This window comes from Rattus norvegicus, chromosome 3 (genome assembly GCF_021556685.1).
Source record: "Rattus norvegicus strain SHRSP/BbbUtx chromosome 3, alternate assembly SHRSP_T2T, whole genome shotgun sequence".
NCBI classification, from domain to species: Eukaryota; Metazoa; Chordata; class Mammalia; order Rodentia; family Muridae; genus Rattus; species Rattus norvegicus.
The window spans coordinates 62,062,691-62,134,779 of NC_141536.1; the positions used below are offsets into that span (position 1 = coordinate 62,062,691).

The 72,089-nt window shown below is 41.5% G+C and overlaps 2 pseudogenes; one reads left to right on the top strand and one right to left on the bottom strand.

Moving 5' to 3' along the window:
- Nucleotides 1-5,252: 5,252 nt before the first annotated feature.
- LOC147995540 (glyceraldehyde-3-phosphate dehydrogenase pseudogene) lies at nt 5,253-5,729 on the top strand (annotated as a pseudogene).
- A 26,883-nt stretch (nt 5,730-32,612) lies between these two features.
- LOC120102114 (U2 spliceosomal RNA) lies at nt 32,613-32,762 on the bottom strand (annotated as a pseudogene).
- Nucleotides 32,763-72,089: the final 39,327 nt, after the last annotated feature.

A 72,089-nucleotide genomic window follows, 5' to 3' on the forward strand; every position in this document is an offset into this window, starting at 1 on the left:
ACTGTGTAGCCCTGGATGTCCTGGAACTCACTCTGTCCATCTGCTGGCCTCGAACGCAAATCTGACTGCCTCTGCCTCCCAAGTACTGGGATTAAAGGCGTGAGGCACCACCACTGCCTGGCTTTTTTTTTTTTTTCCCCAATGAGTTTCTTTGGTTTTTTTTAACATTGTTATTATTGCTGCTGCTGCCCTTTTTTCAGAAGCTCTTCTTCTTCGGAGAGAATTCCCCTAGTGCGTCAGTAGAGGAGACATGACTGGAGAGACCTTCCCCAAGGCAGCTCCAGGCACCTTGGCATGGCCATGTGCCAGTGCTGGATCCCGATATTCCATGACAATGAGCGTGTGCTCTTGTTTTAGCCTGGGTCCCCCACAAAGCCTTGGCAGACCTAATGAAAGTGGACAAATGAAGTCCCTCATGCTGAGGTACGACACCACCAAACTGAAGCCAAGTTGTTAACTGGTCAACCTTTAGAAGAAAGAAATAGTCATATTTCCCAAACGGGCTAGTTTCATGGAACCTGAAACAACCTGATGTCAACCAATTCTTTACTTCCTGTTCTTCTGTTTTCCTCTCTGAGCCTTACGGGAATGTAACTTTGAAATGGTTGATGCACCCCCCTCCCCCTGGTTTCCGCCCTCTTCTGTTCAGCTCATCCCTATACTCATTCTATTTTATGGGATAATGTGTCACCCAATTCTAAAATTGTAAGTCAAGCTAGCTGATGTCTTCATATATTTTTTAAAGTCACTAGGGCCAACCTGTGCTCAGGAGAGGGAAGAAGGAACTCAGGGGCCTCTCAGGAACCTCCTTTACCACAAATAGGGCGCATGTGGGGGTGGGGAGGTGGGGGTGGGGCACAACCTATGGAGCTTTCATTTCTTTTGTAAGGTAAATGACAGCTTCTACAATGTTAAACAGCGCAGTAAGCAGAATTAGAGCCAAGATAATTAACACATGCAAAATACAAAATGCCTGGGCCACCCACAGGATAGTTTTACCATCTTTTTCCTCCTAGACTTTTTCTTCTCCATTCCCTCATTCAGCTCATTTCTTGTGATCATAGTTGAGGGAAGAAACAGAACAGAAAGAGGACGCCAAGGGCACCCGGGCTTCATTCAGGACCTTGTTCTCACCTGATTCCTGTTTCCTGGATCCATATGGGAACAGAAGGCGGGGCAGAGATCAAACAGTTGGGGAGCTCTTATCAGTCCCCAGAAAGAAGAACTGTGTGAACTATGAAATTCTCCCTGCTCAAGTCAGGTACAGCATACAAAAGAGACCTGTGGGTGTTATTTTATTTTATTTATTTTGAATAAGCACTTCGGTGGAAATTAGGGCCATGTAAGTAAGTGACGAGACTATATAAGAAAGAGAAGGCGTCTACAATCTCACTTGATCCTTCAGTGTGTGCCTTGTAAGCCTCGGATTAAGTCACCCGAGTTTACCCAGAAAAAGCAATAATGGGGATTTCGTACCTGCTTTAGGCTTAGATTAAGTCAAAATTTAATATCATTTGGCACTGTGTTTTAAGTCCTGCAGTCGCAGTCAGCACACTAGTTAATAGTATATTAAAAGATGACAGTTTTTGTCAGACTGCTCTAGGAAAACGCTCTTGTAAAAATTAGTGACCTGCCTATCAGAACATTGCAGGATTAAAAAAAAAAAGTATGGCTTTGATCTATAAATAGAAATTGTTATCAGGCACAGGACAGGGATATATTATAAGGAGTATGAAACTTAGGAAATTGTTCTTTTCGTTGCACATTTCCTGTGTACTTGGGAGCTTTTGTGATGGGAACAGCCCAAGACTGACATACTGAATCTTTGATCAGGTTTCCTTCTGGTTTCTGAAAATCCTTGTGGAGTAGAAACCTGCAGGATAAGGTAGTAGCTAAGACTACTGGCCCAGGGCAAAGCTGTCAGAATTCACCCCTTGTCTCTGCATTATTTAACTCGAAGTAGTCGCAGCTGCTTGGTATCATGGTGAATTTGTCACTTTTCACATTCAAACCGCAACTATGCATCTTACCTGTAAGGCAAGGCTCTTGTGAGAGGTATATGAGATGATTTGTGAGTCTTATGAGAACTAATTCATATCTATGCCTGGGATGATAAACAGGAGCACATTGTATGTGGCTTTTGCTCTGTGGCCCAGAGCCACCCTCCAGCCCAGCTCCTTCTGCAGTCTTGCAGACCCTCCAAAGATCAACACGAAACCAAACCTCCACTTCCTGACACCTTACTGTGGAACTTCCTATAAAAGATGGTGGAGGAACATGTGAGACTGCTAGAACCAGAAACACAGCATCAACTGCTACAAACTGTTCACGCCCTTCCAACAGGTTCCCCCTCAGACAATCCCTTGCTCTGTCTTACTGTCCTCACGTTCCTTTCCTTCTTTGGCTCTGCTTTCTCAGGGCCCCAACATCTAAAACCCAGGTATAGACTTAGATTTTTCAAAACCTACTTTTAATAAGGGTTCACAAAAGCTTTGATCCCCCTTCTAGCCCACTGTCCAGGGGCAAAGTATGGTAAATAGGACAAGGGATTGTGGACTTGTTTAGAAGTAGTTCACTGGGGCAATTCCAATCTGCATTGGTCAGGATACCAGAAGTCCAGTTCAGTGTGTCAGAATACCAAACGTGCTGTGGCACAATCCAGCAGAAACATCCAGGCCTCTGAAAAAATGGCACCAGTCAGCGGGAGAGGCCAGAATCAGCCAGTTATCCAGAGAAGTTCTCTGCCATGCCTCTCTCTCAGTGAAGTCAAGATCACTGAATTTGTGAGACCAATGAAGCATTGCAAAGCTGGCTATGCAGGCCACATCACTGTCCCTGGAGTCCTATTTATACCCTCTCCAAACATCAGGCGTCCTTCCATCTTGCCTCAGCAAAACACCACATGAGTCTGCATCACATGACACAACCAGAAACTCCCACTTCACCCAGGAAGTAGCCTAATCTCGCCATAGCTAACATTTCTTTCTCTGTGTCTCAGACATCTTTAGTCCCAATCTCCCCTTTATTTTGGATATCGTAATGGCTTATAAAAACACATCTTCACTAAAGGTATTGCCATTTACTAAATGTAAATGCTTTCCCACTTCTAAAACAGGCACAAATTTCAATCTGATTTTGATTACAACAAACTTCATTCAAAAAGAAGCTGGCTTAGCAGCTAAGCACACTAAGCACACTGGATGGTCTTCCAGGGGAACAGGCTCTGAACCCCAGCACCCTCAGGACAGTTCTCAGCCATCCAACCACAACTCCAGTTCCAGCATATAAAATACCCTCTTCTGGCCTCCATGGGGACTGGGCATACACACAGTGTATAGACATACATGTAAGCAAAGCACCCTACTACAGTCCCATAGTCACATTTCAATAACTTACATTCTGGGTCAAGTCCAAGGTTTCTTTCATAAGCCATGACTCTTTTGACAAAACCTTACTAGTTGTTGATCACATCTTCCTGTATGAGGCCGTGTTTCTGATTAAACTCAACATCTTTTGATATATTGAAGAGCCTAAGGAAACTATTCCTTAGGTCCACTAACCCATGAATCCTGGGTGAGTTAGAATTTATTATTTGATCCAAACTAAAGGACTGATGGGAAATATTTTTAGATGCTCCTTGTTTTTGGTGACAAATGTTACCTTCACTCTATAAATAGGACCATTCCGTGTGTATATAATTGACAGCTTCCTTCAGGATGTTTAAACAGTGCTGAGGAGTCCAGCTCTGCTAGGATCATCTAATATCATTGAAGTAAAGCATGAGGCATTCACTACTGAAGCTAAGCTATTTGCACAATGCGTTTTGTAGACAGAGTTGTCCTGATGAGATTGAGAGGCATTTGAACTAACTTCTTCAGGTAGGTGGGCTGCTAGCCCTTGCTCCTGAGTAGATTTGACAGCTACTGTGTGGGTCTGAAGAGACAGCCATTCTATAACTTCCCCAGAGGATCAGCCATGGAACTGGGACAATCTAGGCCTCTACAATAAGAAGGAAAAATAGTGCTAGTCTGCTGATTGTCAAAGAACAAAAGGTAGGAGGCAGTTGAAGCAGGAAAACAGTTTCTACAGATTAGTATTGCCAGATTTGACAAATAAAACTATAGGACATCCAGTTATGTTTCCATTTCAGAGAATTAGAACATTTTATATAAGTGTGTCTAATGCAATCTTTGGAACATGGTAGCACTAAATAGTATTCATTTTAATTTAATTTGCATCTTTCAATGAATCCGTCAACTTTAGTGGCACCTGGGAGATTTACCCCCAAACTAGATTTAGTCAGACTAACGTAAAAACCTTTAGAGAGGGCTCTCTGCTCTTCCCTGTTTCAGAGACAGCCACATCTTCTGGTGCAGAAGTAATTCACTGGGGCGATTCTAATCATCATCCTTGTCTTGTAGACAGGATGGTGAAGGTCAGGGTATATGAACTTCTTTGGTAAACGGTTTGGGGTAAATGGGCTGCCTTTTATTTAAAAAAATTTATTTATTTATTATATATAAGTACACTGTAGCTGTCTTCAGACACATCAGAAGAGAGCATCAGATCCCATTACAGATGGTTGTGAGCCACCATGTGGTTGCTGGGATTTGAAGTCAGGACCTCTAGAAGAGCAGTCAGTGTTTTTTTTTTTTTTTTTTTTTTTTTTTTTGGTTCTTTTTTTCCGGAGCTGGGGACCCAACCCAGGGCCTTGTGCTTCCTAGGTAAGCGCTCTACCACTGAGCTAAATCCCCAGCCCCACAGTCAGTGTTCTTAACCACTGAGCCATCTCTCCAGCCCCAGGGCTGCCTTCTGCTCTACATCTGGCAAAAGTAAGATTGTTGCCATCAACGATCCCTTCATTGACCTCAACTACATAGCCTACATGTTTTAGTGTGACTCTATCCATGGCAAATTCAATGGCACAGTCAAGGCTGAGAATGGGAAGCATCTCTTCACCCTCCAATAGGAAGCCCATCACCGTCTTCCAGCAGCGAGATCCCGCTAACATCAAATGGAGTGATGCTGGTGCTGAGTATGCCATGAAGTCTACTGGTCTCTTCACCACCATGGAGAAGGCCAGGGGTCACATGAACGGTGTGACCAAAAGGGTCATCAGCTGATGCCCCCATGTTTGTGATGGGTGTGAAATATGAGAAATATGGCAACTAGCTCAAGATTGTTAGCAATGCATCCTGCACCACCAACTGCTTAGCCCTCCTGTCCTAGTCATTTATTACAACTTTGGCATCATGGAAGGGCTTCTGACCATGGTCCATGCCATCACTGCCATTCAGAAGACTGTGGACGGCCCCTCTGGAAAGCTATGGTGTGATGGCCGTGGGGCAGCCGAGAACATCATCCCTGCATCCACTGGTGCTGCCAAGGCTGCAGGCAAAGTTACCCCAGAGCCGAACGGGAAGCTCACTGGCATGGCCTTCTGTGTTCCTACCCCCATTGTATCTGTTGTGGATCTGATATGCCGCCTGGAGAAACCTGCCAAGTGTGATGACATCAAGAAGGTAGTGAAGCAGGAGTCTGAGGGCCCACTAAAGGGCATCCTGGGCTACACTGAGGACCAGGTTGTCTCCTGCAACTTCCACAGCAACTCCCACTCTTCCACCTTTGGGGCTGGCATTGCTCTCGATGACAACTTTGTACATCTCATTTCCTGGTGTGATAGCAACAGGGTGTTGGACCTCATGGCCTACATGGCCTCTGAGGAGTAAGAAACCCTGGGTCACTCACCCCAGGAAGGACACTGAGAGCAAGAGGGAGGCCCTCAGTTGCTGAAGAGTCCCCATCCCAACTCAGTTCTCATCACTGAGCATGTCCCTCAGTTTCCATCCCAGACCCCCATAATAACAGGAGGGGCCTGGGGAGCCCTCCTTTCTCTCTTAAATACCATCAATAAAGTTCACTGCACCTCCCAAAAATATTTAGAGAAGATCCTTTCCATTTGATTAGAAGCCAAATAGTATGAGAATAATTTTGGCATCTCACTCTTTGTTTACCAACAGCATGGTGACAGGGATCATATCCTGGTTCCTTTTCTATAGCAGTGTGCTCTTTACCAATAATTTGGACATGGAGGGAGGGACAGACAGAGCATATCTTTTTGTGTTGTTGTATCATCAAGGTGACCTGGTTCTCTAATAACTATATTGTTCCTGGCCTCCAGGACTATATTCGCATTGTATATATGCATCCGGGCAATAGTTTGATTGAGAGATTAATATAGGTGCCAGATCCTAGAGGAGAAAACCACTCACAGTTAGACTAGAGAGAAAATTAGTCTTGGAGAAACATGCTAACTTGAGTATTAGGGAACAGGTTCATTCCCATCCATACTTCTCTTTCCCCTGTCACTTCCCCCTTCCCATCTCTCATGGGGTAGGCCGCTTTGCTCTGTCATGGTATTTCCATTACAATCAACCATAACCCCTGAAATGAAGTTAAAGTAAATCTTCCTCCCTTAAGAGTTTGACTCATTTATTTTGTTACAATGGAAACCTGACTCATATAAAGGGCACACACCACCATATTGGAAAGAAAGAATGAAGGAATATTTGGTTAGAAATAGCCAGGTAGAATGGTATACATCTAATTTTAGCACACAGGAGGTAGAGGCAGGCGGATCTCTGAGTTCAAGGCCAGCCTGGTCAACAGAATTCCAAAACAGCCAGAACTACAGAGAAACCCTGTTCCTCCACCCCCCAAAACCAAAACAAACAAAAGAAAGAAAGCAAGCCCAGAAAGATATCTTTATTAAGGCTGTTTTTTAAAAGACTAATCATTCATTAATTTTTAAATAAATGCACTTTCAGGCTTATAGAAAAGGTATAAGGAAGGCACAGCAAATCTTTGCACAGCCCTAGCCAAGGATTTTCAAATTTAGCATTTGTTTTATAATTCTCCCTCAGAACCCCCTTTTCTATCTCCCTTCTGGCCTCACTCCCATTGCAACCATTTTAGAGGAAGATCTAAAAATGAAATCTGTTTACGCTTACGCATTTTGAAATGTATTTTCTAAAACAAAGATTGTCTCTTAACCAAATAACAGTACACTTAACAAAACCATGAAATCAGCATTGGCAGAAAAACTGACACTCAACAGACCTTTTGATGATTCCACCACTTTTCCCAATAATGCTGTTTGTCACAAAAGGAAAATTTGGACCACAGATTCTATTTGGTGCTCTATTGTGTTGGACTCCTTCAACCCCAATCTCTCAGCTTAGCATTGCCTTTTGCCTCTCACAATGTGGCAACACCAAAGAATATCATCAAACTAGAATGCCTTCTAGTTCAGAATGCCCTTAGTCATGATTATGTCTAGATTATGTGCATTTTTGTAAAGAATATCACGTGGTGATATGTTTTTCCTTAGTAATGGGGTTCTCAACCTTCCTAATGCCAAGACCCTTTAGTAGAGTTTCTCATGTGGTGACCCTCAACCATCAAATTGGTTTTTGTTGCTAATTAATAACTATAATTTTGCTACTGTTATGACTCATAATGGAAATACATGATGCCCAAGGCATATGATATAGGACCTCCTTCAAAGTGGTCGAGACTCACAGGTTCAGAACCATTGTAAAATTATTAGGGTTTAAATATAAAGTATCTCCCACAGGCACATGTATTTGAACACTTGGTGTTCAGGTTCGACACTGTTTATAAAGGTTATGGAAACTCTAGGCGATAGAAGCTTCTGGAACATGACATCACTGGGGGCATGATTTAAGCTTTGAAATTTTGGCTCAGTTCCCTGTTCACCCATCCTCCCTCCCAACTCTGGTCTGAATCACCTGTGGACCTGTTAACTAAAATAAATCCTTTTTCATTGGGTTGTAAATATTAATAGAGAATGGCTTGGGATTTATAATTGATCAAATCATAGAATAGAAAATGGAATTGGAGAATCGACGCTTCTTCATTTCAAAACTTGCTACCAAGTGACTACAATCAGTACTCTGTGGCATCAGCAAACAGATGTGGGGATGGGGGCGAGGTAGGAACTCAATAGAATTGCTAGCCCAGGTAGCCAAGACCTTTTTCATGAGAGTATCAGGGGCATTTAAGGTGGACTCTTCAGTTGCCAGTGTTGGATTTACTGGGGAACCACATATCCAAACTGAACCCTAATCCTTTCCTCACACCATGTACAAAAAACAACTTAAAATGCATCCAGGAGCTAACTATAAAACTCTTAGAGGAAACCGAGGGCAAATTCCATGACCTTGAACTTGGCAAATGGTCTTGGCTATGACACCAGATGTACAAGCAAGGAAAAAAAATAATAAGACTTCATTAAAATTAGAAACTTATACTTCAAAGGCTTTGTTGAGAAGGTGACCGATAAGATGATCTATAATGTGGAAGAAAATTTTTGCAATTCACATACCTGCTGGGAGACTTGCATGGAAAATATGCAAAGAACATTTATAATGCTATAAAGAAAACTTCTTCTTTTTAAGGAGTCTAGGGAAGATGTACAAGAGGTTGATAAACACTTGAAAATGTGCAAAACAACATTAATCATCAAAGAAATGCAAATCAAACCCAGAATGAGGTATCAATTCACAAAATCAGAGTCTGAAGCCAGATAAGTACTGTCAAAGACAAGATCGAGCAATCTTCCCCTCTGACACTGCTCCTCACCATGGAAAACTCTGCAGCTACCTCAGAAGACTCTAGCATCGGCTGGAGAGATGGCTCAGCAGTTAAGAGCACTAACTGCTCCTCCAAAGGTCCTGAGCTCAATTCCCAGCAACCACATGGTGGCTCACAACCATCCGTAGCGGGATCTGATGCCCTCTTCTGGTGTGTCTGAAGACAGCAACTGTACTCACATACATTAAATAATAAATAAATCTTTAAAAAAAAGAGAGAGAGAAGACTCTAGCATTCCCTCAAATACTTGAACACAAAGCTACAACAACATAGTAATTCTCTTTGTATATAGCCCCTCAAAAGATTGAAAGCAAGAATTCATATTTAGATGCATATATAGCAGCAGTATGGACCACAGTAACCATAATACAGAAAACAACCAAGTGCCCATCAGTTGCTAATGGGCAGGCAGAGAATGCACACGCTCCATAGAAGTAATGAGCTGGTTATACACACGACCCAGCTAAATCTTGAACACGTGACGTTTTGAGACAGAACCAGTTACAAAGACAGTTACAACATTATTCTACTCAAATGAAATATTGAAATTAGAAAACCTGTTGAAATGGAAAATAGATTAGTGGTGGTCTAGGGCTGGAAAACAGATTCAGGAATGGGAGGGAGAACAGCCAACATCCTAGGGTTGTTTTCTCTCATGATAACCTTGACCTAAATCTGACCATTATGACCAAGTATGAGTGTGCTATAAACCATTGTATTGTACATGTGTACACTTAAAATGAGAGCATTGCGTGGTATGTGGCAATATCTCAAAAAAAAACTCCTCCAGCATTTAAAAATCATTTTTTAAAAAAAACTAAAGCAGAAAACACAATTAAATATCTAAAAAGCAATGTTATACTTGTTTCATTAATCATTAAGTTTAATATCAACAGCAATTTCATTACCCTGGAGAGAAATGAATAAGCCAGTCTCATTTTAAGATGATTCCCCAGGAAGCACAATAATCCTTTAGAAATCAGAGCTAACAATAAATTAAATAATTTCAAAACAAAACCATAAAAAGCATTTGTATTCTGTGCACCACCAAAATGCTGCATTTAATGTGGCATGTGGGCACATTTAATCAAGTTTGATATAATATATAGCAGACTTTCTAAAGTGAATTTTGGGGCCCAAGTCTTCAATTGTCTCTGTTATCCTGCCTTGCCCACAAGCATGTGCCCAGCCCCTTCAGCCCCATCGGTGAGGCTCACAGACACTGTAGCTGCAATCGCAGAGTCACTGCACTAAGCCCTTAGCACACACGCTGTGGTTGTTTAGTTTGGGGTTTTTGTGAGACTCCTAACAGTTGAGAGTCAGGGGAGGCTCTCTGACTCTTTTGCCTGCTCCTGGGGCTCTTTTTCTTCACCTGGGTTGTCTCATCCAGACTTGATATGAGGGTTTGGGTTTCATCTTACTGCTTCTTGTAATGGTGTATTCAGTTGATATCTCTGGGAGGCCTGCTCTTTTCTGAAGGGAAATAGAGAAACACTAGATCTGGGGGAGAGAGTAGGTTGTGGAAGTGAGGGCTGGGAGTAGAGGAAGGAGAGGCTGGAGTCAGAATGTACTGCATGAGAGTAGAATAGTGAAAAAAAAAATAAACATCAACGACTTTGGCGTACCTGTCTCAACTCACATCTTGGTTCTCAGGGAATCCAGGTTCCAGTTTTTACCTCCAAGTTCTAGCAGTAATTATTTGAAACCAGTCACACAATGGGATCTGTGCCTTCAAGAAAGAATAAGGACGATATTATGTGATAAAAACCACTGAGAAATTAGCTCATTTTATGCAAATGTTCTTATTTGAGAAAATGTCTTTGTGTCAAGAAAGAAGAATTAAGTGGCTAATCTGTGGATGGCTGAGAAATTGGACCTGGTATGGGAAATTATTCTTCCATTTGGTTATTTTAGTAGTTCTAATTTAGCCAGTTATAAAGATGCCACATAAGGCAAAACTTTGGATACAGCAAGTCCTGTGTTTGGATGACCCATCCCTCATAAGTTGTATGATTTTGAGCAACTCTAAGTCTGAACCTCAGTTCTAAAAGTTGCAAACCCACAACATAATAAATGATATATGAATTATAATATGATCAAATTATATAATAATATATCTGACAATAGCAGGTAATCAAAAAAATTTTCCTCTGCAACATTCTGGAATTTCAATGTAAAATAGGATTGTCAGCGATGGCATCATTAGCCATTCTACAAATGCTGGTCAGTCCCTAGTAACCAAGCAGATTTGTTCATTTCTCCAAAATACCGGTGATGGGTCACATATATACCCTTGCTACATTTTCTCAGTCTCTGACTCCTTCTAATACCAAATTAAAAAGTTACAACACAGTTCCTTCTGAAAGCTGGGGGCAATCACTGGAGCCATAGCTGTTCAAGACTTCTATTAATAGAACTGTAGCTCTGATTATTTCTGACTCTGGCATGTAGTTGCTCATACAGGTTGCCTTACATTATATCGACATTGTAAAGTCTTTAAGATCTGATAGAATCTAATAAGCCTTACGGTGGGCACCCAATGGCCACTGAATGAATTGATGAAATGAATACACGAACAGTGCAAAAAACAAAACAAACAAACAAAAAACTGAAGGGAGAAAGAAAGGGGAGATGGAGCATATATGTTGCTTTTCTGTTACTGTGATGGATTACCATGAGCAAGGCAATGTACAGATGGAGGAGCTTATCTGACTTAGGGTTTTGGAGGAATAAGGATTCCATCACGGTGGGAAGGCATAAGCTTGGGTAGGCATGGTGGTTGGAGCAGGAAACTGAAGCATAGACCACATGCTTTGCTGCAAACATGAAGCAGAGAGAGCAAACTGGAAGTAGGAAGAGATTATGTAATCTCAAAGCCCTCCCTCCAACACCCAGTGACAAACTCCTTTCAGCAAGGCCACACCTCCTAAACACACCTCCAGCTGGTTCCAAAGGACACCTCCAGCTGGGAATTGTTTAAGTATCTAAACCTATGGGGGGATTTTCTCATTTAAACCACCACACCAAGTTATCTTCCTCTTATAATCTCAAGAGAAGGCAATTTGAGTGAGATCACACTTCTATGTTCCAACCATGTATGTTTGAATGTGCTTGGATAGGGGAAAAAGACTGAATTCACAGTGGTATTTACCTCACTCTGTGCTCTTAACATCGCACCGTGATACATGGTAGGGTTTGCTTTGACATTTGAGCTGCTACTGTTGACCACTGTAGCCATTTGCTTGGTCAAGGGCTCTGTGGAAAAAAAAAATTGTGTTTACTACATTAGTGTTTAATAATAGTCACTGAGTAACATTGCTTAATGAGCCTTAATGTCTTCGTGCTAAACCACTTTTTATGTTTTAAAAGGGGGTGGCGTAAGAGTAAGGCTGTGACAAGGCAAGCTTTTGGTTAGAAATTGGTGTGAAATAAAAATCTAAGTGATGAGACTCTATTTAGGGTGGGGATCTTCATAGAGAGACAGTGTGTGGAATAAAGGTGATGCCAAAGAAAGCAAACTTTCATGTCTTTGTAAATTTGCTCACAGTAACTCTGTCCTGTTGACATATGGGTGGGTGTGACCGAATTCAAGATATTGGGACATATAAAAAGTCAGGTGTCATTTTAGCTCCTTAACTTTTAAATAACGTCATTTATTAATTTGGGACACTTTCTCAGATTGTATCACCCACACAGCAAGAAACGATGGATGTGTATCCCCTATATGATTCAGGTGACTGCTTCCTGCGCTCACAGTGTTACTCCCTGGAGTAGTCAGAATGAGACCAATAGGACGCAGGGGTTCTGTGCAGCGCTCACTAGGAGTTGATTGTATGGCTTCCTGCTCTAATAAAGGAGCTGTTCCACTTCGGTGCTGAGGCAGTTACTTTTCTGTTGGAGTCAGAAAAACTCCACAGCCGAAAGCAACCCAAGGAAGAAAGGGTTTTAGTTAACAGGTCCACGGGTGATTCAGATCAGAGGGTGGGGGGAGAGGGGCAATGGGGAGGATGGGTGAACAGGGAATTGAGCAACACTTCAAACTTCAAATCTTGCCCGAGTGCTGTCTTCTTCCAGAAGCTTCTATCACCTAGAGTTTCCATAGCCTTTCCAAACAGTGCCAAAGCTGGACACCAAGTGTTCAAATACATGTACCTATGGAGAATGTTTTATATCCAAACTCTAATAAGTTACAGTGTCAAATATTAACCTTGCCCTTTTCCTAACCAAATCTGCTTACCTACTTCTCAGAGTGACCCAGATCATGTTGCCCTAGTTGCATCCTTCGATTTTCTAATTAAAGTCCTGGAATTAACTCCCGACAATCATTACACACATAATACCAACTGTGGCAACAATCCTAGAAGGGACTAGTCTTTTGTATTCTCTGATTGCCCTTAAAATCAAAGTTTTGACAGTAGAGACCTTTAATCCCATGCACTTGGGAGGCAGATCTCTGGATTTGTGGCCAGCCTGGTCTTCACAGTCAGCTCCAGGACAGCCAGGGCTACATAATGAGACATGTCTCAAAAAAAAAAAAAATTAAAATAACAACCCCCTAAGTCACAGTAGAATAATAGAAAGTATAGGAAATAAAACCAAACAAAACTCCCAAAGTTCTGTTTCTGAGTCCCTGAACCAGTACAGGTAAACCTTGAGGACAAAGGGACTGAAGACCAGCCTTTAGGGTTTGAACTTACTGATGATATAAAGATGTGCACAGAAAAATGGATGTGGAAAGACAGACTTGCAAACGGGAGAAAGCAGGAGGGGCTGACTCTAGATATTGTCTGACTTCAAAATTTGAAGTCTTCACAGACATTTTAAGCCAAGTGTTTGCTTGAAATTTTCCACTGGAACTTTCCACTGAAGTCAGTGCTTAGAAGACTGAGAGTAAGAAAGATGTGCCAGCCATGCTGGTTACTGGGCATTTCTCCTTCCCCGAGTCCCACACCTCACAGGCTGCTTGCGTACCACAGTCGGCTTTACGATTAGATTAGATGTAAACCTGAGCTTCCTCTCATCACCCACCCCACGGTTTGCTTTGCTCTGTCACCTCTTACTGAGTCCTCTAGATTTGATTTTTTTTTTCCTAGTAAAAAGCAAGAAGGTGAAATTTAATCCCTTTGTTTCTTTTTGTAAATATCAAATGAAGAGAAGAACATCATTCTCCTTTACCCATAGCCCTTCTCTCCTTCAACTCCCCCTTTCTCTCTTAAATCTCTCACCCCAGAATGATGCTAACACTGCAGGACTTCATTTGGATATTGATTCCTTGAGAATCTCTCTCTCTTTCTCTCTCTCTCTCTCTCTCTCTCTCTCTCTCTCTCTCTCTCTCTCTCTCTCTCTCGGATTTGGAGTGGGGTCTACAGGATCAGTATCTTTATTGCCATAGAAACCGTGGGATTAAAAAGTTGCGGGGTTGGGGATTTAGCTCAGTGGTAGAGCGCTTGCCTAGCAAGCGCAAGGCCCTGGGTTCGGTCCCCAGCTCCGAAAAAAAGAAAAAAAAAGTTGCTTCAGAAATTAGAAATTGACTTGGGTGTGATGTGGTTATTTCCTCAGTGAATAATTTTCTCATGACTTACAAGAGAGAAAGTTGAGGCTTGCCTAAGAACAGAATGACACAGCTCTGCCTTTATGGACCACTTGAACTATGTTCCCCCCCCCCCCCGTGCCTCAACTACTGACTAATATTTTATTTTTGTGTATGTTTCATTTATTACTTTTTTAAAAAAAGCTGTGACCTCACCATCTCACTTGCAGTTTATCTGATTCAAGTTAAAGACATGAAATCTTGGGAAAAATCTTAAGAAAAAAGAGGAGGAACATGTAGATTAAGTACTATAAAATATTAATTCCCACAAAGGCTCAGGTGGATACCACAGGATTATCTTTCTTAAATATAGAGACCAACGGAAAGAAATGTGGCATCAGTTATTGGGTCAGTGAAGAGCTCTCTTCATACTCAGTTTCTTTTGATTGCATCTTTGTTTACTAACTACACGTCTAAGTGGATAATTTCCGGTACATGCAGTGCAAGGAATAGAGCCCAGAGATTGTGATGATGGAACACTGTCCCCGAGTATGAAGAGTTTGGGATCGCTGCGATGTGCTTTCCTCTCTGCACTCCTACAGTCCCACTCTCTTCCACCACATGATTGTTCTCCAGAGCATGGACTAATATGCATTACCATGTATTGTGCATATGTGTGCCAGTTTTCTTCGTTTTCTTGTAGACACCAGGTACTATTAATATGCCCAATTTCCTACTCCTAACTTATTGAAATAAATTATCATTTTAATTTGCAGTTATGCAATGAATTTTGAGGTTGAACGTATTTCCTTACAGTGCTAATAACTGCCAACGCTTATTAAATGAATTCTTCAGGTTAGCTATCTGCAGAATTCCTTTTTCGGATTGCAGCTTGTATTCTGGCACTGCCCTTGTGAGATGGGCACATTATCCCCCACTTTATACAGAAGAAACCGAGGTGGGGTGAGATCATTGATGTGCTCATAGTCATGGAGCTAAACCTTATCTCTATAGATTGGAGTTTAGAGTTTGAGATAAGGGCCCACGTTCTTCAGTCATCTGAGTCTAGCTCTTTCTTCTCGTCTTTCTTTCCCTTCAGCTTCCTTCTGTTTATGTAACAACGTTATGACACTTTATTACCAAGGAGACAGATTGTGCTTCCAGAGCCTTGGATTTGTAGAATGTCAAAGGTCAACGTGTAATAGGACAACTCGGGATGAACATAATTTTAAGAAATTCTCAGGCTTGTAAAATTTTTATGTAATTACCTATTAAGAATTATTTCATATGTTTTTCTCTGAGATGGATACATTTCTTGGCCTTCTTCTTCAGAGTCCCAAAATAGTCGTGGAGATGATGGTGTATCAAACTGTTTAAATGAATATGTAGTAGTTAACACTACTTAAGATATCCTTAAACACTTAGGAAAACAAAACGTAATTTTTACTTTTTCCAAGATGTAGTTGCTGAGAAAAAAGATATTGCATAATTTTAGCTGGCAGGAGATGTTTGTACCAGTCAAGCAAGTTAAAAATTACAGAAAGGTTTCCAAGCAAACGTATCCCTTTGAGATGCTGACTTCCCTTTTCCTGTTGACATAATAAAGGTCACTGGCTGCCATTAATGTGGTCCGCTTCAGTTTATAAAACAAACCCCATACACCTCAATATACCTCTGACCCTGTCTTTATTCATTACCTGAAAAATGTTTTATATTTGAAGAATTTTTACTGAATGTGTTTAAAAGAATTAAAAAAAAATTCTTGCTCCATTTTAGTAGCAGAAGCCACCTATAATTCACAACACAGACAGACACAGACACAGACACAGACACAGACACACACACACACACACACACACAGACACACACAGACACACCCTTTAGAGGGAAATGTACATTTTCTGTGTACATTTTATCTTTAGATCTCTCTTCCTCTCACCTTCCCTCCCTCCCTCCTTCTCTCCCTCTGTTTTATTCCTTTGGTGCAAGGTGTACTTGAACTTGGAGGTCCCTTTTAGTTGGCTAGGATGGCAGTAGCCAGCCAGCCCTAGCAATCTCCCGTGGCACTGGGGCTACAGCGACATTAGGGACCATGCCTGGCTTGTTATATGGGAGCTGGAATCTGAAGTCAGGCCCTCATGATTGCACTGTGAGCAGTTGTCACCACTGTACCTTCTCTCCTGCCCTCAAAGCTGCGTGGACTATGGCTAGTCAGTTTGCTTTCTGGGCTCTTACCCCAGTCTGACATCTCCATTTCTAATGCCACGTTCTCAGACCAGTGATGGGTTTGGAGAAGTGGGATCAGGGTTCCCAGAAACTCCCATTGTGGCTAGTACTGTGTCAGATGCTTGCTTTGGCTAACAAGCAATTTGGTTGCCTTTTTTTTTTTTTTTTTTTAATGACAACGACATTGCCGTGGATCATGTACTCTCCATTTATCCCTACCACCCCTAGTTTAGACTCCCGCCGGTTTTTTAAACTTACGTTAGCTGCCTGTCCTACTTTACTTTCCATTTCTGTGATAAATACCTCAATCAAAGGTGGTCTGGGGAGGAAAGGGTTTCTCTAAGGTTATAACTCTCAGGGAAGTCAGGACAGGAACTCAAAATAAGAACCAAGTGAGGAACTGAAGCAGAGATCATGGAAAAATGTTGCTCACTGGCTTTCTTAGCTGGCTTTTTCATAGAACTCAGGACCCCCTGCTCAGGGCTGGCACTGCTTACAGTGAGCTGGGGCTGCCCACATCACCATCAATCAAGAAAATGGCCCCCAAAATTGTTCATTGGCCAGTTGGCTGGAGGAGGCATTTTCTCAGTTGAAGTTTCCTTCTTCTGAGATGTTCCTAGCTTGGGGTAAGTTGATCAGAACCTTCCCAGAACTCCCTAATCTTGACATACATTTCTGTAGCTCAAAGTAAAGCAGAGAGAGAGAGAAAAAGTATGCTCCTGCATAGACTCGAGGTCCATGAGTAGACCCGAGGTATTTAACCCATGTTTTCCTGGCTGGTAGCACTGTTTGGAGGAGGAATTGAACTTACACAGCTGAGGCCTTGGTGGAGGAAGCATGGGCTTTGAGATTCATAGCCACTTCCAGTTCATTTTCTTGGCTTCCAGTGGGATGAAATGTTACCAGCCACCTTCCTGCTCTGCCGCCCACTGCCTTGGTTTCTCCCTATCATGAAACCTCTAAATGCACAAATTCCCTTTCTATGGGAATGTAAGTCCAGACAAACGCTTCTGTACGTTGTTTTGGTCATATTTTTTCACAGCATTGAAAAGTAACTGATACAGTGGGTTTCTGAGGCCTTTCATGGCTTTATTTCAGGGAATTGGGGAAAGGGGCTTTTAGTGGTTTTGTTTCTTGTTCTTTCACCCTAAAGCTAGCCCACAGGCTATGTTCCTCACCACGGTCTACTTCCTTTCATGCTCAGACTGTCATTTCCCTTCATGTGAATAGGGTTTGTGCTCAAGTGGCAAACGTGGTTCCTCACAAAAGCACAGACAATCACATGCACACAGACCTGCATGCATGTGCATGTGCACACCAGACATATGAATGCTCATAGACCTGCATGCATGTGCATGTGCACACCAGACATATGAATGCTCATAGACCTGCATGCATGTGCATACGCATGTACACACATTTATTTTGAAAAAACAAACAAACAATAAAACACCTTTGGGAATTTCTTTTCTCTAGGGAAAAAAACAGTTGATTGAAAAGAAATTTATTGGTAGAAGTTGTAATTTTTCATATTCAGGAAAAGGGAAAATATTGGTTAAGCGGGGGTCAAAGATAACTCCACAATTTACGCAGGGGTCCTCAGCCTGCCTAATGCTGTGACCCTTTAATACAGTTCCTCATGGTGTGGTGATACCCCAACCATGAAATTAGTTTATTGCTACTTCATAACTGTAATTTTGCTGCCATTATGAATCACAGTGTACACATCTGTCTTTTCCGATGGTCTTGGCAAGCCCTGTAAAGAAAGGGTTGCTTGAGAGGTCGAGACCCACAGGTTGAGAATCAGTGAGTTAATTGTTGTGTAATCATTACACCCAGAATTTTGCTCCAGCATCTATATAAACGTGTGTATATACTCATATTACAAAGTGTAATTAACATACATAAATTACTGCCTCTTTAAAACACAAGCCAAATATCTTTAATTTATTTTTGAATAATTTTCAGTATAAAGGTATTGCTATAAGTAATATAGCTTATCTCTAGTGCTTATCTCCAGTCTGATTGTAACTGGTAATACGATGCAGTTTCATTTTCTTTCTGCATTATCCACTTCCCCATGATTGGACGTTAGTATTAAAACAACAACAACAACAACAACAACAACAACAACAACAACAAAACAGTCCACCACTTGCTACAAAATGGATGAACTTAGGGGACATTATGCTAAACAAGATAATCCAGACTCAAAAAGTGAGTGCTGTGTGACCACGTTCTTATATGGCCTATGAAATAGATGAGCTTACTATGTAATTATATATATATTTATAAAGGGTAGAATGATGGTTGCTTGGGGCTGGGAAGATAGGAAAGGACATTGGTCAAAGGATATAACACTTTAATTATAAGATGAATATATTCTGGGGTCTAATATATAATACCAGTATAGTAATATTATTAAGAAGAATGTACTGCGTGCTTGCCATTTGCTAGGGTAGCATACCTTAAATGCTTTCTTAACATAGAAAGCGATAACAAGGTAAGACATAAACATGTTAATTAGACTGAAAGTGTTAATGACTTCGAGCGCAAATGTACATAGGCATTACATTGTTGCTTTAAATGTATGTATATTTTACTTGCTAGTTTTACTTGAGGGAAGCTGGAGGGAACCAACCAGCTTATTGTATGAGATGAATACAAACATCAGGTGAAACAGTGTAGTTTTGGTATGTCTGTGAATGATACCCACTAGAAATTGGTAACAACTAAAATAAGCCTTGAGCTGGGGGTTGATAGAAAGCCCTAGCATCCAAGGATCATGCTAGTCTGGAGGTGGCTTTGTTATTGACATTCCTCCCTGTCAGCTGTCATTAATTCTGAACATTTCCTCCCTTTGAAAATGATATCTTTAACCAGCAGGAAAGCACAAAGCAAAGGAAGAAAAATACACAAGACACGTGGCAGAAAGCATTCTTGGAAACTGATACCCTTCGCTGGCATCCTGTGAGATTTGAAGCAAATGTCTTAATTGAATGAAAATCAATCAGACACCCATTAAGGAGCTGTTCCAGACTGTTGTTTTGTTCAGCAACAGTAGTTGCCGATTTTTCTTGACCACAGTGGTGACTCTGAAGAGGAATGTAGAATGAAGGGGGTGGGTTTGAAGGCTGTGGTTGAGCTGTAAGACCTGGAGTTGGTATGATTTTATTCAAGTCATGGATACAATAATAGCACTTGTTAGGATGTTGGTGGTCCTCATCAGTAGGGAGGAGAAATCATAGCAGACAACATAGGCCAATTTTCTGAGTAATTGTTTCTAAGCTTCTTTTGAACTATGTATCTTTAGCAAGTTTAATGGCACATGCATAGGTTCAAAACTCTCTAAAATAATCTGAAGGCTTATGTGGTTCATATAATGCTTTTTGGACCTAGACATAGCATTTCTTCTAGGCTTTGCATTCAAATTGTATGCCAGCTATCTCAGTGTGCACTTCAGCTCAACAACGAGCCAACCTTGAAGGTGACAGACAGTATCAAGAGGGCATGGTCAGCACTCCCAGGCATAGCCTTGAGATATCACAAGAAACTCTCCAAGTTATGCCACTGTTCCTAATCAAACCCCACATGGAAAGTGTGATTACAGGGGACTAGAGCTATCTTTTTTTAAAAAAAATTATTTATTTAATATATATCAGTACACTGTAGCTATCTTCAGACACACCAGAAGAGGACATCAGATTCTATTACAGATGGTTGTGAACCACTATGTGGTTTCTGGGAATTGAACTCAGGACCTCTGGAAAAGCAGTCAGTGCTCTTAACCACTGAACCATCTCTCCAGCCCCTAGACTATCTTTTTTCTATATAACTAAGCAGTTTACATAGTTTATTATCATGTGTGCAAGCCTTATTAAATGGATCAGCTAAAACAGCCAGTGACTCAGTGGAGATTTGAGAGTCTAGGCTATAAGGAGGGGCCTATTAGAGCTAAAAGTTTGTGTTTTACAGTTTTAGGAACAAAATAGATCTATAAGTAGCAAAGGGATTTATTTTATCATTCATGCTCTGGCTCTAATAGCCTTCATAATTCATGAGCTCAAACCTCCAGATAGGATACAGAGACTCCGGTTGAGTACCGTTAAAGGTATGAGGGAAGTAAACCGGTGTTTATGCTTTATTTCTGTATGTGGACATGGACTCTAGAGAAGCCGTGTGTGTGTCATCTGGTCCTGATGTAGAAGAAAGTCTGACATTAAGATGCTTCCTATGGACAATCTCTTCTTCAGGAAGCCATTCCTCTTTCAGCATGTCTGTATCCAGATTCTTAGGAGTGGTCTTAGTCTTTCTCTTGCATGTCCACGATTGGGTCTGTGCTCCAAGGGAACACATAGATTATTTGGTACCTTTTCTCTTTCTTAATGGCTTGCATCAACAGCTTCATCCTCCCGAACGTGGTCTGACTCAGTGTGTCATTTGGCATAGGCATACCTGCTGGGTTCCAGCCATGCTCTGCCGTGCAGAAAAGTTGGAGCAGCGTGATGTTTACAATGCGCAGTGCTGACAGTCTCCTGTCTATTCAAATAACATCTGTGAGATTTGCATGGATTACTATTCAGACGACAGAAGTTGACTCTTATTCAAAGAAAGAGATAAGGTCTGGTTCCTTTAGTGAGGAGCTGGGACCCAGAGAGTGTCACATCTCCTTGTTGGAATGAATCACTGTCCATTATTTTATCAAAGGTTTTCTATCTAGCCTGCAAGTATACTTAGGCTGAAGTCCCAGTATCTTTATAAAGAAAATATCACGAGATATGTAAATAACATTGTGTTATCGGGAGATTGCACAGAACTAATTAAAAACTTTATTTAATTTATTTTATTTCATTGCACTTTTGGACTCTCCATGTCCAAAAATCTTTCTACTTGTCCCCCTCCCCCCTCTTCATGGGAATGAAATATAAGGAGCAGGGGAGGCTAGAACAATATCTTTCAAGGGATTGGTTTTGGTCAGCCAGGCTATGTGATCTGTGGCCTGAGAGAGAGAGAGGAGGATGGTCGCAGGAGCTGATGGGAGCCAAGTGTAGAACAGTGGGCTACTTTGAATGTGTTCAGTTAGGGGATCCTATGGCCATATCTCCATGTTGAGGATGGATCCTTTGTAGCCAACTTCTTCTATAGAAATGTAGACCTCAGCAGGACTTGTAGGACATCAGTCATTAAAAATGTGGCTACACGTAAGCGGCTTATTTGCGCAGCACAGTCTTGGAATCTTAGGGCGAATTGCTTTCTTTTTATAAACGGCGAATCATCAATGTGAGCTTACATATAACCCTGAAATTCTTGTATGGTATTTTCTAAGCCAGTTACAAGCAAGTTAATGTCTGATGCCTTTCTTTCCTTCTTTCTACTCCTAATGCCTTTTTGTCTCCTTTTGTCCCAATCGAAATATGCATATGTTTTATTTGTAAGTCAGAACTCTATTCCTGTTCAGTGTATTAAAAGCCTATACTTAATTTTTTTCCTAGCCAAGGTGAAGTAAGATATTTTGAAATAACCTTTTTTTTTGTCTGAAATAAGCAAATACATGAATGACATATATGAAGTAATGATTTTCAAGACATAATGTGACGGAACACAGCAATTCCTTAGATAAGCGAAGGAGGCAAGGTGACTCCTACAACTTCGGTGTCATGGTATACTGGGAGGCCAAACCCAGATAGGCTGGGAGGACTCTCCGTGTGGGAAATGAAGCGCTTTCAACAGAAATAGGGCTGTGATCGTCATGTGGAGGACAGCACCCTATGGGGAATAATAAAGAATTTTCCTAGGTGAATTATGATGTGCTATTGAAAAACTGATAGATGATCTCTGTCAAGAATGTCAAAGCAGCCCGGGAAACATCTGAGACTCTGTGGTTTAACAGTACCACAGCATTGAGGACAAAACCATTCCTAAAACACGAAGCACACACTTATTTGGAGAAGCAATTATGGCACAACGCCCATTTTGACCAGTCTCAGGGCTTCAAAGGGAATATTCTTTGCTTACGGTGTTGCGAAGCCCAAGACCTTGAATCACCCCCTTTGTTAGCAATCCGTTCTGATCTCTGAATTTTAATTTTATTCTGGCGCCACCTTTTGTGAGCAGGTGTCTCAGAATAAAGGAACATATGCATTTAATGTTATTAATAAACCGGCAGTCACATTCCTGCAGGAGAAATGACACTCCAGGCAAAGCACAGTCTACGTACCACAGAGCATTTTAATCATTAATTAGAAATAAACACCTTAGCCTCATGGTGATAAGTGAAACCTTCCTATTTAAAGGTTATGTTAATTATAAAGAGCAAGGAAAAAATTTATGCCAGTGAAAGCAATGTGGAATTTCACAGAGTAAGATTATCTTGTCTTATAACTTATCAGCATAGGAATCAGCATCATGTATGTAAATACGTGATTGATGTATGTCCGGCAAAGTTAGTTTTATGAAAAGCTTGACTTTGCTGAGTGGGGTTGAAGATGCCTCCTGACTGTGTTCTATCAGAGCAGTGGGGCTAGGATGCCGAGACAATGCACCGAGGGACCACTCTCCACCTTTATTCCTTCTCAGAGTTCCTCTCAGTTCATGAAACGTACATGGCACAGGGTGGAGAGGCTGAATCTCAAGCGGATTCTGTTTAGAAATGTTGTAGGGAAGGAATCCCACTGGAGACAGTTCTGGCACCAATGTTGTCACATTACTGTCATGGGCATCAGTTTCTTTGTGGGAAGTGTGTATTAGCCTTGTATGAGTAAGCCTTCACCACACGAACATCTATAGCCATGTTGTAGTTGCTGATGCTTTAGACCCTCGGGAACAGCCAGGCGTTTCCCCAGTCCTGGCTCAGTTGTGGATGGACAGTTGACCTTTAGTGAAGAAAGGCTAGGCACACCCTTCTCCTCCTGGATGACTGCTTCTTTACGGAGACCTCCTACCTAGGTTAGTACCCCTTTCCCCTTCAGCTGCATAAAACAAAGGCGTTGAGTTTCCCAGCTGCTGTGGGTCTCCACCAGCAAGCAGGGGCCACCCCAGCCCAGCCTTGCTGTGTATGTGTCCGTCCTTTCTTTTATTCCCTATTGCCCCAGTCAGCTCGAACCCAAAGTGGTGTAGGCTGTGACATTCGTTCTTCTGTGAAATTTCTGTACTAATTTTGACCTCCAAAGTTTTTGTATTTTTAATTTAAGTTTATGAATGTAAGCAGTCTGGACTTTATTCTACAAGATGAGTCCTCCTCCCAGCTGATGAAGTGGTGTTGAGGTCAAGCAGAGAGTCTCTGTACCCCCAAGCACTTTGGCTGGCGACAGCATGGAGATTCATGCTTGCCTTATTTTTTCCTCCCATAGCTGTCCTAGATGCTGTAGGTTTTCAGAAGGCTGAAGCTTCTTCCTTTTAATGATTAGTACGCAATACATGGACAGGACAGTGTTCCCACATAATTGATTCCTTAACCAACGCAGTGCCCTAACTTTGTCGAGCTTGATAGACTTGCATCCTTATCAAATGCTTTCCTATGATTCTGAGTTAGTGTTGAGGAGCTGCAGTCACTAACAGAAAACACCACATTGCTTTCGAATTTTTATCTGGGAGCATGAAAAACAAGCTGCCTCGTTTATTTGTCACAGCAAAGATTTGAACTATACCTTGGAGGCTGTAAGGCGTCATTGCATAACTGTTACCATTTTCTAATTATTTCCATGTTTGGTAAGATAAACATTATTTCAATTTTCGAAAATCATTGTTACCTACCATACAGAATCATGCTTACAGATAGTCTTTTTTTCTGTTTTGTTGTTTGTTTGTTTGTTTGTTTTTTTCATGACAGGTTTCCTCTCTGTAGCCCTGGCTGTCCTGAAACTCACTTTGTAGACTGGGTTGGTCTTGAATTTAAAGAAATTCCCTTGCCTCTGCCTCCTGAGTGCTGGAATTAAAAGTGCTTATTACGGTTTGTTTGGGGACACCGAGGGCAGGGCGGGGTTCCCTTTCTCTACTTACCCACCCTGCTCTTCATTTGGAATCTACTGGGGGAATGTTCTCTAGGATTTGGATTTTTACACTTTAGGTGAGATTTTCCCCCACTAGCCAGGGCTGTTGAGTAGATGGCAGTCTCTGGATCAGGGATGTACCCAGGAGTCTTCTTCAGTACAGGGATCCAATGCTGGGGCTAAGGTGGTGTTCACACTTGCCTGGGTGCTGCTCTCAATGGCTGGTGTCTGTTGTGTCAGGAGGCAGCAGGTCCACATCCTCTCCATACCTGCCATGATTTCACAATGAGATATGACCACGTTCAGTGATAATTACTCCAATTTCAGTTTCTGATACTTCAAATAAACAGACGTGCTGGGACCTGGAAAAGAGCTTCTCCTGGAATTCCTAAGATGACAAGGACATATACAGCCACCCAACTAGACAAGATGGATGAAGCAAAGAAGTGCAGGCCGACAGGAACCGGATGTAGATCTCTCCTGAGAGACACAGCTAGAATACAGCAATTACATAGGCGAATGCCAGCAGCAAACCACTGAACTGAGAACGGGACCCCCATTGAAGGAATCAGAGAAAGGACTGGAAGAGCTTGAAGGGGCTCGAGACCCCATATGAACAACAATGCCAAGCAACCAGAGCATCCGGGGACTAAGCCACTACCCAAAGACTACACATGGACTGACCCTGGGCTCCAACCTCATAGGTAGCATTGAATAGCCTAGTAAGAGCACTAGTGGAAGGGGAAGCCCTGGGTCCTGCTAAGACTGAACCCCTAGTGAACGTGATTGTTGGGGGGAGAGCGGCAATGGGGGAGGATGGGGAGGGGAACACCCATAGGGAAGGGGAGGGGGAGGAGTTAGGGGGATGTTTGCCTGGAAACTGGGAAAGGGAATAACATTCGAAATGTAAATAAGAAATACCCAAGTTAATAAAGATGAAAAAAAAAGAAAGAAAAGAAAAAAAGATGACAAGGACATCACCACCACCATTTTGCAAGCTGTGTATGGGGATAAACTCTAAGAAAATATCAGCAAATCACCAGGATTATGTAAAGCGGAGTTTGTACTCCTCTGTATACAAGGCATTTGGCAGAAAGTGGGATGATAAGAGAGGACATTTCTGGAGTTAGATTTGTATACAAACCTGAAATAGTATTTCACTATAAAGTAATCCTTTGTGCATACCTTAAGTTATAAGCCCCCTTAAGGTCGAGGGGTTCTGGTTCTCTTCAGTCTCAGGTCCCAATCAAGGCTTCTCTGAACGTATTTGTTGAATAGTGAGCTCCAGACAGTTAATCTTGTGGCGATGGATGTCTGAATTAATCAAGTGGTTCTGGCTTGTTTTCTACACAGAGAGTTTTTATAAAATATGCTTTGGAAAGGTTGTTGCTCCCATGTCAGTCTTTTTAGTCACATCAATAGACGGTGCAGCATCATTATTTTCAATGTGAAATCCCCACCAGAAATCTCTGGAAAGAATACATTCCTTGCAGGCATGTCATGACGATTAAATTAGGTAATTCACACTTTGGGGCACATTGCTGGAACATAATGTTAGTTTCCTCTTCTCCTTTCAAACTTGACAACTTAAGGAAAAATATAGCACTGTCTACAAGATGAGAATAAGGTAATAAAAGTCAAAACGGCTTCTGAGGTTTATTCAAGTTGATTCCACTTGCCTGGATGTACTTCTGATTTTGCTGTTGTTGTTTTGATGTAGATCAGATCAAGCTAAGAATCAACTGTGGGAAGTTTTTAATTAATTTTGTCGCCAGCCAGCAGAGTTCATTTGCTCATTGCGTTATTACTGTCTTCTTCCTGTTTTTTAGTTTAGTCTCTGAGGCTGGAAAGAGCCTGTTGGTCTGATTTAATGGGCCCTCTAAGAAGTAGCAGACCAGTGTGGATTTCAGTGAAGTGTGCAGTGAATGGTTTGCTCATTATCCCAGTCCCACGTTGCACTTAAAAAATGAAGACAGCGATATCTGTGTAAATCTTTAAGATAGCTAGAGTTATGTTCAACATCCTTGGGTATGTGTAGGATTATAAGAAGACTTAAGTAGTAACCAAATACAATCCACTCAGCCTTTAGGTCCTGCACATGGCTATCGGCATCAGCAGGGAATGCTATCTAAGCTTAGTTGCAGGATTTTTCATCATTACTGCTGAGCTCCTAAAACAGCATCATTAGTCCTTAGAATCTAGGATCACAGTGGATGCTTCCTGGCTGCTCCCAATCAGTACGTGCATCTGATAACAGCAACTGAATTAGGAAGATGGAGAAGGAAAGCTACTTAGTTTTAGTGACGTTTGCTCTCCTGTGTTTACAGTTGTCACAACAACAGCTCTATTGTGGGAGTGAAAGGCCAAAGTTATGTTGCAAATCAGAACTATCAAGTCAGCTGGAATGATATTGCCGCTTCATAAATAAAGAGTATGAAATACTAGAGATTTTAAATTTTTCATTAGAAAACTCCTCCTTGGGGGCAGCTTGAAGCCACGAAGTTTTATTTCACCTCTGATAGTTTGTAGCAGCTTTGAGACTTAGCTATGGTCTAAATTATTATTTTTTTATGTTTGAAAATAATGCTGTTTTTCAGATAAGCCTCTGGCAACATCTTTGACCAGAATAGAAATATGGGACAAATAAATTGACTTCACATTTAAAAAAAACAAAACAAAACAACAACAACAAAAAAAAACCCTCAAAGGACTTGAGATACAATTGAAAACGCATTGCAGGAAGGCAGTGTCTCCTTGGATTTGTACACACTTCTAGACTGAAATTCTGCTTGGAAGAAGTAATTTTAATTCTCACGATGAATAAGGAACAGTATAAATTAATGCTGAGTTAATATCCTAGTGATGCTAAGACTGCCTAATGCTATCTCACAATTTGGCATTAATTTTGGGTAATTGTAGCACGGAGCCCAGGCATCGTAGAAGGACGGTAATGCAGCATGTGATTTCTGTTTAGTGGCTTCTCAAAGCCGCCATGTTTTAAGTTCCGGCTGAAAGATTAGGCCAGAAAAGGTAACTATGAACTGAGACTAGTGGGAGTCACATTTACTGTCCAGAGCTGACCGAACTGCTATCCTTTTACTTTTGGATGTTTATACCTTCCCTTCCAAATTTAATTTGGGGCCCAGAGGAATCACAGGTAGCCATTTATATCTGTTCGCAGTAAGTGATAGCTATAAATTGAAGAAACTGAGCGTGGTGGCACACACCTTAAATCCCTAAATTGAGCCAGCTCACTCAGTCAACGGGTTCTCCTGGGCAGGAGTGAGGATTAAAAAGAAAAAAGACAATTATTAGACAACATTGTAGCGTGACTCAGCCACTTCTGAGGCTGAGGCAGGTTAATTTCTTCTCAGTCTGCTTTTACACCACTTTAATTACATGCAAGTAATACGATCAGTTCTAGGTTAAGGGAACAAGCATGATCGTTGTTTCTAAGGGCTTATCAGGATGACCAAGATATCTGAGCCTACTTCCCTGTCCTAGCCCAAAGTCATATTCTTGCCTGAATACTTCTTTGTTTTAGCTCAAAATCAGATTCCTACCTGAGCTTACCTCCCTGTCCCGGCCCAATGTCAACTTCCTGCCAAGTGGCCCCCAAAAGCTCTCCACACAAAACTCTGAATTTAATGCCAGATCTCTGTAAGTTTGAGGTCAGCATGGTTTGCACAGTGAGTTCCAGAACAGCCATGTCTACATAGTGAGACTCTGTCTCAACTAACCAAACCAACACAGGAACAAAAAAAAAAATTAATTTAAGCAGCTGTGGTTTTCTGCATGTCTTTGAGAAACAAGCAGCTATGGATGGAAGGTATCTAAAAATAGACTTTGCATCAAACCGATAGGGCTTTCCCAAGGTTTTCCTAGATTATGAGATGAAATAGTCTTCCATAGTTTTCAGTCAAGTTCCCTTCCTTTGGAGGTGGGAGGAGCTTGGTTAGAGTGTAGAGGACTCTGAGACACCCCTCCCCCCCCCCAAACCACGCAGTTTCCCCAGTCTTAGGGCAAAGTTATGGAATATTAGAACATGTGTCTTGAACGCCAGAGTCCTGCAGGGAGTAGTGGACCCTGCAGTTGTTGCCCAGATTCTGGACTTAGACTTTTTGAGTATAATTTGGGCTCCATCTCAGCCCTTGCTGTTTATCTAATTGCATTTCAGGGCCACAACCTATCTAGGTGTAAATAATGAGCTAAATGTGACTTAATGTGTTTGGTAAAGGGAGAATGACATGGCCCTCAGTAACACTCCGTTTCCCTGAGGAGGTTAGTTTACATTGCCCTCTGACTTATTCTTTGTCTCCTTTCTGTTATTGGTGGGTTTGACTCATATTATATATTTACTCTTTCAGCCTTAGAGCGGGGATCCCCACTGACCTCTGACTTGACCTTCGAATAAGAAATCATTAGCGCCACGGAATAAACAACTAGGGAGCTGTCTGTTGAAGTTGTACTTTTTAAACTGAAGCTCCTATAAGTCAGGACTATAAGCACGGAGTGGGGAATACTTGGGAAGGATTCCTACTGCCTGTTTCCAGGGAGACAACGATTTTCTTTACTTGACATTTCCCAAATGGACCCTATTAGGGTGGTGAAGTAACACTTAGTTTTGTTCCTTTCACACCCACTAATTGCTGCTGTTGTTACAACAGCAGCATGTTCTCTGACCTGCTTATAACACCAAGACAAGCTTGAGTAACCAGAGCCAGAACCATGTATTTGGTTGTTTTCCGTTCTGGTTGGCAACAACCCACCCCTACGGCTGTCTTACCCGGTGACCTTGTTTGGGGAACTATTTGAGTTTTTTCAGAGGTGATCCCCCACCCCACCCCTGTGAGCTAGCCTTGACATGGATGCTAAGTCATTGAATCTATGACCTGTGAAGGAAGCTGCATCTCTTCATAAACCCAGCATAGTGAGGGGTTAGGACAGAGGAATTTCAAAAAAGAAATACTGACCCCTTGTGGTATAATATTATATTCTATTCAATTAAGTGAAGAGAAGTTTGGAAATTCAGAACCTTCCTTAAATATAGTGAATTTTGCTTAAAATGACACAAAATTACGCTGAGAGTATGTGGTAGTTTATATGCTAATTAGAAAGAATAGAAAAGAGGACAGAACAACTATTTTATACAGGGAACAACATATATGCCGCATTTTTAAAAAGCTTAATATTGACAAAATTCCTTTGTGTCTTTGCTTTGATAGTCTCACATTCGATATATTGTTCCATCTGGAAAAAAAATCCCATCTATAATAGTTGATTTTATAGAGTGCTTTTCATAGGAAAGAAAACGTCTTCATGTGCGACATTATTTGCTCTTCATATCAACCGAGGCAAAGTGTGGCCGTTTTTTGTAGTTTAAAGAAAAAAACCCCAACATTAGTAAAGTTGAGTAGCTGATCTGGATGGATATAATTAGAAAGCCTGAGCTGACCTGTGGTGGCACACATCTTTAATCCCAGGACTTGAGAGGCAGAGGCAGGTGGATCTCTGTGAGTTTGAGGCCAGCTTGGTCTACACAGCAAGTTCCGGGGCAGCCAAAGATACACAAAGATACAGAGAAACCTGTTCTGAAAACCAACCAACCAACCAACCAACCAACCAACCAACCAACCAACCAACCAACCAACCAAGGCCTGACTAGACATCTAAATATTAGAAGGGTAAGCAGTGTGTCTGTCTGAATACAGCACAGCTCTTCTGGTCTTAAGGGTGGAGAGCTCCCATTTGGGAAGACACAGGGAGCCCATGGATGCTCCCACTGCGGAACCATTTGGTGTGTACAATTTGTGCCTCAGTGGGTGTAGTGCAACAGTGCCAAGCTAAGGGGCATATTTGCAGACATTGTTTGAGTTTAAGAAATAAATTAGAAGCCGGGCATGGTGGTGTGTGTCTTTAATCTTAGCTCTCAGGAGGCAGAGGCAAAAGGATCTCTGTGAGTTTCAGAGCAGCTAATGCTGTTACTCAGAGAAACCCTGTCATGGAAAAAAATTAAAGAAATAATTTAGAGAGAACTATATCTACACACTATGCAGAAATGATAAATTGATCTAGTATTATATAGTGGAAGCATTTTACATTTTTGTACGCTTGTTTTACTGGAATAAATAAATTCCCAGGATTAAAATACTAAACAATATAGGAAAAAGATAAAAGGTGTGGTTTGCTCAAACCTCATCCCCCCACCCATAATAAGAATTTTTACTGTGGTATATGTTTTCCAATCAATTTTCTATCTATTTATACATATTTGCATACATATGAACAAATATATCACTTTCTGAGAAATTATATAAGATCTACTTATTCTTTTTCTGCTTTTCCCCACTGATAATACACTAGCTATTTTATACACGGTATACTTTAACCATCAGTAAGGTATCAATGCTTTTGTATATGCATATATGTGTATATGTGTATACATGTGTGTGTATTTAATGGAATTTTCTTATTGAAAATATATTTTATAGTTTGCAGAAAACATTTGAGTTTAAGAAGTAATTTAGAAGCCAGGCATGGTGGTGCACATGCCTTTAATCTCAGCACTCAGGAGGCAGAGGCATTGCATCATATATTTGTATCATCATTATATATGTCCATATGTCATACATCATATATACATTATATATAGGTATACATATATATTGTATTGATATGTGTCTGCATGAATGTGGGTATGCATATGTATTTGGACTTGTGCGTGTGGAGGTTGATGTTGGGATTGACTGCTCTTCACCTTGTTTACTGAGGACATCTCAAATGAACCAAAATGTTGTTGTAAAAATATAAAAAATAAAAAAAGTATAGCTGTCTTTTACCCTGTTAGGTCCGGCACCGCGGTGCCCTAAGATAACTGCTAGATATCTTGGCGGAAAAACATCCCAACTCCTCGGCGGCACAGAGTCTCCTGCCACCACACACTTTCCTACACTCTAACCGTCACATAAAAGAACACACAACACAATAATCTTAGATCCAATTGATAAGATATAATTACCCACTTAAACATACAAAGCCTGGTACCATCCATCCCTTAGGAACATTGATAACAACCTGTAAATACACAGAGCAGAATCTTAATGTCACCTGCCATATTGTCCTGCCACAGCTTCTCCCCTTCTCTCTCCCTCCTGTCTCCTCCTTTCTCTTCTAGTCTCCTCCTCTTCCTTCGAACTTCTCTCCCACCCATCCTTCCTTCTCATCCAATGACAGGCCTCCTTCTATCTTGTGCCTGCCTCACCTGTGACATCATCCTACACCAAAACTTACTGACAGAGCTAGTATAACTTGCCAGTTTGCTCAGGGAGATGCTTATTTCAGCTTTCCCAGCACTAGATTTGCCCACGGAGTGCCACACACACCTGGGATTTACATGGCTGCTGGAGATCTGAACTCTGACTCTCATACTTTCAAGGGAAGCATTTTATCCATAGAGCCATTATTATTATTGCAAGGCCCATGGACAGATAGACTGGATAATGGATCTTTTATTTTTTTTTTTTTATTTTTTTGAGGAAGGGTTTATTTGGCTTACAATCCCAGGTTGCAGTCCATCATTGTGGGGAAGTCAAGGCAGGAACTTGAAGCAGGCGCTTCCACAGTCCGAGGAAAACTGAGAATTAATATATCCATGCATACTTAGCACTTAGCTCTTACTCTCCGCTCTTACACACTCCAGGACCCAAACCCAGAGTCATCCATAAGGAGTCGGGTCTTCCACAAATTAATCAAGACACCCGTTCCTCCCAAGACATATGTGCAGGTCAACCTGATCTAGAAAGTTCCTCACTGAAACTAGATTCTAGATCATGTCAAGTAGAAAATTGAAGCTTATCACAAAGAGACTAATTCTTTCACCCAACCACATGGACTTCTGTTCCCTAAGGCTAACCAGACTATGGCTGCTAACTGAGTGCTAAAGCTTCCATCAGTAGGAATCAGCACTGAGTCCTTGATTTGGTTCCATTCCCCAGCAGAGCCAACCAGGGTCTTTGTGACAGTTGGACTATACTGGACCACTTCCATTGTGGAAAGGATAGTGCCTTTTCCTTACTAGAATAGTCATTTGTAAATAATATTTTTATTTTTGAAAATTTCATGCATTTATATAGCATGCACTGAATATCAGCGTGGGTACTTCTGAAACCTTTAGTCTGTAGATGATCTATTTTCTCTAGTCTAAGACTTTAAAAATTGTAGAATCTTAGAGGGAATCACAAACTCAGGAATGTGGCAGTCCAAATACCTCAAGCTTATCTACTTTTATATTTTCTCATCTTCAGTTCCTACACTTGATCTTAGCCAAAAGGCCGAGAAGCGATTCATCTTCAGTTCCTTTAACACCGTCGTTATGATTTTTGGTCTCCACAGCTAACGGTCATTATTATGTAAGAGTTCTTGGAACTGAACTTAACTTACTTGTTTTATGCTGCACTAACTTAAACAGTAGTACCTCTAAAAGCATAGCTAGTGCATGAAACACACATATCCATGCATATTTATATGCTATATTTTACTTTATTGGTTATAAAATACATAGTTATACTCAGCAAAATAAAAATTATTCTTTTGTGTATCACTAATGTTCCATCACAGTAGGTTATGAATATCATTCTTATTTCAATAAGCCCCGAACTAAAGAGCAGGTTTTGCTTGTCTTGTTCTGTGATGTGATGATGTAGGTTTGAGTATCCAAGCACTCACTCTCTTTGTTTTTCGATCTGCTTTTTGTCCCAGGTCCCATTTACACTTTTCAAATTTTAGTGTCCTGTGCTGTGCTTGCTGTCTGACAGGCAACCAATGAGCACTTATTGCATTATGAACGTGATGCTTTTCAAATATATTTTGAGACATTCAATTATATTAAATTGGCCTTTCCAATTTTATTTATATTTTAGCCAGCTTGGAAAAAATATAGCAGAGATTCACAATTCTACCACATGTACTGTATGTTCACTTTGTCCTAAAAACTGTAAAATGGAAAAAAAAATCACCCATGTTACCACTTATATATCTGAGAATATTGAGACTCAAGGATAACAAACATTTACCAGAGACTGCAGAGTGGATTTGTCTGATTTCTTGCCGGTCTGTGCACTCAACACTATCTGCTGAGATCTCTGGCCTGGCCATGTGGGAGCGTTCAGGCGAGCGGGGAAGTGCGATGCTGCAGCTGCTCTTGTGCTGCTGCTGTCCCGCTGTGCTGTTAGCTGGCCAAACAGAGGTGCAGGGGAGCTTCTAGCAGTGAAGCTTTGGGAAAGCATTCTCTTCCCAGGAAGTGTTACAGCTCTTATACCAGATGCTCTCAGACCACGGAGCGATTCTCACACAACTTTATTTCTCCTGATAGGATCTTATATACAGTTTTCGGGTGGGTTGGGGTCTCACAGCAGGTGCTTCCTATGGACTTTGTCTGAAATGTTAGGGATGCCCTATCTACACGTGGAGGGGCTTAAGGTGACTGATGGTCATAATTCTCTCTGTGGGGGGCTGTGGCTACATGACAGGGGGCCTCGAGCGTTGGGAGCAGGTGAAACTCCTATTGCCCTTTGGGTTCTGGGGCTTCCAACCCTGCTCAACCTTACCAGGTTTCCTTTCATGGTCCCCTGCCACAATATCTTGGTTCTGAACTCAGACAACTTGGCTACTAAGTCAGTTCCACAATGCTTGAGAATATTTCTTTACCATTAATTCCACTGACTGTTGTCCATTTCCGTGCCCACTCCATTTCCCTGTCATCTACTCAAACCTACAATAGCAGTCAGTCTCTGGACCATAGTATAGGACATTGAGCTAGAAACTTTGTAACTATGTAACATAAGTAACCAACAAGCTGTTACATATTTTTAAATTAAAAAATTCCAATTTAAAGCAATACTACATTTTAATTTTTGCAGCTTAAGTGTGTAGAACTAGAGTTTCATAAAGGTTACTCATTGTCAGAGCCCGGATGTGTAGAACTAGAGTTTCATAAAGGTTGCTCATTGTCAGAGTCCGGATGTGCAGGGCCGGACGTGCCTGAGGGAGAGCCAGAGACAGGACTTGCCAAACCAGCTATCAGCCCCAAGGACACTGACCATCCGTAGCCACCCCCTCCCCTTCCTTCACCCCCCTGAGTGAGATGAGCCACCCTACCTGCCTGCCGAGCTGCTAGATAACACATACTCCTTGCTGATGTCATTTTGCGCCGAAAGTAACCGTGCACCTTTTGAATTGACCAATCATGTGTAACCTCGCGAATGTCCCTTACCTCCCCTATATAAACCCCCGAGTTTGGAAGCTCGGGGTCGATTCCTCTGTCTCCTGTGTGGGATACGTGTCGACCCAGGATCCCGCTAAGACCCGGGATCTCATTAATAAAGCTACCTCTTGCTGTTACATCAAGAATGGCTACTCGTGATTCCTGGGGGCACCCCACCCCGCGATCGGAGCGAGAGATGCGGCTCCCTGTTTAGGGGTATGCTCTTTCAAAAGGAATCAGAGGAGAGCAGTGTGCCCTGGGTAATACTGTGTAATCTGATAAGCCGTTCCCAGCCTCCCTCCTCAGCCCAGTGGCCAGCATTTCTGCTCTCCCAGGCAGAGATGTGCTGGGGTTTAGTCTAATGCCCAAGACAAATTCATGCCTGAACTTTAGCAGAGATTAAAAACAAAACAAAACAAACAAACAAACAAACAAAAAACAAAACAAAAAACAAGAAACAACATCTATGTTAATGCTTGCATGTACTTACTCCTTTCAGTGATTAACCTGATATTCTTTCAGTTTTCCGAAGGGACTTAGAACGTGTGGGTAGTGGTCCAGGAGAATTACAGCTTAAGGCTTTTCTCAAAAAATACTCAACGATTCTGAAAGTGAGAATTGGGTATTCTCTTCTGTGAGATACAAGTTTGTTCTTCAAAGTCAGCTTTGAATACAATGCCTTCCTGCTTCTATGGCGGGCCCACCTATGACTCTTCCTGTCTGTTTCCTCATCTTACCCACACATTCAGTGTGCATGTACACACACCATTCTTGCCTCTGTCTCCCCTCCTACCTCTCCTTTCCCCTGCTCTAGTCCCTTCTCATTTGTTTTGTTGGTCCCAGGCCCTTGCTTTAAGCCTCTCCCGGCCTGGAGCAGCATTTGTTGCTCACACCAGGTCACCATTGGTGACATGAACATTTATGTGCGAAAGCTTTCTTTCTCTGAAGCCCCTGTCTCTTTGTACAGTTCTACACGGCTCTCAGGGGTGGTGATCGGTTCTGCACACTCTACATTTCCAATAGTCCTCAGGGCTGCTAGTCATTTATTCATAGCTGTCTAGTGAACATGCAGTATTCTCTGATAGTGGCTTATTCTGTGTTCCCCCAAGCGACTCCTTGTCCTTTCTTTGGAAAGTCTTCCTCAGCTGATCACATTTCCTAAGTTTTTGTATATTGTATAAAAAAATTGCTTGTCTCGTGTGCCTCAAATATTTTCTAGGAACCCAATGGGTTCTTCTATTCATTTTATTAAATCACCCACTGATGAACATACCTTTTATTTTGAGACATTCTTCTGTTTTATGGATCATAGGTTCAATTATCAGTTTTTTAACCTATCCAAAATTGTGGAAGATATACAATATTTGGTTTAGAATGTTTGCTATTTCTGTACTTATGTCTAGGAATGTGAACCACATCGATTGGATTGGATATTTGGTGCTGCCACATAAGAAGTAAGGAAGTCACCTTCTGCTGGCATGGAATTCATAAAGCTTGTGCTGGGGAAGTAAACCTCAGTGAGTGGCCTTTTCTGATTAGAAGATGACTGCCAGTCGTACTCCTCGGGCAATAGGATTCTAGGAGAGCAGGCATGAAATGCCCCAACTTGGGGCACACCACTGTCGAGTTCAGAGTGAGACTTTCCATTAAAATACGTCCAATGGATGCCCAGAGTCCACACAAAAAGGCATGGAATGTACTCTTGTACTATAACGAGTGTTTCGTATTATTTTAAAATTATCGTTTCTCTGAATAACAGCATCCCCTGTAAGACACAGTTATTGGAAGATGTGAGCTACATCCACAAGATGCTGTTTAAACTGTGTAAATCAAGCCTTCCATATGCTTTTTTTCCTCTTTTCACACGGTGGTTTTCTTACAATAGCATTGGGTTCCAATGTATTCTTCTTCTAATCTTTCTTGCCTGCAGACTTCCATGAATGTAAACACACACAGAACAAAAATATTTATGTTCTCCTTCAAGAAATGTTTCCCCAAATATATTTGTATCTAGTGAGGATCCTAAAGTGAGAATATCTGATATGTAAGCTTTATTATTTTTATAAGTACTTTTTGTTATACTTTTCATTAATCTAGCACCACAAAACTCTGATAAGTAGTAAAGATAGCACAGAGCATTTGTGTGAGTGAAATTCTGAGCTGAGACAGAGTCAGGTCTGTAGGCATATATTTCCAACCTACCTTAATAAGCATTCAATTTCTTCTCTAGCCCATCCCCCACCAGAGGTAGTGGAAAAAGAAAAGTTGTTAGGACACTGGGGAAGTAGAGCTGTTTAGAAAGAGTTCTTTGGGAGCAAGTCCAATCTTCATTGTTGGGATATCAGCGGTACAGCCCCGTCAGCTGACACCACACATGAACCAGCAGCTGTAGTCCAGTCCTGTCAGCAGTCACCACAGCAGTTTAATCCAGAAGAAACCACAAGGCTCAGCAACTGGCCTGAAGCCACAGAAGCAGCAAGAAGCTGCTGGAATATCACGAGTTCTTCAGTGTGTTTCTCTCTAAGAAGTCACAGCAAATGATGATCAGCAAAGAAGGCGAGGCGAACCAACGCCACAGCGTTGTCCACTCTCTGTTGGGTTATATTCACACCCTTTCCAAACATCTCATGTTCTCTCAAGCTCCTCCCTAGTAAAAAAAATCCCATACCATTCTTCAGGCAGCTTCCAGAAAAACATCACGTGTCTCTTCTCAGCAAAATACCCTCTCATGTGTCTGCTTTTGCTTCAGCAAAAACATCCCCTCATAAGACAGCTTCCAGACAAACATCATATGACACAATCGGGTCTCCAAAGAAACCAGAAATATCCACTTCTTATGCATATCTTGGTAAATATCTGCTTAAATTCCATGAGATGTATGTAGCCCAGGTAATATCTGTTGCATGCATTGGTAAAAACTACCATTTTCAAGGTGGTTACATCAGCTTACATTCCCCTCAGTGTTTATACCCCAGTTAGAATCTCACATTTTCTGACATTTTTATTTTTTCCACTGCCCCCCTTTCCCCCCCCCCCGCCATTCGCTGTCATTTTTAATTTTACGAATTCTGGCAAACATACAGTTCTATTTTATTGCAATTTAGTTTGATTTTCTTGATAGTTAATGATGTTGATTTTTTTCTTGTGTTTGGCCACATAGATCTTTATTTTGTGTGTGTGTTCTAATTAACTATATCTGAATTATTGAGTTGAAAGAGAAGATATAGCTGAATATAATATTATACATTCGGGGTTTAGATGAAAGTTCTTTGCTAGTGTTTTCTTCAGCACCTTGTGACCTCTGCTATTCTCTTTGTAGTGTCTTAAACTATTAGTTTTATAAACTTAGTTTTATAATAAATATTTAAAGTTTTAAGGCATATAACTATAAAATTAATTTTCCACTTTTGGCCCTTTTGGTCTTGTTTATAATACTTTTGTTTAATCTAAGTTCATGAAGACTTTCTCCTGAGATTTATAATTTACCTTTCACATTTAAATTTAGACTTCATCTATCTAATAGATTTGGGGGTGTTTTATAAGATAGAGTCATTAAATTTTTTTAATGTAAAGATGCCAAAATTATCCTCTTGACATTATTCAAAAAGATCCTCCTTTCCCTATCATCTTGTGACACAGTGAAGGCTTGTGTGCTCCTAATCCTGGATTCCTTTCTGAGTACCTCTGTCTGTCTTCTACTGAGTATATGTCAGATTAACCAATATAATTTCAGATATGCCTTGATATCTGGCAATGTGAGGTCTTAAGCCTTTTCACATTTACCTGTGTTGAACTTTCTCCTTGGGATTTCTATATAAATTTGAGAGCCTTCTTGTCAATCTTTCTGTAATCACATTTGCTTCGATTTTTTTCTTTAATTGTGATTGCATTGAATCTGGGGGGTGGTGCATAGCTTGGGGGATAATTGAATCATTATTGAATTCTAGGTATATTGCTGATGCTGGGTGTATTGGTAAAGAATTATTATGTATTTCTCCACTGACGGTTCTTTTGAAAAATTTCTTCCTAGCATTTTACAATTTTCCAAGAAAACCTCCCACACCATTCCTGCAACTCACTTCTGCATATTTGATGCCTTGGGCCATTGCAATAGCACCATTGTAATGTTTGTTTCTTGGTATTATTTCTGTACAGAGCAAATTAAAAAAAAAGTTATAGCTTTGTCTACTCCCAGCCTTGCCAAATGAATTTATTAGTTTTTATAGTTGAAAAATCTCTATTTTTGTGTTTTTGATAACACACAGTCATGGCATTTGCTGTGTACTTCGCATAGTAGTAAGTAACTTTCTTCCATTTCAATCTTTATTTTTCTTTCCTACCACATTCCATGTAAAATGCAGGATACGAGGGAAAGCAACAGGGGGGACAGGGACACTGTTTTCACGCTGAATCTTCGTCAACAGGCAAGGCGTTTGCTGTTAGGGTTTTTATAGCGATGTCAGTATTTTTACACACACACCCAGCAGCTCCTACGTTTCCTTTCCTTGATTCTGATGCCGTGAGGAATCACACAGATGCTAAAATAACACGCGCCCGGCGTAATCCTGAGCATGGCAGGGAGCGTAATCCTGGGCATGGCGCGGAGCATTATCCTTTCCTACGCTGCATTTGTTAGGATTTTGCTGAGGGATTTTTGCCTCCAAGCTCTAACCTCATGAGAGAGGTTAGCTGAGGATTTCCTGTCTTGTAATGCCCTTTTGATTTTGCTTTAAAACAACCTTGTAAGATGGGCTGAGATGTTTCCTCTTTCTCTTACTTATGCGTAAAAGGTTTGTGTTGCTGCTGGTGATGTTAGCCTGACTGGCTTGGAGACGTCTTCATGTGGAGATTTAAACAGAGCTAGGTTAAGCTTGTCCTCAAATTCAGCCATTTCATCTAAGTTTCCAAATTTATTGACATGGGTTCTCTACAAAACCCCTCATTTTTTCCCTGTATCTGTGAGGTCTGTGGTGATACCCTGCAAAAGCTGTTACCTTGAGTCTTTTTTTTGGTTCTTTTTTTTCGGAGCTGGGACCGAACCCAGGGCCTTGCGCTTCCTAGGTAAGCGCTCTACCACTGAGCTAAATCCCCAGCCCCCACCTTGAGTCTTTTTAATAGGTTAAAGGAGACATCAACCAGTTCAGAAGGGATGAGCAGGAGTTCATCTTTGCATTTGGTGACTTGGCAATGCCTAAGACATCTAAGCTGAAGGCAGGAAAATAATTAGATACACCACCGGGAATTTGGGAATCTGAAATGTTTTTTTTTACAGGGTATCAGATTTTAAAACCTTAAGACTCGCCCCAAAGGAACTTGAGCTATGTAACATGGAGCCCTGGGCCGCCATGCAGTTTAGAGAGAAGGGGAGGAAACAATAAAGAGGACCACGATGAGACAGCTGGGAAGGTGAGAGGAAAGGCAGAGCGCTGTGTATGGACCGAACCACATAAAGATAGACAGCTTTTCACAGAAGAGTATCAAATGCTGTCAGTAATGTCTGAAAATTGACAGCAGGGTTTGGATATAGGAGTTTATTGTGACCTTGATAAAGCCGACGACATGAAACTGTTTAGGTCAGTGCTAAATCTATGTACTATAATAAACAGAATGATATAGGCTTAGGTATTATCAGTCTCCATTTTTTTCATTGTTATTAAATGGTGTATGTTTATTGTATAAGCTTTTGGAATTGGAAAAAATATTTAAAAAGAGAAAACAAACACTCATAACTGAAGCACAACAACAACCACAACAAAAGAAAGTGTTACCAGTTTGAAACATTGTAAACACACTAGAGTAGAACGTGGGGGGGGGGGGTGAGGAAACTCGGCAGGTGACTTGATGGATTTCCTGGGATGGTGAGAGAAAACGAGGTGTTTATGGTGACTCAAGGATGGGGTATGTGTGACTATTCCCCCGAGTGTCCCTTATACTCCCTCAATATTATCTCGGGAATTTGTTTATTTTGTGAAAAAATGTAGTTTGTTAATTAGAGACAAAGGATTTGCATAAGGCTGACTTAAAGATAGGCTTATAGCAAAATAGCTCTTCTAAAAAATAACATTGGGGATTTTATTTATTTATTTTTATTAGAGGTGAAAATGGAGTCTTATCCATTCCTGGTGTTTGCATTGCCATAACATATTTTTTCTTATTTTAATGCATATTTCACTTTACAAAATGATTTCTGTAAGGCACTGTGATGCATGTCTGTAATGCCAACCTTCGGCAAGCAAAGGTAGGTGAGCATCATGGGTTTGAGGCCAGACTGGGACACACGGAAAGGGACTGTCTCAAAAATGCTTGGTATGTAGTTTAAATTCATTTCGAATTCTTTGTGGGGTACAGTCTTGCTAAGACTAGTATAGAACATATATGGTTACCTTGACTTAGTCTCCAAAGTGTCAGGCCTCTAGGTAGACACCTTGACTAAATCTGTTTGAGGATTTAAAAGATGAAAAAGTCGTTGGTTAATACATATGAAAACCAAACTACCCCATGATATTTTGAATAATTCCATAAATAAAATGAAATAGGTGATATTTCTTTTGAAAAGATAATCGTAAAATTGTACCTTTGGTTAAAATTCCATGTCCCAGGAAGAGGGAAAATGTTCAAAGCTTTACTTGCATGATTCGATTTCTGTATCACCTCTCCTGGTACCTTTGAATCTTGCAAAATTCTGTTATGTGTCAAGTCTTACGTAAAAGAGGTGAAAGCCTTCCTCGACAAGCATTTGTATATTGTATGAGAATCTAGTGCAAGGCACGAGATTTACATTCTTACCCGTGCCCTGATAACTAAAGAGCTCTGGTTTCAGTCAGAAAACCAGTTGACACCTCCAAGCCTCGATTTATTTGATACCGTGCCCTTCCCTTGTGGAGTTCTTCCGTAATGACACATGGTCTCGCTGTTGCCTCTATGTGGCCATGAGCATCTTAACTCTATGCCATCTTGAAAGCTCCCAATAAAGTGGAGAACAGTTCTGACTCAGTTTCTTCTCTTGATTATTCTGGGATTGGTTTGGTTGGCTTAGGAATAGGGTGACCTGTTTCTCTAAGGACTTCAAAGTGAAACGCTAAATGCTTTCTTGAACAATACACCCCTGTCCCACTCTTCATGCGATCCACCACAGCGGGATTTTCCTTCTCCTAGGTGTGGAGGTTGCAGTTGTAAGAAACATTCTCTGTAAATGCTGTTCTAGTTGAGGTTGTGTGGTGAGTATGGCTCTTTAAAGCAGAAAACTAACATCTTTGGTTGAAGGTATCCCTCAAGGAAGATAGCGAAGGCATGAGACATATAAGGCAGCCGCAAGTTCATAATCTCTGTATGAGGAAAGATAAGCTGAGTGTGCACATGAAAGTGACCGTGACCGTGACATGTGACAGGGACAGTAACTACTGTGATAGTTTCTGCACTAGGGCAATGGTGTGGTAAGCTACCGTGGCTAGGGGAAGCTGCCTGAGAGCTGTGGATACGTCTTGATAGATTTAATCAAGTGACAGTAAATGCTAGGGGTTAAGGGTGAGGAAGAGACATTGACCATGGAAACCTCTTTAAGGTATAGGTAAAAAAATTAGAAAAAAATTTTTTGTGCATGTTTGCATTTGCAAAGCTGTGAGAACAAGGTCCTTTCCTAAACCAGATCTTTCTCAAAGAGAAGTCTTGTCACAGAGATGATACAACATTCCACAGTTCAATTATTTTTCCAGTATCCACTGATCCATTCTCTCACAGATGTAACACAGAAACCGTCTGTTTCCCACGAGAAAAGTGCTTAAGAAGAGGCACAGAAAAAGCGTTATCAGTGGGGCATGTGACCTTCAGCCTTGGTCTGTGAGACTTCTGATCTCGTGGTCAAATCTCTGACTCGTTTGACTCCAACAGGGAAGAATCTGGCAGCGTGGCTCATAGCTTTGAAACACTGGCTCTGGAGTTAGACTAAATTTGAATCCTGACTTCATCCATCACCAGCCAAGTGGTTTTGGACATTTTACTAACTGCTCTTTTTTTTATTTTATTTTATGCAGTAAAGAATGATGATGGCATTTACCTAATGAGATAAATGGGTATTTATCTTTGGGTATTGAATGAAGTAGTCTATAAGGAAATATATAGAAATATGTTAGAAATGTTGATGATGTTCATTCACTTTTGCATAGTCAACACTGGGAACAATTTTGGTGCCTTAAATTTGATTCTAAAATCCCAAATGTATATTTTATCTTTGTCTTTTTAATCAAGAGGCAATAATACATTTTTTTCTTTTTCTTTTTTTCGGAGCTGGGGACCAAACCCAGGGCCTTGCGCTTGCTAGGCAAGCACTCTACCACTGAGCTAAATCCCCAACCCGCAATAATAAATTAATATATGTATTTCATTTTATTAAAATATTATTTATTGAGAAGCATCCTATTTTAAGTAAAAGCAATTTTAGGACAATTTGTCCCTTATTTTCAAATTTCTTGTTTTAAAGATGACTAAAACAATTATAAAACAACAGTAACATGCGAAAACACTTACTAATGACTTACTATGTGGCAGGCGTCAGACAATATCTCATCTGTGATCTTACACTGTATAGCATGGAAACTATCCTTTAGGAAGCCCAGCCACACCCTCATTGAAAGAAAGAGCAGACTAAAAAGGCCAACCTGGTCATTATGATTTCCAAGACCCTTAACATTTGCTGTGCTATCCAGCTGAGTTATGGAGACAACATCAAGGTGTTCCTTCTCAAACCACAGATTTGATAGACCAGTCAAGACTGTCTGGTTTACTTTAGGCCAAATTGTGAATGGTTTTAAATGCAAAGAAATTCTATAACATCCGTGCGGATCACTCTTAAAACATATTAATCTGCTTATGTGTCGGGGGCATTATCCCATTGAACATGCAGCCTACTGACTGCTGACTTATTTGTGTCAGACAGATGGTCAGTAAAGCGCTTGGCGTAGTGCCAAGGTCAGTAGCAGACAGTACACAGATAGTAGCTGCTGCGTGTGTTTATCTGACCTCATTTAAGAGGCTTGTCAAATTAACCACCTTATTGCAGAAGTTTTGCCTGGTCATCATGCACTTCCCTCGAAATGCTAATGCAGGTCCCCCCCCCCACTACATTCCCTGATGTGATGTGTGATTACTGATAAATTAATTGTGCTTGCTCCCAAACTCACCTGTCAACTATTTCTGTCATTTGCATTGTGCAGTCGAAGTCCACTGGAACCTGAATGGGAGCAGGCATTTCTCCACGAAGTTTGTTGACTGCTTTGGATATATTTGTTAAAATCAAGTCATTAAAATTATGTTATTTCTGGGCAAGCTTATTTAAACGGTAAGAAATTCCTATAAGAACCTAAAAGGTTCTGTATTCAGATTTCTGTCTAAGGAGTTTTTCACTTTGCTTTCCTTTGTGCAAGGGGACGTTCACGAACATGGAATTCATTTGCTTTTCTTCCATGTTATAATGTATATTTAGAAGGATCCCTTGTTTGGTTTCTATTTGCCAAAGTAGGAGATGAGAGGTAAAAATTTGTGCTTTTATTTATGACTGTGACTTTTTTGTGAAGTGTCCCAGTCTGTTACTGGTGACACCAGCCCCCTGTGATTGATGCGGACTTCTATTTAATGCCGAACTTCAGATTTAGAACTTTTCTAGTTTAGAAACTATAAATTATTCATACACTATCAAGCTTTTAAAACCCTATTTATGACAGGATGGGATTTTGCCAATCTCAGCTGAAGCAGTCTAAATAATTTATCTTGTGTTCCTTCAGTGTGCAATACCCGCTGTAGCCCAGGAAATGTTAAGTAAGTTTTATTTCCCTCTTTGCTATGCTGAGGTCAGGGAGTTAAGCTCTCAGACATTCCTTTAACACTTCCTGGTCCTTTGACTTCTCACTGTGTGCTCGTTAAAATTTCATATTGCGCCTTTTCTTTCATGACATTTTTTGTATTGAATTTCTTTCTTTTCTTAAAGAATCCTTCTCTCTCATTGGTTATCTCTCCTAAATTTCCACACACAAATAAACATAAACAAATTATATATCTGTATATATGTATATATCACAATATCTTTGCAAGATTTCAATTGTCATAGATCCTATTATTATCTAAGAATATAGACAATCCCTTTGATTTGATGTTACTGAATCACTAGTGGTAAATCTCAAACAATTCAAGATTTAATTGAACAACTAAAAGTTTTCGCATGTATTCATATTTTCGACTGTTACTATGTAATTATGAGGCAGTTCAAACATTCATAGCTGTAGTCCATGAACCCCAGTCACCTGGAGCACCACATTCAATAGGCATGGGCTCACTATTAGCATTTCCTTTTTTTTTTTTTTTTGTTAAAGTTAAAAATAAGGCTTTGTTTCAAGGTAGATGTTTCCTGATCAAGGACACCTGAAGTTGACCTCTGGCACCAACATCAACATGACACACATGTTGATCAACATTAACAGTGATCACATACCACACACATATGTACAAGGTTAATTTCTCTACTTGTCGACACAGAGGTGTGGGAGGGTAATGTTGGGTTTCTCAGCACTCGGTGACAGGTCTCTGTGCCTGTCCTTTAACAGCTCTCCCCATTGGGCTACATGTTGATTTTCTCATGGTATGTGATATATATACATATATATCTTCATTACCTTGAGTATTTTTTATTTACATTCCGATTGTTATTCCCATTCCCGGTTTCCAGGCCAACTTTCCCTAACCTCTGCCCCTCCCCGTCCCCCTCTATATATGTGTTCCCCTCCTATCCTCCCCCCATTACCACCCTCCCCCCAACAATCACGTTCACTAGGTGTTCAGTCTTGGCAGGACCAAGGGCTTCCCCTTCCACTGCTGCTCTTACTAGGCTATTCATTGCTACCTATGAGGTTAGAGTACAGGGTCAGTCCATGTATAGTCTTTGGGTAGTGACTCAGTCCCTGGAAGCTCTGGTTGCTTGCATTGTTGTTCATCTGGGGTCTCGAGCCCCTTCAAGATCTTCAGTCCTTTCTCTGATTCCTTCAACGGGGGTCCTGTTCTCAGTTCAGTGGTTTGCTGCTGGCTTTCGCCTTTGTATTTGCTGTATTCTGGCTGTGTCTCTCAGGAGACATCTACATCCGGTTCCTGTCGGCCTGCACTTCTCTGCTTCATCCATCTTGTCTAATTGGGTGGCTGTATATGTATGGGCCACATGTGGGGCAGGCTCTGAATGGGTTGAACCCCATTTTTTTTTTTATTAACTTGAGTATTTCTTATATACATTTCAAGTGTTATTCCCTTTCCCGGTTTCCGGACAAACATCACCCTCCCCCCTCCCCTTCCTTATGGGTGTTCCCCTCCCAAACCTCCCCCCATTGCCACCCTCCCCGCATAGTCTAGTTCACTGGGGGTTCAGTCTTAGCAGGACCCAGGGCTTCCCCTTCCACTGGTGCTCTTACTAGGATATTCATTGCTACCTATGGGACAGAGTCCAGGGTCAGTCCATGTATAGTCTTTAGGTAGTGGCTTAGTCCCTGGAAGCTCTGGTTGCTTGACATTGTTGTACTTTTGGGGTCTCGAGCACCTTCAAGCTCTTCCAGTTCTTTCTCTGATTCCTTCAACGGGGGACCTATTCTCAGTTCAGGGGTTTGCTGCTGGCATTCGCCTCTGTATTTGCTGTATTCTGGCTGTGTCTCTCAGGAGCGATCTACATCCGGCTCCTGTCGGTCTGCACTTCTTTGCTTCATCCATCTTGTCTAATTGGGTGGCTGTATATGTATGGGCCACCTGTGGGGCAGGCTCTGAATGGGTGTTCCTTCAGTCTCTGTTTTAATCTTTGCCTCTCCCTTCCCTGCCAAGGGTATTCTTTTTCCTCATTTAAAGAAGGAGTGAAGCATTCACATTTTGATCACCCGTCTTGAGTTTCCTTTGTTCTAGGGATCTAGGGTAATTCAAGCATTTGGGCTAATAGCCACTTATCAATGAGTGCATACCATGTATGTCTTTCTGTGAGTGGGTTAGCTCACTCAGGATGATATTTTCCAGTTCCAACCATTTGCCTACGAATTTCATAAAGTCGTTGTTTTTGATAGCTGAGTAATATTCCATTGTGTAGATGTACCACATTTTCTGTATCCATTCCTCTGTTGAAGGGCATCTGGGTTCTTTCCAGTTTCTGGCTATTATAAATAAGGCTGCGATGAACATAGTGGAGCACGTGTCTCTTTTATATGTTGAGGCATCTTTTGGGTATATGCCCAAGAGAGGTATGGCTGGATCCTCAGGCAGTTCAATGTCCAATTTTCTGAGGAAACTCCAGACTGATTTCCAGAATGGTTTTACCAGTCTGCAATCCCACCAACAATGGAGGAGTGTTCCTCTTTCTCCACATCCTCGCCAGCATCTGCTGTCACCTGAGTTTTTGATCTTAGCCATTCTCACTGGTGTGAGGTGAAATCTCAGGGTTGTTTTGATTTGCATTTCCCTTATGACTAAAGATGTTGAACATTTCTTTAGGTGTTTCTCAGCCATTCGGCATTCCTCAGCTGTGAATTCTTTGTTCAGCTCTGAACCCCATTTTTTAATAGGGTTATTTGTTTCCCTGTGGTCTAACTTCTTGAGTTCTTTGTATATTTTGGATATAAGGCCTCTATCTGTTATAGGATTGGTAAAGATCTTTTCCCAATCTGTTGGTTGCCGTTTTGTCCTAACCACAGTGTCCTTTGCCTTACAGAAGCTTTGCAGTTTTATGAGATCCCATTTGTCGATTCTTGATCTTAGAGCATAAGCCATTGGTGTTTTGTTCAGGAAATTTTTTCCAGTGCCCATGTGTTCCAGATGCTTCCCTAGTTTTTCTTCTATTAGTTTGAGTGTGTCTGGTTTGATGTGGAGGTCCTTGATCCACTTGGACTTAAGCTTTGTACAGGGTGATAAGCATGGATCGATCTGCATTCTTCTACATGTTGCCCTCCAGTTGAACCAGCACCATTTGCTGAAAATGCTATCTTTTTTCCATTGGATGGTTTTGGCTCCTTTGTCAAAAATCAAGTGACCATAGGTGTGTGGGTTCATTTCTGGGTCTTCAATTCTATTCCATTGGTCTATCTGTCTGTCTCTGTACCAATACCATGCAGTTTTTATCACTATTGCTCTGTAATACTGCTTGAGTTCAGGGATAGTGATTCCCCCTGAAGTCCTCTTATTGTTGAGGATAGCTTTAGCTATCCTGGGTTTTTTGTTATTCCAGATGAATTTGCAAATTGTTCTGTCTAACTCTTTGAAGAATTGGATTGGTATTTTGATGGGGATTGCATTGAATCTGTAGATTGCTTTTGGTAAAATGGCCATTTTTACTATATTAATCCTGCCAATCCATGAGCATGGGAGATCTTTCCATCTTCTGAGGTCTTCTTCAATTTCTTTCCTCAGTGTCTTGAAGTTCTTATTGTACAGATCTTTTACTTGCTTGGTTAAAGTCACACCGAGGTACTTTATATTATTTGGGTCTATTATGAAGGGTGTCGTTTCCCTAATTTCTTTCTCGGCTTGTTTCTCTTTTGTATAGAGGAAGGCAACTGATTTATTTGAGTTAATTTTATACCCAGCCACTTTGCTGAAGTTGTTTATCAGCTTTAGTAGTTCTCTGGTGGAACTTTTGGGATCGCTTAAATATACTATCATGTCGTCTGCAAATAGTGATATTTTGACCTCTTCTTTTCCGATCTGTATCCCCTTGATCTCCTTTTGTTGTCTGATTGCTCTGGCTAGAACTTCAAGAACTATATTGAATAAGTAGGGAGAGAGTGGGCAGCCTTGTCTAGTCCCTGATTTTAGTGGGATTGCTTCAAGTTTCTCTCCATTTAGTTTAATGTTAGCAACTGGTTTGCTGTATATGGCTTTTACTATGTTTAGGTATGGGCCTTGAATACCTATTCTTTCCAGGACTTTTATCATGAAGGGGTGTTGAATTTTGTCAAATGCTTTCTCAGCATCTAATGAAATGATCATGTGGTTCTGTTCTTTCAGTTTGTTTATATGATGGATCACGTTGATGGTTTTCCTTATATTAAACCATCCCTGCATGCCTGGGATGAAGCCTACTTGATCATGGTGGATGATTGTTTTGATGTGCTCTTGAATTCGGTTTGCCAGAATTTTATTGAGTATTTTTGCGTCGATATTCATAAGGGAAATTGGTCTGAAGTTCTCTTTCTTTGTTGGGTCTTTGTGTGGTTTGGGTATAAGAGTAATTGTGGCTTCATAGAAGGAATTCGGTAGGGCTCCATCTGTTTCAGTTTTGTGGAATAGTTTGGATAATATTGGTATAAGGTCTTCTATGAAGGTTTGATAGAATTCTGCACTAAACCCGTCTGGACCTGGGCTCTTTTTGGTTGGGAGACCTTTAATGACTGCTTCTATTTCCTTAGGAGTTATGGGGTTGTTTAACTGGTTTATCTGTTCCTGATTTAACTTCGATACCTGGTATCTGTCTAGGAAATTGTCCATTTCCTGAAAATTTTCAAATTTTGTTGAATATAGGTTTTTATAGTAAGATCTGATGATTTTTTGAATTTCCTCTGAATCTGCAGTTATGTCTCCCTTTTCATTTCTGATTTTGTTAATTTGGACGCACTCTCTGTGTCCTCTCGTTAGTCTGGCTAAGGGTTTATCTATCTTGTTGATTTTCTCAAAGAACCAACTTTTGGTTCTGTTGATTCTTTCTATGGTCCTTTTTGTTTCTACTTGGTTGATTTCAGCTCTGAGTTTGATTATTTCCTGCCTTCTACTCCTCCTGGGTGTATTTGCTTCTTTTTGTTCTAGAGCTTTTAGGTGTGCTGTCAAGCTGCTGACATATGCTCTTTCCTGTTTCTTTCTGCAGGCACTCAGCGCTATGAGTTTTCCTCTTAGCACAGCTTTCATTGTGTCCCATAAGTTTGGGTATGTTGTACCTTCATTTTCATTAAATTCTAAAAAGTTTTTAATTTCTTTCTTTATTTCTTCCTTGACCAGGTTATCATTGAGTAGAGCATTGTTCAATTTCCACGTATATGTGGGCATTCTTCCCTTATTGTTATTGAAGACCAGTTTTAGGCCGTGGTGGTCCGATAGCACGCATGGGATTATTTCTATCTTTCTGTACCTGTTGAGGCCCGTTTTTTGACCAATTATATGGTCAATTTTGGAGAAAGTACCATGAGGAGCTGAGAAGAAGGTATATCCTTTTGCTTTAGGATAGAATGTTCTATAAATATCCGTTAAGTCCATTTGGCTCATGACTTCTCTTAGTCTGTCTACATCTCTGTTTAATTTCTGTTTCCATGATCTGTCCATTGATGAGAGTGGGGTGTTGAAATCTCCCACTATTATTGTGTGAGGTGCAATGTGTGTTTTGAGCTTTAGTAAGGTTTCTTTTACATATGTAGGTGCCCTTGTATTTGGGGCATAGATATTTAGGATTGAGACTTCATCTTGGTGGATTTTTCCTTTGATGAATATGAAGTGTCCTTCCTTATCTTTTTTGATGACTTTTAGTTGAAAATTGATTTTATTTGATATTAGAATGGCTACTCCAGCTTGCTTCTTCTGACCATTTGCTTGGAAAATTGTTTTCCAGCCTTTCACTCCGAGGTAATGTCTGTCTTTGTCTCTGAGGTGTGTTTCCTGTAGGCAGCAGAATGCAGGGTCCTCGTTGCGTATCCAGTTTGTTAATCTATGTCTTTTTATTGGGGAGTTGAGGCCATTGATATTGAGAGATATTAAGGAATAGTGATTATTGCTTCCCGTTATATTCATATTTGGAAGTGAGGTTATGATTGTGTGCTTTCATTCTCTTTGTTTTGTTGCCAAGATGATTAGTTTCTTGCTTCTAGGGTATAGCTTGCCTCCTTATGTTGGGCTTTACCCTTTATTATCCTTTGTAGTGATGGATTTGTAGAAAGATATTGTGTAAATTTGGTTTTGTCATGGAATATCTTGGTTTCTCCATCTATGTTAATTGAGAGTTTTGCAGGATACAGTAACCTGGGCTGGCATTTGTGTTCTCTTAGGGTCTGTATGACATCTGTCCAGGATCTTCTGGCCTTCATAGTTTCTGGCGAAAAGTCTGGTGTGATTCTGATAGGTCTGCCTTTATATGTTACTTGACCTTTTTCCCTTACTGCTTTTAATATTCTTTCTTTATTTTGTGCGTTTGGTGTTTTGACAATTATGTGACGGGAGGTGTTTCTTTTCTGGTCCAATCTATTTGGAGTTCTGTAGGCTTCTTGTATGCCTATGGGTATCTCTTTTTTTAGGTTAGGGAAGTTTTCTTCTATGATTTTGTTGAAGATATTTACTGGTCCTTTGAGCTGGGAGTCTTCACTCTCTTCTATACCTATTATCCTTAGGTTTGATCTTCTCATTGAGTCCTGGATTTCCTGTATGTTTTGGACCAGTAGCTTTTTCCGCTTTACATTATCTTTGACAGTTGAGTCAATGATTTCTATGGAATCTTCTGCTCCCGAGATTCTCTCTTCCATCTCTTGAATTCTGTTGGTGAAGCTTGTATCTACAGCTCCTTGTCTTTTCTTTTGATTTTCTATGTCCAGGGTTGTTTCCATGTGTTCTTTCTTGATTGCTTCTATTTCCGTTTTTAATTCCTTCAACTGTTTGATTGTGTTTTCCTGGAATTCTTTCAGGGATTTTTGTGATTCCTCTCTGTAGGCTTCTACTTGTTCTCTAAGGGAGTTCTTTATGTCTTTCTTGAAGTCCTCCAGCATCATGATCAAATATGATTTTGAAACTAGGTCTTGCTTTTCTGGTGTGTTTGGATATTCCGTGTTTGCTTTGGTGGGAGAATTGGGCTCCGATGATGCCATGTAGTCTTGGTTTCTGTTGCTTGGGTTCCTGTGCTTGCCTCTCGCCATCAGATTATCTCTAGTGTTACTTTGTTCTGCTATTTCTGACAGTGGCTAGACTGTCCTATAACCTGTGTGTCAGGAGTGCTGTAGACCTGTTTTCCTGTTTTCTTTCAGCCAGTTATGGGGACAGAGTGTTCTGCTTTCGGGCGTGTAGTTTTTCCTCTCTACAGGTCTTCAGCTGTTCCTGTGGGCCTGTGTCTTGAGTTCACCAGGCAGGTTTCTTGCAGGGGAAAAATTGGTCCTACCTGTGGTTCCAAGGCTCAAGTTTGCTCGTGGGGTACTGCCTAAGTCCTCTCCGCTGTGGCAGCAACCGGGAAAATCTGTGCCGCTCCTTCCGGGAGCCTCTGTGCACCAGGGTTTCAGATGACGTTTGGTGTTTTCGTCTGGCGCCTGGATGTGCACAGAGTGCAGTCTCTTCTGGTTTCCCAGGCGTGTCCGCCTCTCTGAAGGTTCAGCTCTCCCTCCCACGGGATTTGGGTGCAGAGAACTGTTTATCCGGTCTGTTTCCTTCAGGTTCCGGCAGTGTCTCAGGCGCAGGTGTCCTGCCGCTCCCGGGCCCTCCCCTACGGGAACCCAGAGGCCTTATACAGTTGCCTCTTGGGCCAGGGATGTGGGCAGGGGTGGGCAGTGTTGGTGGTCTCCTCTGCTCTGCAGCCTCAGGAGTGCCCACCTGATCAGGCGGTGGGGTCTCTCTCCCACGGGGTTTGGGAGCAGAGAGCTGCTGCGGTCCGGGATCCGCCGGTGTGAGACTTCCGGTAAACACAGGAAGTGCCCGGCCTTAGAGGAATTTTGCCTCTGTGTGTCCTGAGTTCACCAGGCAGGTTTCTTGCAGGGGAAAAGTTGGTCCTACCTGCAGTTCCAAGGCTCAAGTTTGCTCGTGGGGTACTGCCTAAGTCCTCTCCGCTGTGGCAGCAACCGGGAAGATCTGCGCCGCTCTTTACGGGAGCCTCCGTGCACCAGGGTTCCAGATGGCGTTTGGTGTTTTCCTCTGGCGCCTGGATGTGCACAGAGTGCAGTCTCTTCTGGTTTCCCAGGCGTGTCCGCCTCTCTGAAGGTTCAGCTCTCCCTCCCACGGGATTTGGGTGCAGAGACTAGCATTTCCAATACAGAGGAAAGGAGGGCTGTGGTGACAGGGTAAGACGATTTCAGGAATTCTGCCACTAAAGTAGCTTCAAAGTACAAGCAAGAACAGTGTGCATCTAAGTGTGAAGTTATTACCAGAATGTGCTATATCTACTGACGGTCACTCTCTTCTTTCACTTATTCACTCATTCACTCAGCCATCCATCCATCCATCCATCCATCCATCCATCCATTCCATCCATCCATCCATCCATCCATCCATCCATCCATCTATCCATCCATTCCATCCATCCATCCATCCATCCATCCATTCCATCCATCCATCCATCCATCCATCTATCCATCCATCCATCCATCCATCCATCCATCCATTCCATCCATCCATCCATCCATCCATCCATCCATCTATCCATCCATCCATCCATCCATCCATCTATCCATCCATTCCATCCATCCATCTATCCATCCATCCATCCATCTATCCATCCATCCATCCATCCATCCATCCATCCATCCATCCATCCATGCATCCATGCATGCATGCATGCATCCATGCATCCATCCATTCATTTCATTCATCCATCCATCCATCCATCCATCCATTCCATCCATCCATGCATCCATCCATTCCATCCATCCATCCATCCATCCATCCATCCATCCATCTATCCATCCATTCCATCCATCCATCCATCCACCCACCCATCCATCCATCCATCCATCCATCCATCCATCCATCCATCCATCCATTCCATCCATGCATCCATCCATCCATCCATCCATCTATCCATCCATCCATCCATCTATCCATCCATTCCATCCATCCATCTATCCATCCATCCATCCATCTATCCATCCATCCATCCATCCATCCATCCATCCATCCATCCATGCATCCATGCATGCATGCATGCATGCATCCATGCATCCATCCATTCATTCCATCCATCCATCCATCCATCCATCCATCCATCCATCCATTCCATCCATCCATCCATCCATCCATCCATCCATCCATCCATCTATCCATCCATCCATTCCATCCATCCATCCATCCATCCACCCACCCATCCATCCATCCATCCATCCATCCATCTATCCATCCATCCATCCATTTGGTCATCCACTTGGCTATTTTGGAGTGTAGTTCAACTTTTAAGCTTGGAAATCACTTACCTATCGTTAGGTAAATGTGAGTGGGTAGAGACCTCAATGATCAGTTCAGGGATGCCCAAATAATGCCTTCAGTCCCTTGGAGATATCATCTGTTAAGGTTTACGTTTTAAAAAAATTAACCTTCAAGGGTCATGTGTTGGATGCATGGTTCACAGCTGATGGGTTTTGGAAGGCTTGGTGGAGGAGTAGGGCTCTAACTTTACCAATGACTGAACCAATGGGTGGATTTATGGCTGAAGAGACTATTAGATACCTCACTGAAGGAAGTAGATCACTGTGTGGATGTCTTTAAAAGACATTTGTTTCCAGACCCTTTGTTTCTGTCTCCTTGTCTGGTTTGAGGTAAGGAGGCACGACTCTGTTCTACAACACACTCTCCGCCATGAGGCTCTTCTGTCTTAACACACATGGACCAAAAATAATGCAGCCAAGTGGCCACTTGGAGTGAATTTAAGAACAGCCTGAGTGACTTAGTGAGGTCTTATTTTTTTAAAAAATTCTATATATTCTTCTATATGTTTTCCCCTTCTTATGCCTAAAATACTTTTCAGATGATTTGCAAGCATTTCCAGATGCTCTTTACTCACATGGCCTCCATAGGAGCAAGCATTAAGCCCTGCTTGGACATCTTCTCCTTCTGTGGATTACTTTGACTCTGTCTGTTCTCCTTACTCTCCGTATCCCCCATGTCCGCTCCACCTTTTCCTTCCCTCCAGCTCCTATGGAATGTAAGATGGTTTGTAATGCACTCAGCACAGAAACCCTGAAATGGCTAAATCAATCTATTCGGCATATAAAGTACCTGACATGCTTATGTGTTTTTGTGGTGAGAATATTTTGAGTCTACTCTTAGCAACTTCTAGGAATATAGAATACATTGTTGATGACATGATCATCACCGGGCTGCGGAACGACCTCTTAAATGCATTTCTCTTGTCTGGATGGAATTTTGCTTTGATTTACATCTCCATCCTGCACCTCCTGAACCCAGTCTGGCGATGAGCATTTTATTCTCTATTTCTGTTAGTTTGATATGTATTTTTTGATTCTATGCACAAGTGAGGGCATGCAGTAGGAAATACCTATTTTTCTGTCGTTAGATTATTTTCTTTGTCTTTTTTAACATTAATAAATCTCAACTTTTACATATATTTCTTTTCATTGTCAGACAGTTTCCTGCAGTTTTCTTCTTAATCATAGACTGAAGTCTTGTTCATCATCTTTCACTCTGTGAGTCAGGAATCCCCAGCATGGTATCACTGGGTCCTCTCCTCAGGTTCCTCAGGTTGTCTTGAATCTGTCAGCAGGGCAGTAGTACCTTCTTCTCAAAAGGCACTTTTTTTTCTTAGATTTGTTCATTTATTTTATGAATACACTGTAGCTGTCTTCATGCACACCAGAAGAGGGCATCAGTTACAGATGTTTATGAGCCACCATGTGGTTGTTGGGAATTGAACTCAGGACTCTGGGAGAGCAGTCAGTGCTCCTAACCTCTGAGCCATCTCTCCAGCCCAGTAATTTCTTCTCATCTGAAGGCTCAACTAAGGAAGATCTGGGTGCAGGCTCATGCTGCTGCTTGTTGGTAGGATGGAGTTCCTGGTGTGTTGTTGACTAGGGCCTCTGTCAACTCCTCATCATGTGGGCCACCTACATGTCTTTCCTCAGAGTACATCAGACAGGAACAGATGCCCAGATAGAGCCAAGGCCTCTTGATAAACTAACCAAGGGAGTGATGCCTCCAAAGCATTCAACCTATACTCAAGAGAAGGATTTAAAGATGAAAGACGTAGCTCATTTGCAGCCATCTTGGGGACTGCCTACCACAGATAGTTTTTTTTTTCCCAGTGTATTTTGCCAGCTTCCTGAATTTAATGTGATCTTGTTTTACGTTGATTATTATTAGGGTTCCAATAAACAACCAATTTGGATGTACTTTGGTGAGTATTTAAACTTTTTTGGTCATTGTCCTCTAATAAATACTGTAAAAACAATTCTTACATATCCTTGATATTGAATGATTTAAAGTATATGACATGAGCATGCTTTATGTGCAAGTGCTATGGAATTTTACACAAAGGAGTGGAACATGTACAGATTATGAAGTGCGTGTGTGTGTGTGTGTGTGTGTGTGTGTGTGTTTTCCTATAGTCTCAGAGGGAATCTACATATATCTAAACTTTATTTCGAAGCCTACCATATCACATCCTTTCTTTCTTCTGTGTTGTTTAGTGTGAAGACTGCAGAGTTCTTATACTTCCAACAGGTCTCATGTCTTATTTCTACTTCCAAAGTTATCAGTAATGAATTACTTTATAGACATTACTAGGGCTCATAGCATTTATGTTCTCTTCTAAAATTTAAATTATGCCCACTGGGACCTGCCAATCAATTGATTTTGTGAAATAAAAATTACCAAACAGAAATTGGATGTGTAAATATTAGTATAGAAACAAACCAGGAAGAGTCTACAATTTCCTTGATTAATTAACATTTTCCTCACACCTGCCTATTATTATGCTTCCAGGATTCCTTTATTCCTTTACACTTAGTTTCCATCTTTGTGTGTGTGTGTGTGTGTGTGTGTGTGTGTGTGTGTGTGTGTGGCATTTTTAGCTCACATATGAGACAAAATTTTCAAGTTTACCTTGCATGTTAAGATATTCACAAGTTTTCTCATGCACGTTAACAATACATTTCCATCCTGAGATCTATTTCTTGTTCAATGATCTTATAATGCTGGGTTAAAACTATTAAATATATGAGAAAATACAGATAACTCTGTTCTTACAACTCTAGCTTAGTCAAAGTCATAAAAAACAAACAAACAAAACAAACAAACAAACAAATAAACAAAAACCCCAGAAAAGATTTGCACATTTTCTCTCATGCCCCTATAAAGGCTGGAATAATTTAATCAGAACTTAATATATTGCGCTAATTTACATGTCCGATAGGAGACTCAGAGATCGCCCCTATGTGCTTTCCTTACCATCTTTCTGTGGCTAAATTATTTCCTCCATGCTGACGAATCCTCAGTCTGTAGATTTTTACCTGCTTCTAGATAGATTCTATCCAGTCTGTGGCTTGTTTACCACAACCTACTGTGGTTATTAAAACTTGACCCACAGCAAGCCGCACCCGTAATCTTGTCCCTGTTATTCATTCTTGTCATTCTTGATCGAAGCTCCGTGAAGTCAGTTCAACATGCGAATGTGAGAAATGTAAGCTTTCAGTCATTTTCATGGAATGAAAATGGCTTTGAATCTTTACCTTCTTAAGTGAGTCTCCTCACTTCTAGGAAAATTCACGTACTTCAATCATGTCTGAATCATCAAGCAACCAATTCGATGGGCCCTCGATCATTTGTGTTTAGTATTCTGTATTTTATATTGATATCTCTGCACAGATACACACATTTTTATTATTTACTGATTTATAATATTTATTGTCCCCTCTTCAGTGAAATAAGGGGATGTCTTGGCCTGCTTCATGCAGCTATCCATTGAGACATGGGTTCCTCTCACCACACTTGAATATTGGCAACAATTCCTACTTTGGCCGTGATGGCTTTGATACCACTACGCCATGGGAACCAACATCACTTGCTGCTGCCACAAACTTTTATGCCCGCACGTGGCAGTTGTGTCCACCAAGTCTCTTAATAACCGCTGTGCAAAGATCTCTCTTCAGGACGACTGAAGCTCAGGGACGTCGAGGAGGCTTTATGTGTCTGAGATGTCAGAAGCCCTGATGCCATGTAGTCGGGGAAAAGCTTAGTCACACACTCTGTGTTCACATTCTAGGGAGAGGGAAGAGGTGCCCATTATTTTGGCGCCTTCTGAGCCTCGAATCTGAGGCACCAAGAGCAGTGGTGGATTTGTATACAAAGTTGTAACCATTAATTTCTAAGTTTCCTTTTGTAAAGATGTATTTACGCATATGCCTGTGGGGTTGGGGTGGGGATGTGTACATGAATACAGCCGTCCATAGGGACCAGACAATGGTATTAGATCTCCTAGAGCTAGAGTGATAGGTAGGTGTGAGATGGGGTTCTGGGAATTGAACTCAGGTCCTCTGTAAGGGCAGTCCGTGTTCTTAACCAACGAGCCATGTTTCCGGTTGTGAATCTCTAAACAGTCTATTCCCTATCTTCGCTTCCTTCTTTTCCGGGCATGGAAGAAAACAACGTCACTACCATCCGCCCTGAGAGTCTTCTGTGCATATATTCTCCACAGAGCTTTGTTGCTGATCCGTTTAAAATAGAGGACTTAGTGTCTTTCTCTTCCCATCACTTTTTGGTTGCCTGAAAGGAGCAAAGACCATCTGATGTCTCCCCATGGAAGTGAAGAGTCATGAGGTCAGCTGTACACAGAGGAACATTTACCAGTGGACAGTGGATCTCAGGCTCGGCTTTATCTTTACTCCTCTTTACTCACTGGGTTCTAAAACCAGGATCAAGACTTTTCTCTTCTCTATGTACTCTTATTTGTCACTTCCCCTCCACTTTGAGGGCTGTTGCCTTGGTCAAGACTGTCAAACCCCAGTATCACCGTAGGGGTCAGCGTGTCTTGGTGGAATCTGGACTTCTAACAATGTGAATTTGCCTCCTGCATTGTATTATGGCTGATGAGTCTCCCTTAATGTCGTCTTCATTGTTTCACTCTTCTATAAAAACCTACCACAATTTCCCTCTGTTTACCACAGTCCAAGAAAGGCCATTGCTTCATTTCTAGGCTGCAGTTTATCTACAAAACTTTGTCCTACTAGTTTCAGAAAGACATTTTTGAATCGTTTGCCTTGTCTGCCCCCATTAGTTACACTCACTCTTGCCTTTGAACTTACGCCACAGCTCTTGCGGCTACCGTCAGCCCTTGTACTTCTCCTTCTGGAAGCAGTTTTACTCATTTCTCAAGCCCCACTGTTATCTGTTTCTGTTGAAGGTGATCCAAATTGATTCATGAACATATTGAAAGGTACCCAGGTGATTTTAATGTGTGTCAAAGTTTGTTTTAATCGGTGACGGTTCACTTTATCTGTACTATAACTTTGTACTTGACTGCCTTTGGTCCGATGTGGGTAGTTATTTTCTTATGGTTTTCATTTACAGGGTAATTTCCAAAAATAAAGAAAACGAGTTTGGGGATGATCAAAATAGACACTGTTGGATTGCAGCCAGTTCCCTTAGTGTCCCCACTGCTAATGCTCTCGAGATGATCCATTTTGTTACTCAGAACACTTTTGGTGCCAAATGGTGGGTTTGTTACCCAAACCAATTTTCCAACAAATTTCAAAACAACTTGGTATCCTACACTTTAACTCAGTTCTGACATTAAGTTTGCAGAGTTACTTCAGACCCTAAAGGTTAAGTGCTACAGCTATACTTCAGGTGCGAATTGCATGACAATCCTCTTTTCCTGTTCAAGAAGTCAGGAAGCGCATATACTTCTGTTATTCACCTTACTTGGGTTTTTGCCACACAGAAGCACTAGGAATGAGACAGAAGCAAACAGGCTAGAAATATAGGCAAAGCTTTAAGGGGTGGGAGGATGGGTAGCTTGCAAATGGAAGACCGTTGGTACTGAAAACCCAGAATGGACCTGTAACAGGAAGAAGCAAGCCTTTGTTGGCTAGTTGGCATGGATAGGAGAACAGTTATTATCTTGTTTGAAGGACCTCAGAGCTTAAGAGCAAAGGAGCATAAAAGAGGCTCTGAATTCTGCTACTGCTCAAAATGGCGGGGGCGGGGGGGGGCAGAAGATCAGATCTTAAAGGCAGTCAGCACAAAGTAACTCAGACAGCTGTTAGTATAGCCTGCAGTCAGAGGACTTATCCATAACAAGGCTACAGAGAAGCTGAATAAGGCGTCTTTCAGGTGTGTGGCTTCCCTAAGTAGTGATCTTTATGTCAGGTAGGGGCAATCCCAGCTAGGGGGTTCTTAGGTTTTATAGTAACACTCAGGTATATTATAAAGGATACAAATGAACAGAGACACTGGGAAGGTACACAGGGGGATACATGGGTGTTAGGAAAATAAAACAAACTGATTGAGTAGCCTCAGGTGAGTTATTATAAAATAATGAAGATGCTTCTCTCATGAAGCACTCATGCAATCCCACAGGGTTTTAGGCCAAGTGTGGCAGCATGTGGCTGCAACATCAGCTCCTTAAGAGGCTGAGGCGGGAGAATCATAAGCTCTAGTCTTGCCTGTTACACAGTGGGGCTCAGGCCCCAACAATTTAGTAGGAATTTGTCTCAAAATAAAAACACAAATAGCAAATAACTGTCGATCTAGTTCAATAGAGGAATACTAACTCAACTAGCATAGCAAGGTCTTAGGTTCAATCTCTGGGCGTGTGTGTGCGTGTGCGCGCGCGCACACACACACACACACACATAGAGAGAGAGAGAGAGACAGACAGAAAGACAGAGAGACAGAAAGACGGAGAGATAGAGACAGAGAGACAGACAGAGAGAGACGTGTGCAAGGCTTTAGAAACTCTCTCCTAGGAATTGAGAACAAAGACTAAATAAATATATACTTCTCATATCTTTACCTCTCTACCCCATCTCAGGGGAATTATGAGCAGCTGAAGACCAAGTCACCCCTAGGGTGGCGGCTTGAGTAATAATGACCCAATGGGTTCACCATATATTGAATATTTAGTCCCCAGTTGGTGGAACTGTTTGGGCAGGGTTAGAACATGTGGTTTTATTGGAAGAGATGGTCACTGGGGTGGCTCATGCCTGTATATGTTCTTTGGCCAACTCTGGGCTCCTTGTCTAATATTCCAGAAAATGAAAGCCTAGCTATTTTGCTTTGCCCAGAGACAAATGTCTTGAAGGAAATTTAGAGTTCCCTGTAGAACCAGGCTGGGGTCACCATTCCCAGGACTTGGTGAGAAACTCTGTTTTTGGCTTGCCTTCCTCTTCTGCTTCTCCCCTGCCTCACCTCATTTCTCCTGAGAGTGCTGTCTGAGTAAATCACTTGTTCATAAACCCTTACTTCAGAATTGGCCTCCTGGGAACTGAAGATCTTATCTCTCCTACAAAGCACAATAGTGAGTACATACACAATTCAATGAAATTTATTAGAGTGGGGATTCTAAAAATAAATAAAAATACAACTTAACAAAGTTCGAGTTGAAGGTACTGAACAGAAACGTAATATACTCAGGGTTTCTCTACAGAATTACATATGCATTCTTAAATGCAACTTAAAAAATCCTGGACATACTCAAATCTCAGTTGAGTTGGAAATAATGGACTAGGTAAAACTTTATCAGCAATGCATTTTAAAAAATCTGTGGTATAGTTTAGTGTCAACTGTAGTGTCAAGGCAACTGCCAGTATCACAACCGATTGACACAGCAGAAAACTGGGCATTGAATCTCACATGCTAGGATGTTGATAGGGATAATAAACACACACAGAAACACACACACACACACACACACACACACACACGCACACGCACACGCACACGCACACGCACACGCACACGCACACGCACACGCACACGCACACTCCCACTCCCACTGCAATGTGTGTAAAGATCTTGATTGGCATTGAGACTCTAGAATCAGGCAATAAGACTTCATTTCATAAATGGAGTAAGTTGTTCACTGAGCCTAGCCAAAGTTAGTTTTATAGATGGAGACAGAGCTGGAAGACAAAAGGCAGAGAAGAAACACCAAATCGGTCATTTTAAAATTACCGTTTTGTAAGGTGGGGACAGGAAGTGAAAAAAAAAAAAAACGAGGAAAATAATTGATTGGTCAAAATCAGGTTACCCCAAGGGCATTTTGATTTTCTTTTCTTTTTTGGCGAGGATTAAAGCAGAGGAAAGTTCATTATCATGTTAATTGAAATTGGCCAGTTTAGAAAATGTGCTTGCTACCTCTTGTTCCTGAAGGTCAGAAGACAATTAAGTTGTAGTTTGTCAGCCTGGAGCTTCAGCATAGGCGACTCCATTTTAACTTTTAGCCTACTTTTGAGAGGCTCTTCTTTTTACAACAAAAATCACCTCTTATAATTTTTATTTTACAGGATTTTTTTTCCCCCTGAGCTCAACTTCCAAATGAGTACAGAGAGATAGAAACAAATGGGTAATGTTTGTCTCTTTTCATTCCACTCTGAAGTGTAGATAAAGACCACAGGGGTCTAGTGCTTCAGGCACAAAGGGTAGACTGTCATAGTATGAACTGGCCATTGTTTGTTTGTCTGTGTGTGTCTCTCTCTCCCTCCCTCCCTCCTTCTGTCCCCTCTCTCATTCCCTCCCTCCCTCCCTCCCTCCCTCCCTCCCTCCCTTCCTCCTTCCCTCCTTCTCTCTCTGTCTCTCTCTCTTTCTTTCTCTCTCTTTCTTTCTTTCTTTCTTTCTTTCTTTCTTTCTTTCTTTCTTTCTTTCTTTCTTTCTTTCTTTCTCAAAACCTGGAGCTGCCTCCAGCCCTGCCCTCTCTTCTTCCCCTCTGCTCTGTCATGTACCAGAGTTGATAAAGACTTCAGGCATTTTAGGTTCAGCTTCCTGTTCTTTTGGGTTCACCTCAGAAAATGTTAGGAAGACTGAAGGTCACAAGGGGTGTGATGTGTCTGTCTACCTCATTATGGCTTCGGTGACAGGAACTACATCATCTGCTCTTACTCCCACTGGACTTACCTGTGCCTTTGGTCCAGCTTCCACCAGGCAATTCCAGACCAATGACAGTCCTGGCTTCCTGCAGCCCTACTATGTGCCCTGCTTGGTAGATTTAGGGTAGGGTAAAGAGGAGATGAAAAGATGAAATGGGAGAATGTGGGCCTCAGAGGTTGCCATCCTTCTGTGAGACTGCCGAGGCTTAAGAAAGGGGTCAGTGTTTGATTTCCTAGCTGTGTGTCTCCTAAGTCAGTTTCACTGTGAGCAGAGCAGTGGATGGTTATACAGAGATAACAAAGGGAGACGTCAACTGCCAAGCCGTCTACTCTGCCCTCAGAAGGACAAGTGTGTAAATTCCTCACTGGCTGAATCAGTGAAGAGAAAGGAGGTGAGCCTTGAGTTAACTCTCCATCTGTCACCACAGAGCAAGCTCAGTGGCTACAGGGACAACTATAGGAAGAAGCTAGCAGGGGAAGCTGATGTAGGGAGAAGATGGCTCAAGTTGGGTCTACTATGTAAAGAGACCATCCAGGGCCCTCTGAACTGATATATTCTGGACACTTGCTACCTGGAGGACAACTGCTGGTAGTTGGTGTTATGCACACCCATTACATCAGCCAACAGAGGATTCTAGGACAAAAAGAAGTCGGGTCAAATGCTTGTTCTGTTCTTTCCCATCAATTCCACCTCCATGGAGTAAAGGAGCTAAGCTTTTGATGAGGATGGAGATGGGAGCAGACGTTTACTGTCCCTTTAGCTGTCACATGCAAGACTAGAAGGGTTCCAGATTTTTCTTTCAGATCAGGGAATATCTGCATGCATACAACGAAGCATCTTGAAGATGAGAATCATTTCCAAACACAAAATCAGTTTATACTTCACACATATCACACACACACACACACACACACACACACACACACACACACACACTCACACACACTCACACACTCACAGACAAGGCCTGAACGTAACTTCACACAATATTTAGTGCACATAGTAACTGTGAACTTTGACCTGCTGTAATGGAAAAAGTGTGCAATCTACTACCTTTGGTATCTTGTTGGCCATATTTAGAAAAAAACCAGCTTTTGGGATGCTTTAAATTTCTGATTTTCTGATTAGAAATTCTAAATGTGCAACCCGACTACATGATTTTTTTTTTTTTTTTGGAGTAGAGGAAGAGGATCAGGCCAGTTCTCTTACATCACCCGTGTCACCTGCTTGGGCTGTGTAAGATTATAAGATTGGTACCCAGCTGACAAATTACCACATGCCCGCTGCATCTGCCTGCTGTGGGTGGAAAAGCACAAATTCCACAATCAAGTAATTAGAAAATTTAAATTATTTCTGATTAACATGCCACTAAGTTCCCATGGCTCAGCTAGAAGTGTGGCTCTTTTACTTGCTGCTACGGGGGTGGGGGGAGTTGACAGAAGCAACCTAAGAGAAGCTGAGTTTGGGGGTCACAGTTCTCGAGGGTCTAGTCTGTCAGGGCAGGAGGAGTTGGTGGCCCGAGTATCTGTTAGCTGGCTCCTTTGTATCCTCTGTAGCAGGCAGAGAGGGAGGAAGGCTGCTGCTCAGTTCGCTTCCTTTTTATGTAGTTCTTTTTTTTTTCCATCATATTTTACATTTTTTTCTATTTTAACATCAATGCCCTACCTACTATTGTCATCATAGCCACTCAATGAACAAAATTAATCTACTTAACTTGACATAGTCTTCATGCTATTTGGATGCAGTAATAGAAAGTGACAATTCCACAGAAAATATTCAAAATAATTCCTAAATTAGAATATATGTATACATATATATATATGTTTATATATATTTGTGAGTTGGCTATATTTTCTTTTTCTTTTTTTTTTTTAGACAGTATATCCATTCATTTATTCACCAAGGAAAATTCTATTCTCATAATTTTGAACATCTTTATTTCTTTTTCATGTTACTGAGCATATCTTGGCTACTGTGTCTCCACCTGACAGATTGTATTTTTATGTAGTTCTACACCTCAGCTTACGTCATGACGCTGTCTACGTTTAGGGCGGGTCTTCTCCCTTCAGTGAAGTTGCTGTAGAATTGCTCAGAGGTTTGCTTCATGGTGGTTTTCCACCCCATCAAGTTGACAATCAAGATTATTGACTACCCTTAAATCACCAGATCATCCACGATGGAGTTCTCCGGGTAGCATGCAGGGGCCCGGGGCCTGGAGTTTTTGTTTTTGTTTTTTTTTCCTATCATCCTCAATGTCTCCCCTTTTGATTCCTTCTCAGAGTCAGGCTTAGCGTTTCTGCTTTCACCTCCTGTTTTCTTTTTCTGGAATCTAGAGTGGAAGGGTAAAGAGACCAATTTATTCAACTCTGTATAACGGTACGGTCCATTGACCACTATTATATCATGCGGAATATGAGTGTGGCCCTATATACTGTCATCTAATGACGGATTAGTGGTACCTAGGCGATTTGAAGCTGTATTACACACACACCCAGCACCGTGCTTTGTGATATGACGTGATTGCTCTGATTTGACTATTTGACTCGTGAGAAGCCTTTGTGAACACTCGCCTGTCCCCATTCCCCAGCTGATGACTTCGCTTTATTTGCTATTCAACATGGATGACTGAAAGAATTTCTTTCACACAGTCACACTGGCTTTGCTTACTGCTCTCCCATCTTACCCCCGAAGTAACAAACGATAGGGGCCCCTTTGTTGCCACAAAAAAAAATGTAAACCACTTCCATATTTGGCTGTTTGAGGTAAAGCAAAACAAAAATCCCCGAATTTCCACTAGATGGTGCTATTAGAATGCGAACGACTTAATTTATCTTCCCGTCATGTCTATCTCCATAAAATCTTCATTTTGAAATCCATCTCAGCATGTTATTTTGGCTTGTCAAGCAGGTCTGCTTCCTGCTGAACTAATGGATTGGGATGATGTAGTATTTAGGGAAAAGATTACCCAATGTTTCCCAAGAGTACCCAAAGGACTCTAGGTAAGCCAAGAGACATTTTACCCGCCCCTGATCCTAGCCAATTCCTACCTGACGTTTTTTGGTATCTCTCCCCTTCTCCATGGACGTGTAGGGGAGAGCCCACAGAGAATATTTTAGAGCCGAGGGAGAGGCTTCGGGTCTGGCTTCTCCTCCTAGCCCTGTGTGCTGACTGAGGAAGCTAATGCCCTCAGCAGATCGTTGATCATTAACAGCTAACTCATCAGCGACGATTTATCCAGCGGCTTTCAAAGTGCAGTTTCTGGAGCAGCAGCAGCATTTGAGATTCCTTAGAGCTGTACATTCCCCGGCTTCTCCCAAAACTCCCCGAATTGGAAATTCTGGGGCTGGACCACTGCAACCTGCATTTTCACCAGGCTGGCAGGTAGATCTGTTTGTTGTTCAGAAACCGCAAACACGGTCTTAGGGCTTTCCTCCTCACTAACCTCACCTATACTGTTTGAACTGACATCACTCTTGAAAGCCCTTAAAGAACAGCCTCAAAGGCGAACAGGTGGGTGGGGTATTTGAACGCCAGTGTGTCCTCCTTGTCCCATCAAGAGGGCTGCCTCTGCCATTTTATTCTGAGTGTCACCTCGGAGCACAGCCTCCATTGCAGAGGACTCCTTGAACCCGTGTCTAGTGTGTAAATGAGGAGGACGCTGTGATTAGTCATTCCCGGTTCTTTAGGAAGGGAAGAGTGAAATGCTCAGGAAAGCCGCCAGGTGGCAGCCTGGTTCCTAAACCGTTCCTCTGCTACTGAAAGGCACTATCAGGCTGTTCTCTGTAGTCAAAGAAAGGCAATCCAACAGCAGTAGTCATTTATTGACTAGGCTGTTTGTCTTTTTCTCTACTGCAGCATGAGTCAGAGCCCACGGAGGGAAAAAGAGAGGGGAACAACCTACTGACTGTGAGCCACTCCTGCCCCCGTTTCACAGAATGTCGGATGTAGGGAAGCTACAACGGTGAACACTAGTTAAATACCCAGTGACGCGGGCTCAGTCAATCAGTTCAAACAGTTATCTGGAATCGGTCTGTCTTCTGTCCTTGGATGAGCCATGTACCCAATCACATGGGGGAGTGCTGGCATCTTCTGACACCCAGACGGCTGCAGATATAGTCCCCGGACATCAGTATGAGACTAAATCTCCTCAGGTGATTCCAGTGGCAGGCAGCTCTGGGACCACTTTCCTCACACACATTGAAATTAAATGCATTGACAATGTGGCTTCAATGGAGAAGCTGGTTGCTGTCTCATATCGTAGTGTAAATTTGATAGCAGAATATGTTGTCACGGTCAGTTCTGGTATTAGCAATGGGTAGGGTTTGTAATATGATGGAAAGTGTCTACACCCTTCCACCAACCATCTCTTCTTCCTCCCTTTTATTTCTTTGGTTCTCTTTTTCCTTCTTTTTCTGTTTTTTTTTTTTTTTTTTTTTTTTTTTTTTTTTTTTTTTTTTTTTTTTAGCTAAGAACACACACCTAAAATTGAAGGTATTTCTACTTCCTGGAGGGAAATTCTGACGGAAACCACAGTGTTCTATACTAAGGCACAGAGACTAGGCCTTTGGCCCTGTGTTGTCAGGGGCCCTTCAGCTACATGCCCCATTTTAAAGGCTGTGTCAGTCAAACATTAAGCTTAGTGCCCATGCGAGGGAAGTTGCCCATATTGGTCAGGCAGAGTGAAAACTTTACCCGGACAACCCTGAAATCATTCAGCAGTTTGAAATTTTCCTGTAAGAAAAGGATTTTTGTTTTAAAGGATTTTTTTTTTTTTGGTTCTTTTTTTCGGAGCTGGGGACCGAACCCAGGGCCTTGAGCTTCCTAGGTAAGCGCTCTACCACTGAACTAAATCCCCAGCCCCAAGGATTTTTGTTTAAAGGATTTTTGTACTAAACAAGGTTTATGAAACCCAAAATGTGGATTTTTTAAAAAAATATTTGTTCCAGAAAACCATACATGTTCCCATATAAAAAGGTAGCATATTAGTAAGACCTGGAAGGAAATCTAGTTGCAACATATAACATATGAAATGTGATAAAATGTAGTGTAAAAGGACACAGGATACTAGGGTGAATTCTTGGCACCCAAGGGGGAGGGGTACAAGCCTGCAGGAACTCCAGCTTGTGGTCCTTCTCAATGTCTGTCCAAGTATCACTTCTTGAAATGTAAATATTACTGTAAGGAGCAACTCGGTAGGTCCTTGCAACATTAAACCTATCAAGTTTTCCCCTATACACGGAGATTAGCCAAGAACACTGAGAGGCTTGAGGCTAGAAAGCCCAAAGAAAGAAGGCTGGGGAAAGAAATGTGTAGTGTGGATTGGGAGTGAAAAAGCCCTTCTTCTTTGACACGACAGTTGGCTAGGCCCTAACCATGGACAATTTAACTTGGTTCGTTTGTTGAGTTTATGCTCTTTTTCCACAAGATTCTCCTTCTGCCCCTTACATGGTACCTCATGGAGAACAGCAAAAGCTACAGAGAAGTTAAGGTGTCTCACATTGTCTCAGGAGATTCCCTAGATTCTAGAGGCTTCTCTACTGTGGACGTGTCCAAGGCAGCAAGGTTTCTTACTAAGCTGAACCTCTTGCCACTCAAACCAGCTGTGCTGAGGAAGGTGCAAGCTTTTGAAATTTCGGTTTAGATTTAGTTTGCGTTCAAAATAGCACGCACGGCATCCTCAGTGTTGTCAAGCACTTGTGACTGCGAGACAGAGAAGTCCGATCTGTATTGGAGTCAATCCGCCATTTATTTGGTAAGTCTCTGCGCCTATGGCACTGCGGACTGCTAGAGAGCAGTAGGCGTCTGTCAGCAAACAAACATATTCGATCAATTCAAAGCAAAAACTTTTCTTCTCAGAGACTCTTCTCTCTCGTTGGTTTGTGAAAATAGTCGAGCAGTTGCTTTCCGCCCATCCTATTAAAGGACCTGCGTCAGGGAACACTGAGGCGGTAGCAGGCTTAGTCACCCTGCTGGGAGAAAGGGCTGAATAATTTTCTTCTTCTTACATCTACCAACTCTCTCTTTTCAAAATAGATCCTCCACTACAGAAAGGAGCTATGGCAGACACATTTTCTTAACAGTTTACCTTTTTCATAGCTTCGTCATTAAATCAAATGGTACATTTACCCGCGTTGTTCCTCATAAAATTGGAATTGCTTCGTGACTTCTCAGTGCTTACAGTCCCCACGTCGGAAGACGCGTTTTTTTTGCGACGGTATGAGCGCTTTCTGCCTTCCTGTTAGCTGTTTTCTCTCACGTCCTGGTTATTAGGCCACTAAACCGCCTCCACCTGAAACATTGTCTTACTCGTGCTCTGGGACGCTATTTGTCAAATGATTTCAGAATCACATTTTCTGGTTGCCGTGAGAGCGAAGCCTGGAGCCCGGCCCGTGAAGGATGGCGCTGGTAAATGTTTTCATCAGACAGAGTTGCTTTCTGAGAATTCGGGTTTCTAATAAAATTAATTTGAGAAAATCAATGGCTCCGTGAATTTAAAAGGGTCACCATCATTCCAAGGTAACGGTTTCCGAAGCTTAGTATGTCCTTCAAAAGATTATTGCTAAAATTTTCTTTTTCTCCCTTCCAGGGCAGTTTTTCCCCTTCAGGTCATGACTAATTACACTGTTCGTACTAGCCAGAATCACATCATCCTGGTATGTTCCCCACTTCTCTTACACTCAGGGTAGTTGATAATCTGAGACGTTACAGGAGTATACACACACAGCAGTGGCTTATTAAAAAAGTTAACTTACTACTATTATTTCCTTTCCTTGGCAAAAGAGAATATTTTGTTCCTACAATGACAACTTCTAAATATTAAAAAGTGAGTAGTTAGTTCTGACAGACGTTTCTTCAGAAATCTGTCAAATTAGAACACATCTTACTACTAAAGTCATTTTTTGATCACAAGTAACAAACTTTTCTTCTTGCTCTGTCTCTTTTCTTTTTTCCTTAGTTTCTTTTTCCTTCCTTCTTTTTTTTCTTTCTTCCTTTTTTTTTTCTTGAGACTGAGTTTTCTGACAACGAAGACTCCATGGAGAAACTCTGTACTTTTTACTATTTCATATACACAGCCTACTTTACACACTCAGTCTGCTTTCTTATAGAACCCAGGACCACCAGCCCAGGGACGGCACCACCCATAATTGGCTTGTCCCTCCCCCATAAACCACTAAATCAGAAAATGCCCTATACACTTGCCTATAGACAGATCCTATGAAGGCATTTCTCAGTTGAGGATCCCTCCTCTCTGATGACTCTAGTTTGTGTCATGTTGCCTTAAAACTAACCTGTACAACATCAAAGAACAAAAAGAGTCAACAACCCTTGTCCTATACCAGCGAACACATCTCTAAATTTGTATGTCTAGACTCATAGATTAGGATAGCTCCCAGACATCATCGGAGGATTTTCTTTGTGTAGTGGGTGGTAGTTAAAACAGAAACTCACAACTAATCAAAAGGCAGAGAATCTGTGTATGTGCAGTGCTTGGTCACAAATGAGGCATCTAAGTCTCTCTTTTCCCTAAGGCTCAGGCCATTGCAGAAGGGAAGGGTACAAATAGAATAGGTGCTAGAAGTCAGAGAGAACCAGAGCAAATGATGTCTTCTGGACATGCTGTTAGGTCAGGACTGTGACGTTAACAAGGCCTGTGTAAGTTAACATGACAGCATAGAGGATGGAGACGCTCACGGACACCCATCTCCTAGCCAAGGAGCTATGAATGGTTGATGGTTTCTGAGGACAAAGAGTCATTCTTTAAGGGTTTGTTCCTTGGTGGGTTGAACACATGTCATTGGGTAGACCACACAAATGAGGATATGAACAGCACAAATTGGACTTGGTGATATATATATATATATATATATATATATATATATATATGAAGTTAGGAAGGGATGAGTGGATGGAAACGTATCTGGTATGAGTTAGGGGAAGGAGTGGAATCACCATGTTTAACAAAGTGTCATGTGCATGTATGGAATTCTCGAAAAGTAAACTAGTATCTAAAATATCTCTATTTTCATGGACTTGCTTTCTAATAAAGGGCAGCCAATCTTAAACTTATTAACTATATCTATCAATATTATCTATGTATATTTATATATCTAGATGCATATAAATATATAATAACTATGTTATATATTTACATAGTCTATAGGAGCATCAGAGATGATGTCTAGAAAATAGGAGAATAGGATGTGATGGCTGAGGAAGGTTTCATCCTTTAAGAAAGGACAGTTGTAGAGAAGCGGCTCACAAAGAAGATGGACAAGTTAGAGGTACTGGGACAAGTGAGTTGTAGGAGGGAAATATATGGAAGAAGATGAGTACAAATCAAGGGTGTTTAGTAAGGTTCACTCTGTAGGGTCAGGTTGGCTGTGTCTAATTCTGAGTCCTTCTCTGGTATGGGAAAGAGTGAGGAGGACACTGTCCCAAGGGAAGTTTGTGTCTGGCTTTCAGGCAGAAAGGAAAAGGGGAGGGGGTAGTATTTTCTGCATTTGACACTTCTCAATGGCCTTTGGTTCAGAAGATGTTTCATGCCTATGCATCATATCTGGTGTTTATAGGATGATTCCCTTCAGTTTCCATCATAAATGGGGAAGGTAGACTAGACTTCATTTAGAAAGTAAAATCCGCCAAAGCCCTGACAAAGAAATCTTGGTCAAGGGAACAGAAATCACAGTGCAAAACTGCTTTGGCACCATTCAGGAGGTAGGTCAGGGAGGCAAGGGGGGCTGGCTTTTAATAGGACTTTGCCTTAGGGGTTTTGAGGCATCGTAGGATTTCAGTCAAAGCATGTTAAGATTGACCTTTTGAAACATAGCTGGCTGATCATACATTCTTTATATTGTTACTGAGCAATGTTACACAAGGATACATTTTGTATAGGTGGAGAGGTCATAAGTTAGCTCAATGTTTGGAAGTGAAATATATACAAGGAATTTCATGGTGAAATGTTCTACTCCTTGGGCTACAAAATATTGATGCTATCTCAGACATATATTAGCCCTAAAGGAAGTGTCTATGAATTCTGTTTCTGCTGGAACTTCCCACATTGGGCAGGTATATGCTCTGTGACTGGAGCTGGGTGACTCTTGGTAGATGGACTCTGATTTTAAGGGGTAGGGATCCTGTATACACATGCGATGTACATTAATTCTCTCAGTGGACTCACCACATCTGATGGAAGTGTAGTGGAGTCCTATGTTACTTTTACTAGATGACAGGAAACAGAAACATAGCTGTCCCACTACATTTTCTTCGACTGAGCTACAATTACTGGTGTGTGTGTGTGTGTGTGTGTGTGTGTGTGTGTGTGTGTGTGTACTACATAGGCATGTGCAGGTCAGATGATAACTTTGGGAATCACTCTTTGCCTTTCTACCTTTCTGGAGACAGGCTCTCTTCACAGCTGCCTAAACCAGCCTGACTGACTTGGAATTTTCAGAATATTCTTTCTCTACCTCCCAATTATAGCACTGGCTTGTGGTACTGCCTACAGTTTTGTTTTTACATGGGTCCTAGTGATCCAAACTCACGTTGTTGAATCTGAATGGCAAATGCTTTTATTCACTGAGTTATCTCTCCAGCTTGCATTGACCCATTTTTTGTCTTATTTTTACTCCCTTTCTTTTCT